Here is a 72,089-nt window from a genome sequence, read left to right as displayed (position 1 = left end):
CCATCTGGTCCTGGACTTTTCTTAGCTGGGAGGTGTCTTATTGCTGTTTCTATTTCGATGCTTGATATGGGCCTGTTAAGCTGGTTTAACTCATCTTGGTTTAGTTTTGGCATGTCAATATTTGCTAGGAAAAGGTCCATTTCTGTCAAGTTCTCAAACTTATTAGCATAAAGATTTGAGAAGTATTCCCTTATAATGTTCTGAATCTTGGTTGTTTCCGTGGTGATGTTTCCATTCTCATCTCTGAGTTTATTAATTTGGGTGTGTTCTCTCCTTTTTCTGATAAGGTTTGCTAAGGGTCTGTCAATTTTGTTAAGTTTTTCGAAGAACCAACTCTTTGTTTTGTTGATTTTTTCTATAGTTTTTTTGGATTCTAATTCATTTAATTCTGATTTAATTTTGATTATTTCTTTCCGTCTACTGGATTGGGGTTTATCTTGCTGCTCTTTTTCAAGGAGGTTTAGATGTGTCATTAAATTATTAGTTTCCGATCTCTCCAATTTGTTGATGTAGGAGCTCAGAGCTATAAACTTGCCTCTGAGTACTGCCTTTGCTGTGTCCCAGAGGAGCTGGTAATTTGTGTGTTCATTTTTGTTGAATAGCATGAACATTTGAATTTCCTTTCTAATCTCTTCCATGACCCACTCATGATTCAGCAGTGTGTTGTTCAGCCTCCATGTGATACTGGACTTTCTTTGGTGGCTTTTGGTGTTGAGTTCTAATTTTATTCCCTTGTGGTCAGAGAGAATGCAAGGTATAACTTCAATGTTTCTGAATTTAGACAAGTTTGCTTTGTGGCCTAAAATGTGGTCTATTTTAGAAAACGTCCCATGTGCTGCTGAGAAGAACGTGTATTCTGATGCTGCTGGGTGAAATGTTCGGTAAATGTCTGTTAAGTCTAGTTGATCTATGCAGCTGTTTAGATCTGCGGTTTCTCTGTTGAGTTTTTGCCGAGTTGATCTATCTAGTGGGGAGAGTGGTGTGTTAAAATCCCCAACGATTAATGTCTTTGGATCTAGCTGGGATTTGAGGGAAAGTAGTGTTTCTTTGATAAATTTGGGTGCTCCATTGTTTGGCGAATAGATATTTAGAATTGTAATATCCTCCTGAAGGAGAGATCCTTTAATTAGTATGTAGCGACCTTCTTTATCTCTTCTCACGAATTTTAATTTGAAGTCTATTTTATCTGATATTAGGATTGCAACTCCCGCCTGTTTATGAGGGCCGTTTGCTTGGTAGATTTTGTTCCAGCCTTTAACCTTGAAAATATGTTTGTTTTTACGGGCAAGATGTGACTCCTGCAGGCAGCAGATAGAAGGGTCTTGTTTTTTAATCCAACTAGACAGTCTATGTCGCTTAATTGGAGAGTTCAGTCCGTTAACATTAAGAGATAGGACTGAGAGGTATTTGGGAGTTCCTGCCATGTTATCCACCTTCTTGGGGGCTGTGAAACTGGGTTCTTCCTAAGGTTCTTGGATTCTCAGTTTGGGTGCAGTTTCTTGGCCTTTGTTGCGTTCTTGTTGGTTTTCTATGTGTAGGACATCTTTAAGAATCTTTTGCAGGGCTGGTTTGGTGGAGATGTATTGTTTCAATTTTTCTTTGCTATGGAAGGTTTTTATTTGGCCTTCAGTTATGAAGGAGAGTTTAGCTGGGTACAGTATTCTTGGTTGATAGTTGTTTGTTTTTAGGGCATGGCATACATCATTCCATGCTCTTCTTGCTTTGATTGTCTCTGGTGAGAAATCTGAGGTAATTCTAATTGGTTTCCCTTTATAGGTGATTAACCTTTTCTCCTTGACAGCTTTAAGGATCTTTTCCTTGGTCTGGGTTGATCCTGTGTGGATTATAATGTGATGGTGGGATGTCCTATTCTGGTCTGGTCTATTTGGGGTTCTAAAAGCTTCTTGTATCTGAATAGGCCTATCTTTTTGTATGTTTGGGAAGTTCTCTGCTAGGATCCTGTTAAACAAATTTCCTAGACCATTAACTTCTGTTTCTAGGTGCTCCTCTACACCCATTATCCTTAGATTGGGCCTTCTGATGGTGTCTTCCAGGTGTTGGATAGACCTATCATATTTCTTGGACTTGTCTTGGATGGTTGTATGTTCTTTCTCTATAATATCTAGGCTGTCTTCAATCCCTGAGATTCGATCTTCTGCATGGTCTAACCTGCTGTCAAGACTCTCTACTTTGTTTTTTATCTCTTTTCCTTCTAATTGGTCAGCTTTGATGGCTTCAAGTTCTTTGTTGAAGCTCTGTTTTAGGTCTTGTATGAATTTCTTTACTTCCTTAATTTGGTGTTCAGTGTTTGTTCTCAAATCACTTAGTTGATTGGTTATGGTTTCTTTGGACTCCCATTCCTTCTGTTGGGTTCCATTCAGCCTTCCCTTTGTGGTCTCCCTGACTTCCTTCAGCTCTTTGTTAATGGATTCCATGAATGTCTTTAGTGATCTTTGTGTATTCTCTACCTGGTCTCTTAATTCGTGAATTACTCTTTGATTAGTTTCCTCCCTTCTGTGGGATTCCTGCAGTTCTCTTTGAGTGTTCTCTGCCTGCTCACGCCATTCCTCCCTTTCTCTTTGAGTATTCTCAAGTTGTTCACCCAAATCCTGTATCAGTTTTTGAGAAGCTTCCTCACGCTTATGATGTTCCTGTATAAACTTCTGGGATGCCTCCTGTCTCTCCCTATCACGCTCATACAGAGTCCTTTGTACATTGTCAAACTTCTCATTTATCATGTTTGCTATTAGTGTTTGTAGAGCTATTTGGGAACTCTCCTCTGGATTATTCTTTATCTGTTCTAATCCCTGATTATCAAGGTTGGGAATTGAGATACCCGAATTTGCCATTTTTCTTGTGTTTTTCCGGCTTACTCGGCCCATTTGAGATACAGATTGCACCCGTTTTGTGCTAGAACACTATCTTAAGGCAACCATCAACCAAAGTTTGCATTTGTACAGTCAATAGTCTACAGATACAATCTAGTTCAACAGATACATCTATTCAACATCAAATGACTATATGTTAAAGGACTTCGAACCGCAGAAAAGAATTTGGAAAACCAGAAATTATTAGGATTAGGGAGAGATGTGGGTAAAAAATAGGAATAGATTGGTGTGGGGAGGCACAGGGAGAGTTAACTATGTCCTAATCACAGTGCAGGAAATGGGTTGGGTAGGATGCAAGTAGAGAGAGAGAGAAAAAGAAGAGACGGAAAGGGGAATAAAGAGAGACCAGAAAAAGAATAGAAACGTAAAAATTAATGTTATTATAGAGGTTAAAAGACCGTCTATTTAGAGAGGAATGTGAATATGTTCAGAGAAGGGGAGGGACATAGAGGAGATGTGGAAAGCTTTAAGGATGGGAAAGGGAGAAGAAAAGATCAGAAGTTCAGTAGAGCTAGATAAAAAACAAAGAAATAATTAAGAATGAAAGAAAAAGAGAAAGAAGACAAGAAAAGAAAGGAAAACTCTCATTCACGTATTCCTAAAATAAAAATTATAAGATGAGAAAAAAAAATTACTGGAAAACAATTATTTTTTCAGAAGAGGCAAAAATTAAAGATTAATAAAAGTTTTAGAAGGGAAAAAATTTATATATATATATATATATATATATATATATATATATATATATATATAAGGTAACAAAAAACAAAAAACAAGCAAAAAAAAGAAAAGAAGAAGAAGAAAAAAAAAAAAAAAAAAAAAGAAAAAAAAGTCTTTTGATTTTTTTTTTTGGGGGGGGGGAGGAGTGGGAGGAATCCTGTATCTCCCTTTTGTCTGCGACCAGTCTCTTGTTGTAGTCTCTGGTCAGCTTGAGGTCCTGTGGCTTGATTGGTTTCTTAAGTCGGTTGGTTGGAAGAGGCAGAAAAATGCTCTGCTTTACCCAAGATTTTGAGATCCCCCTCCCAGGTTAGTTTTCTGGGAGGGTGGTCTGCTTTGAGAGTCACAAAAGAGGGGGATGTGGTTATGAGGCTAGGTTCTGGGTAGGGTTGAGGCCTTTCAACAAACAGTAGCTTTTCCCTGGGGCTATTTTGTGATAGAGCTCACAGCGCCCAGCCTGGAGCCATTCTCAGGGTTTCTGTTTTTCAATTGATTGTGGTGGCTGCTAGAGGGAGGGGCAGCCTCTGGCTCTGGTTACCCAGTGACGCTAGGCACTCCGATGGCTGGCGCCTGAGCTGGGTGACTTTTCCCTGGATGGAGCTGAGTCTGGCAGGTCACTTCGGCGTTAAGTTCTTGTGACCTGCTAAATGACTCGTTTTATTCCAAGGCCTGAGCTGGAGCTAGCAGCAACTCCGAGCTTTGTCGGTATCCAAGATGGAGATCACTGGTGCTGGGGGGGGAGGGGTGGCCTTCCCTCCTCTGCTCCCTGAGGAGTGAGGATGTCGGGCTTGTACTCACGCCGAGTCTTGGATCCTGGGTCGTCTCTGGTCTGCAAACAGCAGGATGAAGATGTTCGCTCCTTGTCGGTTATTGTTGGTGTTGACTAGAATCCGCTCGTCCGCTGCGTCTGGCTCCTTCGTCCCCGACTCTCTGTGTCTCAGGTATGACTCCCGCGGCGGTGGTCGCCGCCGTGACCCCGCCGCCGGAGCGGCAGCTGGTGCGTTTCCTTGGCTTCCCCTCTCTTGTCTAACTCTCTGTCCTGTGATGGTACACTTGGTGTGATTCTCTGGCTTAGGACTGTTCACTGGAACTCTAAACCTACTTTCTATGCGAGAGCTTGTTCAGATTCCAGCTTCTCCTCCGCCATCTTCCCGGAACCCCCCAATATTTCTATTTTTATTTTATTTATTTTATTGGCATTAAATAGTTATACAATGGGTTTTCAATTTAATATATCAATTTATGAGTACAATACATTTTGACTGATGTCATCCTGTTCATGATTTTTACAACTAAGAAAATTGTGTTAGTACATTTTTGCTCACAACTCAGTTTAAATTTTATATTCACAAGGGAACTTTATTTTATTTCTTTTCTGTTTTTTCCTCCATCTGGTACCAGGATTTAAAACCAGCTTGTTACCTTACAGCTGTTGCTCTCCCACTTGAGCCATGCCTCGAACCCTGCATGTTGCTTACTATGTTGAAGATGATGTCTTTAGAACTTTTCTGCTTAGGCTAGATTTGAACCTCAGTCCTCAGTTCAGAGACTGCTAGGTAGCGAGCATTACAATTGTGAACCCATTGGTGCCTGGTGATTTCTTCACTTCTTCATCACTCTCCTGTCTCTTTCTTTCACTCTGGATTGACACCCATATTGAAGGAGAAATCTCCAGGACACATTGTGATACTTTGTGCAAGGCCTCAGTCAGTGTGTGCACTTGGTCCATTCCTTCCTAGGAGACTGCTGTCAATGACTTATTTTGTCACCATATTTGTAGACAACCTTCAATCCTGGGCTGAAAAACCTGCACAGACCTCTAATCATAGTTTGTATTTATCAGCCGCCACTTTAGAATAGGATCTACTGGAGGTTAAGATGTTGTGGCATCCTTTCTTGTATAATAAGGAAGAGTTATACCTTCCATCATTTGACGCTACTATTTCTTTGCCTCAAGTCAAAATGGATTCTCATTTAAATTCTCCAAGACAATTGATACTGTCCTGCATCACCTGCACACTATTGAGGATATAAGAAAATCAGGTAGTTTAGTGAATGCTGCAGTCAGCTTCATGGGAAGCTCACTGTTGCTGCAAGTTAAACTTTCAGGAAGGAAGTTTTATTTTATTTCTAGGTTGGCTTCTTTGTTTTGGAGCCAGAGATGTGGTACATGGTGGGCGCGATCAGAATTGGAATATATTGGCCAAATGGAAAAAGAGAAATGGGAAGAGGTAATGATCCCATCCTCCCTTCAACTGCAATTCTCCAGTGACACTGCTCTCTCCCATTAGGTCCTCATTCCCATCTACTGTTTGGTTCCTTCTTCCCCTTCATAACTGAGAATGTGACTCCCTCTCTCTCTGAATCCACCTAAAAAGAAAGACATTTTGCTCTTCACTTCCCTAAAATATAAAAATGTCTTCTGAGAATGTCTTCCCAATTCCTAGGAGGGAATTTTTTGACAAAAAAAGAAAGCTCCTTTTATGTACAATTCATTTCTGCAATTGTTTTCATCTGGCTAGGTATAGAAAAGAATTATAACCAAGTGGCATATTTCAATTGATATTTAATGAAAGTAATTTATCACTGTTTTATAGTGTTCTACCATTGAGGTGAAATGACAGCAATAATCCTTTGTATACTTTCGAGAATTGTGTATTTGCTAGAATATCATTTTCTCTCCATTGGTATTCTGATTAGGTGCTCTAATTCCCTTCTATTACACAAAATTGTGAGATGATCAGGGGACATCTTGTTCTTTAGAGTGTGAGTGGTTACTCACTCCAGCTTACGAAATTTGAGATTTCAATGATCTATAAGGACCTTGGAGATAGTGCAGACTTGCTAATGCTTAACCATCCATTCATAGATTTATATGGCAAGTGTTTATTTTCACAGTACCTGAGTTTTATTTAGTCCTGACTCATTGAGCCTGAAATGCTTAGAGACACTTCAGGGAACTTAGCTCCCTGCTGTTCAAATGGCAAGGTTCTGTAAATGAATTCCTCAGGTAAATGACAGCACATGCTGCTGGAGTTTGCATGAGTACATTTAAAACCTGACCCTTTTTTATCACAAGATTTAAAATTACAAGTATTAGTAGATACCTGGAAGACCTAATAAATTATGGGGCCTTATGATAAATACAAATAAGATTGTTAACCCATCCAAGTTTTTATACTATGATTTTTTTGTTTATATCCCAATACTTGCATAGCAAAAAAAGCCAATTTCTTTAGAATTCACAGAAATAATTAAATTTTACAAAAAGATTAGCATAATGATAACAAGCCAGACTTCTGTAACAAAATAATCAATATTCATGTTTTATTCCAACAGAGTTTAAATGAAGATGAGCCAGGCACCAGTGGCTCATGCTAGTAATCAGGAGGCTGAGATGTGAGGATCATGGTACAAAGCCAGCCCAGAGAAGGAAAGTCCATGAGACTCTTACCTCCAATAAACCACTAAAAAACCAGAAGTGGTGCTGTGGCTCAAGCAGTAGTGCTTGCCTTGAGCTGAAGAGCATAGGGACAGCACACAAGCCCAGAGTTCAAGCCCCATGACTGACAAAAAAATTGATAAAGGTTACATAATTATAATTAACAATCAACATAAACATTCAAGAAATATTATGGTATATGCATTGAAAAATCCAATTGAAACACTCCCTCAATAAAAAATAGTAAGTTTCAGGCACATGTTTTGTTAATCTACATCATTTATTTTAATTGAAAGAAAAAGTAAGAAGAGGTTTAATAAATCTGAGGTTTTAGAAATTAGAGATTTTAAAAATTACATGAATCACCGGGTGCTCGTGGTTCATGCCTGTAAGCCTGCTACTCAGTAGGCTGAGATCTGAGGATCACTGTTCAAAGCCAGCTCCAGGCAGGAAACTCTGTGAGACTCTTATCTCCAATTAACGACAAGAAAACCAGAAGTGGTGCTCTGGCTCAAGTGGCAGAGTGCCAACCTTGAGCTGAAGAGCTGGGAAACAGCACCCAGGCCCAGAGTTCAAGCCCCATAATGAAAAACAAATTACATGAATCACTGTGATTTTATTTGTTATTTTCTCAATAGATAGTATTATAAAGTATTACTGATACATAGTAATATGTATATGGTTGACTTTTACAACTTGATATTTTTGAATGTATATTTTGGAATATATCTATATATATACAAATATCTGTATGTGTCTTAATAGATAGGTATATATACATAATTAATAGATACATATATAAACATATCTCCATTTTGATAGAGATATATGTATGAACATGTATGTATGCAAAGTATACCACAGAGTATTTTTGTTTTCTATCTTTACTATGTATCCTTTCTCATGTTTTGTCTTATACTATGTATGTATTCATTCTCTCCCTCTGATCCCCAACCTAGAAAACACTCATTATTCTAATTTTTCATTTCTTATAATTCTTCTAAGTGGAATCCTACAGTATGCATTTTTTGTTCTGAATCCCATCATTCAACATAATTACAAATGTCATAGTCAAAATGTTTTTGCATTTATCTATCTCATTTATCTTAAAAATGTAGTTTTTTTGTTTCCATTTGTATTATTTCTCTAATGACTAATGATGTTAGCTACTTTGATGTTGCCTGTGAATTTAATATCTTCTTGGGTGAACCACATGCGCAAACTCTTTAGCAATTTTTAAGTTAAAGCACTTGTTTCCTTATTGATGAGAAGTGATTTATTGATTGATTTTCAATTTTTAGTTTTTGGTGCCAGTACTGGAACTTGAACTCAGGACCTAATTGCAGTCTATTAGTTTTTTCATTTAAGGTTCTTTATCATTAGAGCCACAGCTTCACTGTCAGCTTTTTTTAAATGAATAATTGGAGATAAAGTCTCATGATCTGTTCTCTGAAGACTGGTTTTAAACCATAATCCTCAGATATCAGCAACATGTCTAGCTAGGATTTGCAAGTGTGAGCCACCAGTTAAAAATCATCAGTGATTTTTAATTCTTCTTTGTATATTCTGTATTACTTTACTTCCCACAAAATTGGTATTTGTATTCCAGGGATATTTATTATCTATTATTATAGATATACATTTTGATGAAATTCAACATTTTATGTTATTGGCCTAATGTGATCTAAAGTGTTTCATTCATTGCCTGTTTTTTCTCTTCTTGGGGATATATGGTATTCCATTGTAGTAATTGGCATCCCACATCATTTTTTTCTGTAGAGAAATATTTAATTACTTCAGAATTAAACCATAGCAGACTTTAGGCTACTTAGCACTATATTAACACTACATAGTGACATTACTAAGTTCTTTTTTTTTAATTTAATTTTATTTTATTTGTGAACATACTGTACAGAGGAGTTACAATTACATGGGCAGGATAATGCGAACATTTCTTACCAAGCATTGCAGCCTCCTCCTTTGTTTACCCTTCACATCCCTTCCCAGCCTGCTCCCTCCCCCCCAATCCCAATCCTTCTCCTTCCCCCCTTCCTCCCCCCCCACACCGAAGTTGTAAAACTCATTTTGGACATGACAACTTGTACTTCTCATTGTTGCAACAGGACCACCTGTATCCTTAAACAACTGGTTTTTCCCCATCTCCTCCACAAGTTATGCTGACATCAAATATAGTGAAAGCAGGGGTTATACTGTGGGGGAGGTACATACAAAGCAACAAAGAGATAATCTTATAAATGCGTTAGAAACACATGCATGAAAGAAAAAAAAAACATTAAAATACACAGCTAAGGGTTCATTTTCCTGACATCACATTATCTGACCTTTTCCGCTTGACTCATACATATACTAGATATTACAAATAAAGGAAACCATGGGACCTATGTTTCTTTGGGCCTGGCTTACTTCACTTAATATAATTTTTTCCAAGTTTTTCCATTTCCTAACAAATGGGGCAATGTCATTCTTTCTGATGGAGGCATAGAATTCCATTGTGTATATATACCACACATTACCAAGTTCTTAATGACTGTAAGGTAATGAATAAGGGAGTTGAAACTTCTTCAGCTTTCCAAAATAGAACTCATATGTGAAGTCAATATAAAATATAGCCTAGATTTCTTAACACCATTCAAGAAACATCCATTGCCTTAATTTGTACAGATGTCTATGTTTCAAAAATATTTGTGTGTGTCCAAGGGTAAGTATGCATGAACCAAGATTCCTTAAAATGTCCTTTGAAAAATACAGTAGAAAAAACACTTACTACAAGTTACTAAGGGAGCTGAAACAAGCATTTGCTTTAAAAAGAGAACAAAAACTATCTGTATTCTGAAAATGCAGGTTCAATTGCGTTAGCTCAATCATTGCTTTGGTTAGAAGTTCAATATGAGGAGCCATAAATAAGAAAGATGAAGGAGATACCTGCTAGCACAAGTGGGGTGAGGGGTCTATGACATGTGTCCAACTGAGATAAGGATGAAAAAATTAAGAACTGAGTAGAATTCCAGCCCAGAGGCATTTAAATCAAACAGTGGTTGAAGGAAAAAGAATGTCAACTAAGATTGAAAGTTGAAATTAGGCACTAGAAAATAGCCAAAAAGTTAGCAGGATTCTAACTGGTCTTATTAGTGTTCATCCTGAAATACTGTAACTTATTCTGGAATATGATATTTGTTTTCCATTTTGAGTTCAATGCTTTCCTGTAGTAAGTAAAGCAGTGATGAATGTATTTCATATTTATTTTGCATAGACATCAAATTTGAAGAAGACATGAGATTTTGGACAAAAATTAAATTTGACAAAATTTTTCTCTAATGTGCCTGCATTTAATTCTCAGGTATTATCTTTTAAAAATGAAGAAATGATGCTTTAAATATGCTATTGTATTGTTACTGTATTGTTTACTGTATATTTTCATGAGTAAGACTTTATACTATATCTTCTATTACTCATATTGAATCAAAAATGCTATAAAGAAAAAAAATAAGACTCTATACTTGATAGTATATATATATATATATATATATATATATATATATATATATATATATATGTCTTAGATATAACAATAACCTGGTAATTTATTGTCATTTACATCTCTACATGTTTCAATATGTCTTCATTAATAGAATGAGAGGTATTCAGATGAGACCAATCAGTGTGAATTTCACCATATGGTGATATAGTCCTTAGATTTTTCTACAATTTAACTTCTACATAGATATATCTAGGTTTAGTAACAACTATACCCAATTTGCAATGGAATCTGCAAATAATCACTGTAAATCTGTTCAGATAGCTAGCTGTATTTACTGGTTTGGGTATTACAAGTTCACTCCCCCCTAACCCCAATGGATTGCTTGTCTTAAACTATAGATAGCAACAGATTTTAACTCTATCTATTCTCTATCATATGTACCTTAAATATATAAATATATATATATATATATTGTTTTAAATACATACATAGTTTTCTCTATGCATGAATACTTATAAAACATAAAATAGCCACAGTTAGTAATTAATAACCATTAAGTATTAAGAAAATAGAATAATTATGATATGCTGTAATAAAAGTTTTATAAATATTGTTACTTTTGTCATATTTTCACAAAGTATGTGTGTGTGTGTGTGTGTGTGTGTGTGTGTGTGTGTGTGTGTGTGTGTGTGTGTGGCTTGAAATGAGACCTAGCTCCTTGTACATGCTAGCCAAATTCATCACCACATAAGGTAGTCCTTCAGACTTCAAAGTAACAGGTCTTCTTATGGGGATGGTGTGATACAGGAAATATGCCATCACACAGCTCTCAAGTGAGAAAAGAAGGTGAAGAGAATGACATAGGACAGAGTAGGCAGTGGTAGGCTAATATAAGGGTTATCATTCACAACAGTGGGACCTCACTACAGTTGATCAGATGCCTGAGACAGACATTCAGTACCTTATGAGTGGGTTGCATATTTACAGAAGACAAACTGGGCCCAGAAGACACAGTGAGCAAACGATGATTTACTTTCCCAGCCAGCGAGAATGGGATGGTAGGAGATTTCATTGTGCTTCTCAGAATGGCATGACATTTACAATCTATGAAGTGTTCTTTTGTTCAATATTCTATTGGATATTTGTAGACAGTAGTTTAGTGTAGGTAAATAAAGCTTGGAACATGAAATTGTAGATAAAAGGAGACTTTGTTAGGTGAATGTATTCTTTTTCATGAGATATGATAATTTAACTATTTCATTTATTTTACTCATGAGAAATAATAATTTAACTTTCCAAACCCCTTTACAATTTCTCATTTATAACCGCTATAGTTTTTCTTTGTATTGTTACACAAACATGAAAAAGATGTACAATTTCCTTAAAATTATTGTAATTAATTTGTATGTGATGTTTAATATATTGTTTCTATAAACATTTTTGTTTAGGAGCTATGAATGTGAAACTTCATTGAAATTATTAAATAATGTCACTATTGTCATTTTCTGATCCTACTGGTTTTGATCAAGATTAAATATTTTTTTCATGCCCCTCTTTGTATATAAGTGATGGTTTTGGTGTTATTGAAATTAATTACCTAATTTAGACAGTCTCTCTTTTTGTAGCGCAGACTGGCCTCAAGCTCATAATGATCCTGCCTCAGCCTCCTAATACTTTGATTTATAAAGTATTTTCCTATTCTCTACTGAGCAATAGCTTGAAATCTGTGCTTTGAACCCCATCACTTTTAATAATCCAGGCTAGTCAAGAAAGGATCACACTTTTGATGGTAAAATCTTTGGCTCTGTTATTTCTTTATAACTTTGTTTCATATGTATAGGGATATAATCTCAAAGTAGGTGGTATATTCTTTTAGGGAAAGTCTAATCTCAGCCTTCAGGAAGAAGGTTGTTTAAGCACAGGCATATTTACTTTTCATCCCTTTGCTAAACGTTACAACAGGAAAGACATAGACTGACATGTTTATTCTCCAGAACTTTACATTCAGTTTGCCCTGCTATGTAGTGATGTTATCATCTCATAACTTTCTAGATTGAGACTAATCAAGAAAACAGTTAACTATTTTTTCCTATTCAGCTACTTTCCCCATAGAATGTGTATGGAAACTATCTACACGTTTAAATTGAATGTAATGCCACCTGAGAAAATTAGTTGCTAAATATAGACAGAGTTTGCCTGCCACTGGTGGCTCACACCTCTAATCCTAGCTACTCCGGAGGCTGAGATCTGAGGATTGCAGTTCCAAGCCAGCCCAGGCAGGAAATTCCATGAGACTCATATCTCCAATAGACTACTTCAAAAATCTGGTTCTGTGGCTCAATTGTTAGAGTGCTCTTGAGGGAAAGGAAGCTACGGACAGTGGCCAGGCCCAGAGTTCAAGCCCCAGGACCAACAAAAGAAAACAAGAATGGGTAACAATGTCCAATAAGAAATGTACTCACTACCTTATGGTATATAACTGTATATAACCTTGACAAAAAATTAAATTTAAAAAATAAAATGTACTTGCGTAACTAAAAAAAAAAATGGAATCTTGCCACCACAATATTATAGTGATAAAAAAAAAAATCTACAGAATTGCCTAGTCATCAATTTGTGGATACTTATTCAAAACCTTGTTTCCATCTTTATATTCATAACCCTTCTTGATGCTTACTTCCGGTAACCTCATTCTCTCGTTGTATATAAAGTTTAGCAGCACTTATTTAAACTTCTTAGCTTTTATATAATAAAATTTCATTAACTTCATATAAATGCATCTGGTTTCTGCCATTCTTACTGTCTCGATTGCCATTAGGTCTCACTCATTTCCTACATACAGAATTACCAAATTTTTACTTTCCTATAGGCTAACCCATTTTCAGACTATTATCAAGACACTAAAATTGGACTTGTAAAGATGGAAATTAAAGACTCATTCAGTGCTGGGAAGGTGGCTCCGTCGTAGAGTGCTTGCCTTGTATGCATGAGGCCCTGGGTTCGATTCCTCAGCACCACATAAGCAAAAAAGAAAAAAGCGGAAGTGGTACTGTGGCTCAAGTGGTAGAGCGCTAGCCTTGACCTGAAGAGCTAAGGGACAGTGCCAAGTCCCAGAGTTCAGGCCTCATGACCGGACCGCCAAAAACAACAAAGACTCATTCACTTCTTTTCAGTTGAAACAGTGCTCAGCCGATAAATATTGTAAACAAGTCCCTATAAAATGTATTTTTCCAGAGTAGTTGAACTGGAAACTCTATGGAGGTTCCTTAAAAGATTAAACATAGCTGGGTGCCGGTGGCTCACGCCGGTAATCCTAGCTACTGAAAGAGTGAGATCTGAGAATCATGGTTCAAAGCCAGCCCAGAAGAAAAGTCCGTGAGACCCTTATCTCGAATTAACCACCAGAAAACAGGAAGTGGTGCTGTGACTCAAGTGGTAGAGAGCTCGCCTTGAGCTGAAGAGCTGAGGGATAGCGCCCAAGCCCAGAGTTCAAGCCCCATGACTGACAAAAAAAAAAAGTTTAAACATAGAGTTTCCCTATGACCCAGCAATCCCACTCCTGGTCTTTTACCCAATAGACTACAAACCAGGCCACACTAGAGCTACCATCAAAACCATGTTCATTTCAGCATTGCTTACCATGGCCAAGATATGGAATCAACACAGATGCCCCTTAGTAAATGAATGGATCAAGAAAATGTGGTAAATATACACCATGGAATTCTATGCATCCATCAGAAATAATGATATTGCCCCATTTGTAAGAAATGGAAAGACTTGGAAAGTAAGCCAGTCGATATGCTTGAAAGAAAATAGTATCATGAATAAAATAATAATTTTCTGAATATTAGCTGGAGAATTTCTCTACATTTGTTTTGACTCTGCTAGACTTAATATGACTTAGGAACTTAGGAACTTCGAATGTATAAAGAATTTTATGGTAGAAAATCATTTATAACATATTTCTATTTTAATAATGATCAGTATTCATACAGAACTATATGACATTTAACATTGTTGTGCAGATCTACACACTAAAGTTACTGGGAATAAATTATTTTTCTTTGGTTCTTTCATGTTTCACATACAGAGAGCTAGATAGGAACAATCTTGCTCAGAATGGTCACAAATAAATTAAAGTGGCTATTAAAGAAGTGCTTGTTAAACTAGCTCAGCTTCTAAGTTTAAGGTATCAAGAAATCCCTTAGAATATTTCCTGCATTAATCTCAATATCTAAACTTAAAAGTAATCACAAATTTAATGCAAAGTTTAATTTTCTCCTTTCCTCCATAAAAAAGATGGAACAGTAGATATTGAGTTGACTGGACAGAGGTGGGAAATGACACTGCAAGCTTGAATAATATTCAGATGGCTTCAATCAGTCCCACCCACACCAATTGGGATGGAAGTGAGAAAGAGGAGGCAGGAATAGAGTTCCACTGCAGGGTGACCTCCTGAGCACAGTAGGAAATTGGGCTAAGCCATGCCTACACCCAGGTGATGAACCCCTACAGTGACAGCTCTGCATAGCATTTATTTCCCATCCTCTCTCTGGGTCTTAAATTTTTCCCAGTTCATTTTCTTTTTACAGCATTCACAGGTGCTAAAATTATTGCAAATGGTAGTGTTTCCCATTATTAGGGAATAAATCTTAGCCATACTTGGAGAATATTAGCCAATCATACATATTAGCATATGAATGCAATCAGAGTGTTTTTAAAGAAATTCTACAGGGGGTTCCGGGGAGATGGCAGAGGAGAAGCTGGAATCTGAACAAGCTCTCACATAGAAAGCAGTTTTAGAGTTCCAGTGAACAGTCCTAAGCCAGAGAATCACACCAAGTGTGCCATCACAGGACAGAGAGTTAGATAAGAGAGGGAAAGCCAAGGAAAGAAAACACATCTGAGTGCTTGTCAGCAGCTGCCGTGGCAGCGGCGGCAGGGTCCCGGGGGAGACTGCAGCCAGGAACATACCTGAGTGCTCACACGGAGAGTCCAGGACGAAGGAGCCAGACGCAGCAGGCGAGCAGATTCTACTCAACACCAGCAAGAACCGACAAGGAGCGGACATCTTCATCCTGCAGTTTGCAGACCAGAGACGACCCAGGATACAAGACTCGGCGTGAGTACAAGCCCGACGTCCTCACTCCTTCTCAGGGAGCAGAGGAGGTAAGGCCACGCCTCCCCCCCTCCCCCAGCACCAGTGATCTCCATCTTGGATAGCGACAAAGCTCAGAGGAGCTTCCAGCTCTGACTCAGGCCTTGGAATAAAACGAGTCATTTAGCAGATCACAAGAACTTAACGGCGAAGTGACCTGCCAGACTCAGCTCCATCCAGGGAAAGGTCACCCAGCTCAGGCGCCAGCCATTGGAGTGCATTGCCTCACTGGGTAACCAGAGCCAGAGGCTGCCCCTCCCTCTAGCAGCCACCAAAATCAATTGAAAAACAGAAACCCTGAGAATGGCTCCAGGCTGGGCTCTATGAGATTTTTCACAAAATAGCCCCAGGAAAAAGCTACTGATTGTTGAAAGGCCTCAACTCTACCCAGAACCTAGCCTCACCACTGCATCCCCCTCTTTTGTGATTCTCAAAGCAGATCACCCTCCCATTAAACTAATCTGGGAGGGGGATCTCAAAATCTTGGGTAAATCAAAGCATTTTTCTGCCTGTTCAAACAAACTGACTGAACAAACCAATCAAGCCACAGGACCTCAAGCTGACCAGAGACTCCAACAAGAGGCTGGTTACAGACAAAAGGGAGATACAATATTCTTCCCACCCCTCCCAAAAAAATTCAAAAAAAAATCAAAGAACTTTTTTTTTCTTCTTCTTCTTTTCTTTTCTTTTTTTTTTCTTTTTTTTGGTACTTTATATATATAAAAAGAATTTTTTCCTTTACTAAAAATTTTATTAATCTTTAATTTTTGCCTTTTTTGAAAAAATAATTGTTTTCTAGTAACTTTTTTTTCCTCTTATAATTTTTATTTTAGGAATACGTGAATGTGGGTTTTCCTTTCTTGTCTTCTTTCTCTTTTTTTTTCTTAACTATCTTTTTGTTTTTCGTCTAGATATACTGAACTTCTGATCTTTTTTCTCCCTTTCTCATCCTTCTCAACTTTTCCTCTCCTTTGATTTTCTTTATGTGAGTTAACTCTTGTCCTGCACATCCTCAGATAAACCCTTAGTTAACTAGTAGACCCTATCCCCCATTGTGTACACAATTAATCCACAAATTTATTACTCAATTAAAAATCTCTGAGAATTAAATTCCTTAATAGCAGTACTACCTCTTTATACCTATATAATATTTTAAGCATTTTTTTAAAGTTTTTCAATTCTCCTCTATGTCCCTTAGCTTCTCTTTATATACTCACATTCCTCTCTAAATAGATGGTCTTTTAATCATCATAATAATATTAATTTTTACGTTTCTATTTTTTTCTGGTCTCATTTCATTTCGCTTTCCCTTTCTTCTATCTCTCTCTCTCTCTAATTGCATCCTACACAACCTATTTCCTGCATTGTGATTAGGACATAGTTAACTCTCCCTGTGCCTCCCCACACCAATCTATTCCTATTTTTTACCCACATCTCTCCCTCACCCTAATAATTTCTGGTTTTCCAAATTCTTCTCTGAGTTTCGAAGCCCATTAACATATAGCTGTTAGATATTGAATAGATGTATCTGTTGAACTAGATTGTATCTGTAGACTATTGACTGTACGAATGCAAACTTTGATTGATGGTTGCCTTAAGATAGTGTTCTAGCACAAAACTGGTGCTATTTTCATCTCAAATGGGCAGAGTAAGCCGGAAAAACACAAGAAAAATGGCAAATCCGGATATCTCAATTCCCAATCTTGATAATCAGGGGTCAGAACAGATAATGAATAATCCATAGGAGATTTCCCAAATAGCTCTGCAAACACTGCTGGCAAACATGATAAATGAGAAGTTTGACAACTTACAAAGGACGGTGTATGAGCATGAAAAAGAGAGAGAGGAGGCATCTGAAAAGCTTATACAGGAATATCATAAGCGTGAGGAAGCCACTCAAAAACTGATACAGGATTTGTGTGAACAACTTGAGAATACTCAAAGAGAAAGGGAGGAATGGTGTGAGCAGGCTGAGAACACTCAAAGAGAACTGCAGGAATCCCATGAACGGGAGGAAAGAGAACTACAGGAATCCCACAAACGGGAGGAAGCTAATCAAAGAGTAATACAGGAAAAGAGAGACCAGGTAGAGAATACACAAAGATCACTAAAGGCATTCATGGAATCCATTAACATAGAGCTGAAGGCAGTCAGGGAGACCACAAAGGGAATGCTGAATGGAACCCAACAGAAGGAATGGGAGTCCAAAGAAACCATAACCAATCAACTAAGTGATTTGAAAACAAACACTGAACACCAAATTAAGGAAGTAAAGAAATTCATACAAGACCTAAAACAAAGTTTCAACAAAGAAATTGAAGCCATCAAAGCTGACCAAGGAGAAGGAAAAGAGATAAAAAAACAATGTAGAGAGTCTTGACAGCAGGTTAGACCATGCAGAAGATCAAATCTCAGGGATTGAAGACAGCATAGATATTATAGAGAAAGAACATACAAACATCCAAGACAAGTCCAAGAAATATGATAGGTCTATCCAACACCTGGAAGACACCATCAGAAGGCCTAATCTAAGGATAATGGGTGTAGAGGAGCACCTAGAAACAGAAGTTAATGTTTAACAGGATCCTAGCAGAGAACTTCCCAAAAATACAGAAAGATAGGCCTATTCAGATACAAGAAGCTTTTAGAACCCCAAATAAACCAGAACAGAATAGGACATCCCACCGTCACATTATAATCCACACAGGATCAACTCAGACCAAGGAAAAGATCCTTAAAGCTGACAAGGAGCAAAGATTAAGGACCTATAAAGGAAAACCAATTAGAATCACCTGAGATTTCTCAGCAGAGACAATCAAAGCAAGAAGAGCCTGGAATGATGTATGCCATACCCTAATAACAAACAACTATCAACCAAGAATACTGTACCCAGCTGAACTCTCCTTCATAACTGAAGGTCAAATGAAAACCTTCCATAGCAAAGAAAAATTGAAACAATACATCTCCACCAAACCAGCCATACAAAAGATTCTTAAAGATGTCCTACACATAGAAAACCAACAAACCGCAATAAAGGCCAAGAAACTGCACCCAAACTGAGAATCCAAGAACCATAGGAAGAACCCAGTTTTTGCAGCCCCCAAGAAGGTGGATAACATGGCAAGAACTCCCAAATACCTCTCAGTCTTATCTCTTAACGTTAACGGACTGAACTCTCCAATTAAGCCACATAGACTGTCTAGTTGGATTAAAAAACAAGACCCTTCTATCTGCTGCCTGCAGGAGTCACATCTTGCCCATAAAAACAAACACATTTTCAAGGTTAAAGGCTGGAACAAAACCTACCAAGCAAACGGCCCTCATAAACAGGCGGGAGTTGCAATCCTAATATCAGATAAAATAGACTTCAAATTAAAATTCGTTGGAAGAGATAAAGAAGGTCGCTGCATACTAATTAAAGGATCTCTCCTTCAGGAGGATATTACAATTCTAAATATCTATTCGCCAAACAATGGAGCACCCAAATTTATCAAAGAAACACTACTTTCCCTCAAATCCCATATAGATCCAAAGACATTAATTTTTGGGGATTTTAACACACACTCTCCCCACTAGATAGATCAAATCGGCAAAAGCTCAACAGAGAAAACGCAGATCTAAACAGCAGCATAGATCAACTAGTCTTAACAGAAATCTACCGAATATTTTACCCAGCAGCATCAGAATACACGTTTTTCTCAGCAGCACATGCAACAATTTCTAAAATAGACCACATTTTAGGCCACAAAGCAAACTTGTCTAAGTTCAGAAACATTGAAGTTATACCTTGAATTCTCTCTGAGGACAAGGGAATAAAATTAGAACTCAACACCAAAAGCCACCAAAGAAAGTCTGGTATCACATGGAGGCTGAACAACACACTGCTGAATCATGAGTGGGTCATGGAAGAGATTAGAAAGGAAATTCAAATGTTCATGCTATTCAACAAAAATGAACATACAAATTACCAGCTCCTCTGGGACACAGCAAAGGCAGTACTCAGAGGCAAGTTTATAGCTCTGAGCTCCTACATCAAGAAATTGGAGAGATCGGAAACCAACAATATAATGACACTTCTAAACCTCTTTGGAAAAGAGCAGCAAGATGAACTCCAATCCAGTAGACAGAAAGAAATAATCAAAAATAAATCAGAATTAAATGAATTAGAACCCAAAAAAACTATAAAAAGGATCAACAAAACAAAGAGTTGGTTCTTCGAAAAACTTAACAAAATGGACAGACCCTTAGCAAATCTTATCAGAAAAAGAAAAGAACACACCCAAATTAATGAACACAGAGATTAGAATGGAAAAATCAACACGGAAACGACCAAGATTCAGAACATTACAAGGGAATACTTCTCAAAACTTTATGCTAATAAGTTTGAGAACTTGACAGAAATCTACCTTTTCCTAGCAAATATTGACAGGCCAAAACTAAAACAAGATGAGTTATACTATCTTAACAGGCCCATATCTAGCACTGAAATAGAAAAAGCAATAAGAGACTTCCCAGCTAAGAAATGTTCAGGACCAGATGTTTTTACAGCGGAATTTTACAAGGCCTTCAAAGCCGAGCTCACACCAATACTCCTCCAACTTTTCAATGAAATTGAAAGAGAAAGCTCACTACTGAACACATTCTATGAAGCCATCATAACCCTCATCCCAAAACCAGGCAGGGACTCATCAAAGAAAGAGAACTATAGACCCATTTCTTTGATGAATATTGATGCAAAACTTCTCAACAAAATTTTGGCCAATTGACTTGAACAATTCATCCAAAAAATCATACACCACGATCAAAGAGGATTCATTTCAGGGATGCAAAGCTGGTCCAATATACACAAATCAATTAATACTATTCATCACATAAACAGGAGCAAGGATAAGAACCACATGGTTATCTCAATAGATGCAGAAAAAGCATTCGACAAGATCGAACACCCCTTCATGATGAAGGTTTTGGAAAAATTAGGAATCCATGGAACAGTCCTCAATACAATAAAGGCTGTATATGACAAACCTACAGCCAGCATTATACTCAATGGTGAAAAACTAAAGCCATTTCCTCTTAATTCAGGAACAAGACAAGGATGCCCACTCTCTCCACTTCACTTCAATCTAGTATTAGAATGCCTAGCTACAGCAATAAGACAAGATGCAGACATAAAGGGGATCCAAATAGGGAAAGAAGAAATAAAACTCTCCCTCTTTGCAGATGACATGATCTTGTATTTAAAGAATCCCATAGACTACACTCCCAAATTAGTCAAGCTGATTCAAAACTTTGGCAAAGTAGCAGGTTACAAAATTAACCCCCCCAAATCAATGGCTTTTCTGTATGCCAACAATGAGAAAAGTGTGGCTGAAATTAGGAAAGCAACTCCATTTATAATAGCCCCACAAAAAATAAAATACCTAGGAATTAACTTAACTAAAGAAGTGAAGGACTTTTATGATGAAAACTCTAAAATCTTGAAAAAGGAAATCAACTCAGAACCAAGAAAATGGCAAAACCTCCCATGCTCCTGGATTGGCAAGATTAACATCGTGAAAATGGCAATATTTCCCAAGGCTATCTACAGTTTCAACGCAATACCTATCAAAATTCCAAACTCATTTTTCAAGGAAATAGAAGAGGCAATCCAAAAATTCATACGGAACAATAAAAGACCCGAATAGCAAAAACGCTCCTCAATGGAAAGAACACTGCTGGAGGAATATCAATACCAAATTTCGAACTCTACTTTAAAGCCATAGTAATCAAAACAGCTTGGTATTGGCATAAGAACAGACCTCAGGACCAATGGAATAGAATTGAAAATCCAGAAATGAACTTACAGACCTATAGCCATCTAGTCTTCGATAAGGGAGCTAAAACAATAGAATGGAACAAAGACATCCTCTTCAGTAAATGGTGCTGGCAAAACTGGTTAACTACTTGTAGAAAACTAAAGCTAGATCCTTATATATCACCCTGCACCAGAATCAACTCCAGATGGATCAAAGACCTTGAACTCAAAGCAGACACTCTGAAAACATTACAGGATGGAATAGGAGAAACCCTAGGTCTCCTTGGCTCAGGCCGAAATTTTTTGAATAGAGACCCGGAAACACAACAAATCAAAGAAAGGTTGGACAAATGGGATTGCATAAAGTTGCAGAGCTTCTGCATGGCAAATGACATAGCTGGCAAGATCAATAGAAAGCCCACCGATTGGGAGAAGATCTTTACTAGCCATACAACGGACAAGGGTCTAATATCTAAAATATACTTGGACCTCAAAAAATTAAACCACCCAACAACAAATCCTCAAAGAAACAACTGCCCAATAAATAATTGGGTGAAAGACTTAAAGAGAAACTTCTTTGAAGAAGAAAGAAGGATGGCCAATAGACACATGAAGAAATGTTCAACATCCCTAGCCATAAAAGAAATGCAAATCCAAACAACATTGAGATATCACCTCACCCCAGTTAGAACAACAAGAATCAAGAACTCTAACAACAGATGCTGGAGGGGATGTGGACAGAAAGGAACCTTACTTCATTGTTGGTGGGAATGTAAACTTGTTCAACCACTTTGGAAAGCTGCATGGAGGTTCCTCAAAAGACTTCACATAGAACTCCCCTATGACCCAGCAATCCCGCTTTTGGGCATTTACCCAAATGTTTACAAACAAGACCACAGTAAAGCTACCAGCACAACAATGATTATTGTAGCATTATTTACCATAGCTAAGATATGGAACCAATCCAGATTCCCCTCAGTAGATGAATGGATGAAGAAAATGTGGTATATATACACAATGGAATTCTATGCCTCCATCAGAAAGAACGACATTGCCCCATTTGTTAGGAAATGGAAAAAATTATATTAAGTGAAGTATGCCAGGCCCAAAGAAACATAGGTCCCATGGTTTCCCTTATCTGCAATATCTAGTATATATATGAGTCAAGTGGAAAAGGTCAGATAATGTGATGTCAGGGAAATGAACCCATATATATGTATTTTAATGTTTTTCTCTTTCAAGCATGTGTTTCTAACGCATTTATAAGATTATCTCTTTGTTGCTTTGTATGTCCCTCCCCCACACTATAACCCCTGCTTTCACTATATTTGATGTCAGTATAACTTGTGGAGGAGATGGAGAAAAACCAGTTGTTTAAGGATACAGGTGGACCTGTTGCAACAATGAGAAGAACCAGTTGTCATGTCCAAAACGAGCTTTACAACGTCGGTGCGGGGGGGGGGGGAGGATGGGGAAGGTGAAGGATTGGGATTGGGGTGGAGGGGGGAGGCTGGGAAGGGATGTGAAGGGTAAACAAAGGAGGAGGCTGCAATGCTTGGTAAGAAATGTACGCATTATCCTGCCCATGTAATTGTAGCCCCTCTGTACAGTATGTTCACAAATAAAATTAAATTAAATTAAAAAAAATAAGTTCTAGAAAGCCAAATTGCATTTGATATGATAAGGTTGTGAGACAACCATATTTTGAAAATATTTTTGAGACTGGTGACGTGTCATTTCTACTACCAGAAAAGTTCAAAGAAAAATTGTATTTTTTACTTTGCTATGAATGATTCCAACTTGGAAAAGTTTTGTGTAGACCAAAATTCATTTATGTATTTGTTTATATTCACAGGTGCAGTACTGAGATTGAGGTAAATTTAACCTGAAATTTGAGTGAAGCATTCTTAACCTATGTAGATGTTCTTTTAAATTACTTATTACTGGAATTAATTTACCCTTTTACATGTGTAAATTTATATATATGAAAAAATATGTAGAAATAGGTAAATATGTATTGTATATTATCTATTTTTCTTTCTATTCAGTTATCATCTACATACTTGCATATGAACACACACACACACACAAACACACAAATAGCATTGTGGAATATAAGCCCCAGACCTAGATTTTATCAATATTTTCACATGTAAATTTTCTAGTTTCTATTTAATTTATATGTTACCACTTTTCAAAATTTTAAAGGTGTTCTAAAATTCATTATGAACTTTCTTTTGTCAGGCGCAGTGGTTCATACCTATAATCCTAGCTATACTGGAGGCTGAGATTTGGTGATCTTGGTTAGAAGTCAGTCTGGGTGGGAAAATCTGTGAGAATCCTCACTGGCCCAAAAAAGATAGAAGTGTCATTTTGGTTCATGTGTTTATATTTTAGGATAATATACTGGTTAAATATTGAAGTATGCATCCAGATTTACATATTTTGACAGATTTATGTTTTTTCATTTTATACCCATGCATAATTCAGATTCAAACAAATAAGAAAAAAGTAGTATTTAATATTAGATTTTTTTGTATGTGAAAATCTCATAAATTATTATGTAGAATGCCAAAGAGTGCCTGAAGGTTGGTAACTTCTCACTATTTGGAAACAGAAGCTAGATATCAATGAAGGTTTAATTTCTAAATGTGTAGACAACACTATTCTGCCTCAAGTAAATTCTCCTTTTTGTTTTCTAAATGAAGTTTATTAAGCTTAGTGGCTAGTGGGTCACACCTGCAGTCCTGACAACTCAGATGGCTAAGATCTGTTCAAAATAAGCTGGAGCAGAAACAGCTATGAGAGTATTATATTCCAAGTAACTACCACTGGAAAGAAAGGAAGAAAGGAAGAAAGGAAGAAAGAAAGAAAGAAAGAAAGAAAGAAAGAAAGAAAGAAAGAAAGAAAGAAAGAAAGAAAGAAAGAAAGAAAGAAAGAAAGAAAGAGAGAGAAAGAAAGAAAGAAAGAAAGAAAGAAAGAAAGAAAGAAAGAAAGAAAGAAAGAGAAAGAAAGAAAGAAAGAAAGAAAGAAAGAAAGGAAGAAAGAAAGAAAGAAAGAAAGAAAGAATGAAAGAAAGAAAGAAAGAAAGAAAGAAAGAAAGACAGAAAGAAAGAAAGAAAGAAAGAAAGGAAGAAAGAAAGAAAGAAAGGAAGGAAGGAAGGAAGGAAGGAAGGAAGGAAGGAAGGAAGGAAGGAAGGAAGAAAGAAGAAGGAAGAAGGAAATAAGGAAGGAAAATGAAGGAGGGGAGAGAAAAAGAAAGGAAGATATAGAAGAAACAAAGGAAAGAAGGAAGGATAGAATGAAACAAAGAGAAATAGTGAGAGAAAGAACAGAAGAGAAGAGAAAAGAAAAGGAAAATGAAAAGAAAAGAAAAGAAGCCACAAATGTCTGAAAGATAGGCCCTGAATTCAAGCCTCAGTACTGGAATGAGACAGAGGAGAGAGAGAGAGAGAGAGACAGCGACAGAGAGAGAGACAGAGACAGAGAGAGACAGAGACAGAGACAGAGAGACAGAGACAGAGACAGAGAAAGAGAGAGAGAGGAAAGAGAGGAGAGATAAAGAGGAGAATAGAAAGGAGACAAGAGATAGAGGGGAAGAGAGGAACTTAAAAAATTAAATCCACCAAAAACAAATCTTCAAAGAAACAACTGCCCAATAAATAAGTAGGCTAAAGAATAAAAGAGAAAATTCTCTGAAGAGGAAAGAAGGATGGCCAATAGACACATGAAGATATGTTCAACCTCTGTAGCCATAAAAGAAATGCAAATCAAAACAACATTGAGATGCCACCTCACCCCAGTTAGAATGGTTATAAACAAGAACTCTAATAACAACAGATGCTGGAGGGGATGTGGACAGAAGGAAACCTTATGGCATTGTTGCTGGGAGTGTAAACTTGTTCAACAACTTTGGAAAGTAGTATGGAGGTTCCTCAAAAGACACAACATAGAGCTCCCCTATGACCCGGCAATCCCACTTTTGGGCATTTACCCAAATGTTCACAAACAAGACCACACCAAAGCTACCAGAACGACTATGTTTATTGCAGCATTATTTACCATATCTAAGATATGGAACCAATCCAGATTCCCCTCAGTAGATGAATGGATCAAGAAAATGTGGTATATATACACAAGGGAATTCTATGCCTCCATCAGGAAGAATGACATTGCCCCATTTGTTAGGAAATGGAAAGACTTGGAAAAATTTATAAGAAGTGAAGTAAGCCAGGGTCCAAGAAACATAGGTCCCATGATTTCCCTTATTTGCAATAACTAGTATATGTCTGAGTCAAGCAGAAAAGGTGAGATAAGTTGTTGTGAAGCCATGATTCTGGAGTACCAGAGAAAAGTAATGAACACATTTTAAGTTTTAGCACATTTTTTATATTGTTAAAATACCATACAGAGGGATTACAATTACATGGGCAAGGTAATGAGTACATTTCTTTTTGGGGAGGGGGCTTTATATATATTTTTTTACATTTAAACTGATATATATATTTCCCCTTCCCATCCTCCCCTCTCTGCCTCCTCACCCAATCCTCCCTGCCCCGCCACCAAAATTGTAAAGTTCGCTTTTGACATAACGATTTATACATCTCATTGTTGCAATGGGTCCACCTGTGTCCCTATTTAAACAATTTGTTTTTCCCCTTCCCCTCCACCAATTATACCGACATCAAATACAGTGAAAGCAGGGCTAATACTGTGGGGGAGGGACATATAAAGCAACAAAGAAATAATCCTATAAATGTGTTAGAAACAATCTCATGAAAGAGAAAAAATACATTTGAATACATATCTTAGGATTCATTTCCCTAACATCACCTTATCTGACCTTTTGTGTACATTACATTTCTTCTTAAGCATTATTGCCTCCTCCTTTGTTTCTCCTTCCCATCCCTTCTCATCTCCCCTCCTCTGCCAAATTTGTGAAGTTTAATTTTCTTCATCACATCTTGTACATTTCATTGTTGCAATGGGCCACCTGTAACCCTATTTAAACAATTGTTTTTTTTTTCCTTCCCCTCCACAAATTATACCAACATCAACTATAGTGAAAACAGGGGTTATAACGGGGGGGAGGGACATACAAAGCAACAAAACATCATCTTATAACTATGTTAGAAACTATAGAAAGAAAGAAAAAACATTTGCTTCCTTATCCTGGTGTTCATTTTCCCTAACATCAACATGTCTGACTGTTTCTGTTTGTCTCAGACATATACTAGTAATTGCAAATAAGGGAAACCATGGGACCTATGTTTCTTTGGGGCTGGTTTACTTCACTTAATATATTTTTTTCCAAGTCTTTCCATTTCCTAATAAATGGGGCAATGTCATTCTTTCTGATAGAGGCATAGAATTCCATTGTTTATATATACCACATTTTCTTGACACATTTTAACCCATTTTAAATCCTTTCTCTTATGAGCTGAATTGTGTCTTCAAAGATGAGTTGATTCTCCAATTGTCCATATCTCAGATATTGACTACATTTTTACATTATATTTTATACACTATACACATTGTATATTAAATACATTTATGGGATTGTGTATGTGAGATGAAAGTAGTTAAGATGAGGTGAGATTGGAATATTGTGGGCTTTAAAATTAATGGAATGCACTTTCTTTGTCTCTCTCTTTACCCCTCTCCCTCTCTTCCTTTAGGACTGACATCTTTATCAAAAGAGAAACACAAGGATAAAGGCAGACATAGGTGTACTGCAATTTCAAGCCAAGATATAAACATTGCTAACAGCCACCACAAGCTTTGAGTGAGGAATAATAGGATTCTTTCTTACCGGACTGAATGGGGCACGACATTGACAGCATCTTGACCTTTTACTTCTAACCTGCAGAACTGATTGACAAGTACCTCGGTTATTTTAACCACCTACTTGGTGGTGCCTTGTTACAGCAAGACTAGAAAAGTCAAACAAGCTTTGTGTGATAGGTTGCCATTTACATTTTTATAACTGAATATTCAAGGTTTCAGAAAGGTTAAGTAAATTATTCAACTTTAGTATATTGATAAATAATAGTGCTGTATCATGCCAAATCCAATATTCTTTTCATTGTAAGTATGCCTCATTTAAAAAATAGGTGGCGTAACTTTTATATAACTCATGCAATCTATTGTGATATAATATTCCACACAGTTTCTGAGTGCAATGTTATATACATATTCTTCTCTCAAAAATAAATAGCTTTAAAGTGTTTTTTCCTAAGAACAAGAGAAAAAATACTGATATTGTCCAGTGTCTTTAATTGGGTAGCATCTTCTGAACTTTGTCAACTTGTCCTTTTTCTGCACTTTGTGACAAACCTTGAAATCAAAGTGAATGTGAAAATTATATCAGACTCTATATGTTGGGAAAATAATAAAAACTACATAATCCAGATACTCAGTTTAAAGGTTGAATACACAAAAGGTACAGAAGACCTCTATAAAAATCAATCATGTATACAGGTAGATGTTAATATGTTGTCTGTTAACTTTAACATCAGGTTCTAGGACATGTTTTATGCATCAGTTTTAGAAACACTCATTAGCTCAGGTTTAGAGTAGATATTGAAACAGTGGTGGGATTGTTCTACTGTGAATAAAGGAAGTCGTAGCATATTTGGAAAGGAAAATAACGAGCGTATCATTTAACAAAACAGTTTTAGGGAACATTTTATTTTACTAATTTCATAGAATTGTACAACCTTTATAGTGAGATTACTTTAGGTTTTCAATGAATGTTATCATGTTTATACAATTTTCAAAGGCATTTGCCTTTGTATGAAAAGTGGCCAATACAGTTATCTATGGCACTATTATAGTCTATGTGATTCCATTTTAATCATTCAATCTTCAGTATACTTGATTGAATCTGTCAGATATATAATTTAGCAAAGTCAGTAACATGTATTCTGGACGGTTTAGTGAATATTGAAAGTTATCTAAAATTGAAGGGATATATTTATAGTTTTAAAACCTATCATCTGAAAGAAAACTAAATCCCATTGCTAATATAATAATCAAAAGAAAATTTGAGATACCATTGCATCATTTAAATTTCAATTCTTGTTATATCTCTAAGTCTTTTTAGCAAAAGCTTTACATCTTCTGTTTTTGTTTGTTTGTTTGTTTGTTTTTTGTCGGTTGTAGACCTGAACTCTGGGCCTGGGCACTGTCCCTCAGTTCTTCAGCTCAAGGTTAGCCCTCTACAACTTGAGCCACAGCGCCACTTCCGGCTTTCTCTGCTTATTTGGTGCTGAAGGATGGAACCCAGGGCCTAATGCATCCAAGGCAAGCACTCTACCAATAGAGCCACCTTCCCAGCCCAAAAGCTTTACATCTTCTAAAGATGAATCCTATCAATTTTTATTCAGCCAATTCCAGAATGAAAAAATGAAAAGTGGTTAGACAAACTAAAATTAAAGCCTGAAATGGCTAAGTTGATGAAGTTTTTTAAAAGCCAATTGGCATAACCTCATGCAGTCGGTGAATATTAGTCAAGGTAAATTTTCATCCTCATTTTGCTATTGGTTAGGAGAATGCTATCATCTAAGGCTATCATACTATTGGCTATGAGAATGCTGTCATCTTTGAATTAAAGCTAACCCGAATAAAGCTAGAGCACAAACGAAAGCTAAAGAACAATTTATACTCTTTTTCTTGAAAGAGAGAAGAGAGTGGAAAATGAAAGAGGGTGAATAACGTAAGATATACCAAGTGTAACTAAGAAATGTTCAGTGAACATCAGCAGACTGATGATCAATAAGAAGATGGAGTGGTAGGAGATTAAGAATCTTTAATACTGTTACAATGAGATGTACAAGTCGTTATGTCAAAAACGAACTTTACACCTTTGGTGGGGGGGCAGGGAGGATTGGGTGGGGAGGGCGGGGGAGGGGAGTCTGGGAAGGGATGGGAAGGGGAAACAAAGGAGGAAGCTAAAATGCTTGATAAGAAATGTACTCATTATCTTGCCCATGTAATTATAATCCCTTTGTACAGTATTTTCACAATAAAAAATAAATAAAAATTTTAAAAAAGAATCTTTAATACTGTTAGAATAGGTTATTTGCAAGTATGTAAACAGGAAAAATAAACTTACCATTTCTTAGGGGAAAGGGGGAAGAGAGTATGATACAGTAGGAAAAATAGATTGCCATACAATGTTAACATGTATGGTCATGTAATAGTAACTTCTTTTTGGACTTCTCCATGTGGGTTTACTTTGCAAACTCAATTTATAGATAATACCAGAAGAGTGACTGATGATCAGTTTTATCAAGTACATTAATTTGATTAGGACAGGAGTAAAAGTTTTAAGTTTTTTATATATGTCAAATAAGAAAAATGACCTTTCTCTAAATATTTTCTGCATTTTTTCAGTGTTTCATTCTGCAATTTACTTACAATGTCTTGGCTTTGATTCCATTTCAGTTATTTCTTTTATTTCTCTGAGTGGCCATCCATGTGCACAAATGTATCTGGATTTATCTTTGGTTTCTCAGCTGTATTTCTAATCAGATCCTTGTTACAAGCCCGAAGTCCTCACTCCTTCTCAGGGAGCAGAGGAGGGAAGGCCACCCCTCCCCCCCCAGCACCAGTGATCTCCATCTTGGATACCGACAAAGCTCGGAGGAGCTGCTAGCTCCAGCTCAGGCCTTGGAATAAAACGAGTCAGTTAGCAGGTCACAAGAACTTAAAGGCAAAGTGACCTGCCAGACTCAGCTCCATCCAGGGAAAAGTCACCCAGCTCAGGCGCCAGCCATTGGAGTGCATTGCCTCACTGGGTAACCAGAGCCAGAGGCTGCCCCTCCCTGTAGCAGCCACCACAATCAATTGAACAACAGAAACCCTGAGAATGGCTCCAGGCTGGGCGCTGTGAGCTTTATTACAAAATAGCCCCAGGGTAAAGCTACTGTTTGTTGAAAGGCCTCAACTCTACCCAGAACCTAGCCTCATCACCACATCCCCCTCTTTTGTGATTCTCAAAGCAGATCACCCTCCCAGAAAACTAACCTGGGAGGGGGATCTCAAAATCTTGGGTAAAGCAGAGCATTTTTCTGCCTCTTCCAACCAACCGACTTAAGAAACCAATCAAGCCACAGGACCTCAAGCTGACCAGAGACTCCAACAAGAGACTGGTTACAGACAAAAGGGAGATACAGGATTCTTCCCACTCCTCCCACCCCCCCAAAAAATTCAAAAGACTTTTTTTTCTTTTTCTTTTTTTTTTTTCTTCTTCTTCTTTTCTTTTTTTGCTTGTTTTTTGTTTTTGGTTACCATATATATATATATATATATTTTTTTTTTCCCTTCTAAAACTTTTATTAATCTTTAATTTTTGCCTCTTCTGAAAAAATAATTGTTTTCCAGTAACTTTTTTTTTTCTCATCTTATAATTTTTATTTCAGGAATATGTGAATGAGCGTTTTCCTTTCTTTTCTTGTTTTCTTTCTCTTTTTCTTTCTTTCTTAATTATCTTTTTGTTTTTTGACTAGCTCTACTGAACTTCTGATCTTTTCTTCTCCCTTTCCCATCCTTAAAGTTTTTCACATCTCCTCTATGTCCCTCCCCTTCTCGGAACATATTCACATTCCTCTCTAAATAGACGGTCTTTTAACCTCTATAATAACATTAATTTTTACGTTTCTATTTTTGTTCTGGTCTCTCTTCATTCCCCTTTCTGTCTTTTCTTTTTCTTTCTCTCTCTACTTGCATCCTACCCAACCCATTTCCTGCATTGTGATTAGGACATAGTTAACTCTCCCTGTGCCTCCCCACACCAATCTATTCCTATTTTTTACCCACATCTCTCCCTAATCCTAATAATTTCTGGTTTTCCAAATTCTTTTCTGCAGTTCGAAGTCCTTTAACATATAGTTGTTTGATGTTGAATAGATGTATCTGTTGAACTAGATTGTATCTGTAGACTATTGACTGTACAAACGCAAACTTGGGTTGATGGTTGCCTTAAGATAGTGTTCTAGCACAAAACTGTTGCAATCTTCATCTCAAATAGCGGAGTAAGCCGGAAAAACACAAGAAAAATGGCAAATTCGGGTATCTCAATTCCCAATCTTGATAATCAGGGATTAGAACAGATAAAGAATAATCCAGAGGAGAGTTCCCAAATAGCTCTACAAACACTAATAGCAAACATGATAAATGAGAAGTTTGACAATGTACAAAGGACTCTGTATGAGATTGATAGGGAGAGAGAGGAGGCATCCCAGAAGTTTATACAGGAATATCATAAGCGTGAGGAAGCTACTCAAAAACTGATACAGGATTTGCATGAACAACTTGAGAATACTCAAAGACAAAAGGAGGAATGACGTGAGGAGGCAGAGAACACTCAAAGAGAACTACAGGAATCCCACGAACGGGAAGAAAGAGAACTGAAGGAATCCCACAGACGGGAGGAAGCTAATCAAAGATTAATTCAGGAATTGAGAGACCAGGTAGAGAATACACAAAGATCACTAAAGGCATTCATGGAATCCATTAACAAAGAGCTGAAGGAAGTCAGGGAGACCACAAAGGGAATGCTGAATGGAACCCAACAGAAGGAATGGAAGTCCAAAGAAACCATAACCAATCAACTAAGTGATTTGAGAACAAACATTGAACACCAAATTAAGGAAGTAAAGAAATTCATACAAGACCTAAAACAGAGCTTCAACAAAGAACTTGAAGCCATCAAAGCTGACCAATTAGAAGGAAAAGAGATAAAAAACAAAGTAGAGAGTCTTGACAGCAGGTTAGACCATGCAGAAGATCGAATCTCAGGGATTGAAGACAGCCTAGATATTATAGAGAAAAAACATACAACCATCCAAGACAAGTCCAAGAAATATGATAGGTCTATCCAACACCTGGAAGACACCATCAGGAGGCCCATTCTAAGGATAATGGGTGTAGAGGAGCACCTAGAAACAGAAGTTAATGGTCTAGGAAATTTGTTTAACAGGATCCTAGCAGAGAACTTCCCAAACATACAGAAAGATAGGCCTATTCAGATACAAGAAGCTTTTAGAACCCCAAATAGACCAAACCACAATAGGACATCCCACTGTCACATTATAATCCACACAGGATCAACCCAGACCAAGGAAAAGATCCTTAAAGCTGTCAAGGAGAAAAGGGTAATCACCTATAAAGGGAAACCAATTAGAATTACCTCAGATTTCTCAGCAGAGACAATCAAAGCAAGAAGAGCCTGGAATGACGTATGCCATGCCCTAAAAACAAACAACTATCAACCAAGAATACTGTACCCAGCTAAACTCTCCTTCATAACTGAAGGCCAAATAAAAACCTTCCATAGCAAAGAAAAATTGAAACGATACATCTCCACCAAACCAGCCATACAAAAGATTCTTAAAGATGTCCTACACATAGAAAACCAACATGACCGCAACAAAGGCCAAGAAACCGCACTCAAACTGAGAATCCAAGAATCTTAGGAAGAACCCAGTTTTCGCAGCCCCCAAGAAGATGGATAACATGGCAGGAACTCCCAAATACCTCTCAGTCCTATCTCTTAACGATATCGGACTGAACTCTCCAATTAAGCGACATAGACTGTCTACTTGGATTAAAAAACAAGACCCTTCTATCTGCTGCCTGCAGGAGTCACATCTTGCCCGTAAAAACAAACACATTTTCAAGGTTAAAGGCTGGAACAAAATCTACCTCATAAACAGGCGGGAGTTGCAATCCTAATATCAGATAAAATAGACTTCAAATTAAAATTCGTTGGAAGAGATAAAGAAGGTCGCTGCATACTAATTAAAGGATCTCTCCTTCAGGAGGATATTAGAATTCTAAATATCTATTCGCCAAACAATGGAGCACCCAAATTTATCAAAGAAACACTACTTTCCCTCAAATCCCATATAGATCCAAAGACATTAATTTTTGGGGATTTTAACACACCACTCTTCCCACTAGATAGATCAACTCGGCAAAAACTCAATAGAGAAACCGCAGATCTAAACAGCAGCATAGATCAACTAGACTTAACAGACATTTACCGAACATTTCACCCAGCAGCATCGGAATACACATTCTTCTCAGCAGCACATGGAACGTTTTCTAAAATAGACCACATTTTAGGCCACAAAGCAAACTTGTCTAAATTCAGAAACATTGAAGTTATACCTTGCATTCTCTCTGACCACAAGGGAATAAAATTAGAACTCAACACCAAAAGCCACCAAAGAAAGTCCGGTATCACATGGAGGCTGAACAACACACTGCTGAATCATGAGTGGGTCATGGAAGAGATTAGAAAGGAAATTCAAATGTTCATGCTATTCAACAAAAATGAACATACAAATTACCAGCTCCTCTGGGACACAGCAAAGGCAGTACTCAGAGGCAAGTTTATAGCTCTGAGCTCCTACATCAACAAATTGGAGAGATCGGAAACTAACAATTTAATGACACATCTAAACCTCCTTGAAAAGGAGCAGCAAGATAAACCCCAATCCATTAGACGGAAAGAAATAATCAAAATTAAATCAGAATTAAATGAATTAGAATTAAAAAAAGCTATAGAAAGAATCACCAAAACAAAGAGTTGGTTCTTCGAAAAACTTAACAAAATTGACAAACCCTTAGCAAATCTTATCAAAAAAAGAAGAGAACACACCCAAATTAATAAACTCAGAGATGAGAATGGAAAAATCATCACGGAAACGACCAAGATTCAGAACATTACGAAGGAATACTTCTCAAAATCTACTTTTCCTAGCAAATATTGACATGCCAAAACTAAACCAAGATGAGTTAAACCAGCTTAACAGGCCCATATCAAGCATTGAAATAGAAAAAGCAATAAGAGACCTCCCAGCTAAGAAAAGTCCAGGACCAGATGGTTTTACAGCAGAATTTTACAAGGCCTTCAAAGCAGAGCTCACACCAATACTCCTCCAACTCTTCAATGAAATTGAAAGAGAAAGCTCACTACCGAACACATTCTATGAAGCCATCATAACACTCATCCCAAAACCAGGCAGGGACTCATCAAAGAAAGAGAACTATAGACCCATTTCTTTGATGAACATTGATGCAAAACTTCTCAACAAAATTTTGGCCAATCAACTTCAACAATTCATCCAAAAAATCATACAACACGATCAAACAGGATTCATTTCAGGGAGGCAAAGCTGGTTCAATATACGCAAATCAATTAATATTATTCATCACATCAACAGGAGCAAGAATAAGAACCACATGGTTATCTCAATAGATGCAGAAAAAGCATTTGACAAGATCCAACACCCCTTTATGATGAAGGTTCTGGAAATATTAGGAATCCATGAAACATTCCTCAATACAATAAAGGCTATATATGACAAACCTACAGCCAGCATTATATTCAATGGTGAAAAACTAAAGCCATTTCCTCTTTTTTTTTTTTTTTTTTTTGTTGGTCGTGGGGCTTGAACTCTGGGCCTGGGCGCTGTCCCTCAGCTCTTCAGCTCAAGGCGAGCGCTCTACCACTTGAGCTACAGCGCCACTTCCGGTTTTCTGGTGGTTTATTGGAGATAGGAGTCTCATGGTCTTTCTTGCCCGGGCTGGCTTTGAACCGCGATCCTCAGATCTCAGCCTCCTGAGTAGCTAGGATTACAGGCGTGAGCCACCAGCGCCCGGCTGCCATTTCCTCTTAATTCAGGAACAAGACAAGGATGCCCACTCTCTCCACTTCTCTTCAATCTAGTATTAGAATGCCTAGCTACAGCAATAAGAAAAGATGCAACATAAAGGGGATCCAAATAGGGAAAGAAGAAATAAAACTCTCCCTCTTTGCAGACGACATGATCTCGTATTTAAAGAATCCCATAGACTCCACTACCAAATTACTCAAGCTGATTCAAAACTTTGGCAAAGTAGCAGGTTATAAAATTAACCCCCAAAATCAATGGCTTTTCTATATGCCAACAATGAGAAAAGTGTGGCTCAAATTAGGAAAGCAACTCCATTTGTAATAGCCCCACAAAAAATAAAATACCTAGGAATTAACTTAACCAAAGAAGTGAAGGACCTCTATGATGAAAACTTTAAAATCTTGAAAAAGGAAATCAACACAGAACTTAAAAAATGGCAAAACCTCCCATGCTCCTGGATTGGCAAGATTAACATCATGAAAATGGCAGAACTTCCCAAAGCTATCTACAAATTCAACGCGATACCTATCAAAATTCCACCCTCATTCTTCAAGGAAATAGAAGAGGCAATCCAAAAATTCATATGGAACAATAAAAGACCCTGAATAGCAAAAACGCTCCTCAATGGAAAGAACACTGCTGGAGGAATATCAATACCAAATTTCAAACTCTACTATAAAGCCATAGTAATCAAAACAGCTTGGTATTGGCATAAGAACAGACCTCAGGACCAATGGAATAGAATTGAAAACCCAGAAATGAACCTACAGACCTATAGCCATCTAATCTTCGATAAGGAAGCTAAAACAATAGAATGGAAGAAAGACAGCCTCTTCAGTAAATGGTGCTGGCAAAATTGGTTAACTACATGTAGAAAACTAAAGCTAGATCCTTATATATCACCCTGCACCAGAATCAACTCCAGATGGATCAAAGACCTTGAACTCAGAGCAGACACTCTGAAAACATTACAGGATGGAATAGGAGAAACCCTAGGTCTCCTTGGCTCAGGCTGAAATTTTCTGAATAGAGACCCGGAAGCACAACAAATCAAAGAAAGGTTGGACAAATGGGATTGCATAAGGTTGCAGAGCTTCTGCAGGGCATATGACATAGCTAGCAAGATCAATAGAAAGCCCACCGATTAGGAGAAAATCTTTACTAGCCATACAACGGACAAGGGTCTCATATCTAAAATATACTTGGACCTCAAAAAATTAAACCACCCAACAACAAATCCTCAAAGAAACAACTGCCCAATAAATAAGTGGGCGAAAGACTTAAAGAGAAGCTTCTCTGAAGAAGAAACAAGGATGGCCAATAGACACATGAAGAAATGTTCAACATCCCTAGCCATTTAAGAAATGCAAATCAAAACAATGTTGAGATATCACCTCACTCCAGTTAGAACAGCAAAAATCAAGAACTCTAACAACAACAGATGCTGGAGGGGATGTGGACAGAAAGTAACCTTACTTCATTGTTGGTGGGAATGTAAACTTGTTCAACCACTTTGGAAAGCAGTATGGAGGTTCCTTAAAAGACTTCACATAGATCTCCCCTATGATCCAGCAATCCCACTTTTGGGCATTTACCCAAATGTTTACAAACAAGTCCACACTAAACCTACCAGCACTACTATGTTTATTGCAGCATTATTTACCATAGCTAAGATATGGAACCAACCCAGATGCCCCTCAGTAGATGAATGGATCAAGAAAATGTGGTATATATACGCAATGGAATTCTATGCCTCCATCAGAAAGAATGACATTTCCCCATTTGTTAGGAAATGGAAAGGTTTGGAAAAAATTATATTAAGTGAAGTAAGCCAGGCCCAAAGAAACATAGGTCCCATGGTTTCCCATATTTGCAATATCTAGTATAGGTATGAGTCAAGCGGAAAAGGTCAGATAATGTGATGTTAGGAAAATGAACCCTTAAATATGTATTTTAATGTTTTCGTTTCTTTCATGCATGTGTTTCTAACGCATTTATAAGATTATTTCTTTGTTGCTTTGTATGTCCCTCCCCCACAGGTAACCCTCGCTTTCACTATATTTGATGTCAGTATAACATGTGGAGGAGATGGGGACAAACAAGTCGTTTAAGGATTCAGGTGGACCTGTTGCAACAATGAGAAGTACAAAATGTCAGGTCAAAACCAGCTTTACAATGTCGGTGTGGGGGGGGAGGGGGGTATAATTGGGTGGGGGGAGGGGGGAGGCTGGGAAGGGATGTGAAGGGTAAACAAAGGAGGAGGCTGCAATGCTTGGTAAGAAATGTATGCATTATCCTGCCCATGTAATTGTAGCCCCTCTGTACAGTATGTTCTCAAATAAAATAAAATAAAATTTAAAAAAAAGTACCTGTACAATTTTTATTTTGATGAATATGTTGTCATAACAAATATGTAACTGTTATAATGATGTTCTAAATATTTTTGCTTATTGATTTTTTTGGACAGATTAATTTATGTGAGGTTTTATAATCATAACAATCATATTTTTTAATTGAAAGCATATTATATAATCTTTTTCATATATATATTTACCTGAGATATTATTGACATTTTAACATAAGAATTGAGGCCATGGATCATAATTATTTTAATTTTTTGAATAACAGTGTTTAAACATATTTTAATAATTATAGTGATAAGTTCAACATATTGTATTTAGACATTCACAATGTTTTTAAATTGTTATCCTTATTACTATTTTCCAGACTCATACGTAGTACATTTTTCAAATAATATTTTGTTACTCTTTTAAGTATCTCACAAACTACCATCAATTTTTAAATTTTTGATGATTTTCTTATCTTACCTCTATATTTCTTCTATTGCTTTCCCCCCATAAAAGTTTCTGTAATTCTTTATTTACAGCAGATATCACTTTCATGCGTTCTTTTCTATTTATGTCTGGTTTGGCTGATTTTTGAAAGTTATGTTATGACTTAAATAAGACTCTTAATAAGCTATAATGGCTCATACATAGAATAACACATATATCAATCAAAGAAATCAATACTAGTGTAAACTCATAACAAATAATTGCAATAGAAACTTCTCAGTGTATTTGTAAGTATAATTAAATAAAACTGAAATAGTTCTTTCAAGCTCTGTGTTATTGAGTAGATATGAGTTATTATTGACCCATAATGACACAATCACTAAACAAATGTCCATTTCATATATATGGTGTTCCCTATGTTATTTTTTGTTTTGTTTCTTAATTTTATTATTGTAAAGGTCATATACAGAGAGCTTAAAATTACAAAAATCAGATAACAATTACATTTCCGTTCAAACAGTATTATCCTCTCCCTTGTTTTCTCCCAGGTTTTCCCTCCCGACTATCTGATCTGACCCTCCAAGTTGTATAGTTCAATTCCAAAATAGTGTCTAGTGAGTATCGTTGCTAAATTATTTCACTCCTTGTCCCACTATTTCTGTGTTTCTTCTTATCCTCCCCAAATCAGATTAATTTAGCTATTTTTAGTTTCTTTCATCAGTGTTATTCTTATAATACAGCTAAATGAAAACTTATGTATTCAAAGGGTATCTATTAGAACTTAAACTGAACAGTTCTATAAAATACAAATCCATTTTCTTTTTTTGAGGGGGGTCCAGTTGTGGAGCCTGAATTTTGAGCCTGGATGCTGTCCCTCAGCTCTTCAGCTCAAGGTTAGCGCTCTACCACTTGAGCCATAGCGCAACTTCCGGCTTTTTTTCTTTTTGCTTATGTGGTGCTGAGGAATCAAACCCAGGGTCTCATGCATGCAAGGCAAACGCTCTATCACTGCGCCACCTTCCGAGCCCCTACAAATCCATTTTCTACATATATAAATAATATTAACATAGGTACCATAGTCCATTTTGTGCTGCTGTAACAGAATTCCTGAGACTGGGCCCATTATACTGAACAAAATTATACTGGTCCATATCTCTGGAAAATTTGTGATCGGTATAAAATGATTCTTTACATGTTCTTTCATCCTATGGCAGACAAGTAAAGAGAAGTAAACAAAGGACAAGAAGTCAAACTCACAACCTCAAGCAGATTTTAATTGCCATTAATCCATTCATATAGGGGAACCCTTCTCATCTAAACACCTCACATTGAGTCTAATACTCAAACATAATTTTACTCGTGATTATTTCAGTATTAAAGTAGATATAGTCAGCCCAGGTATATATGCTGTTTCATATAAGAAGTTTGCAAATGAACTGTAGAGATACAATGCTTTGTAAACAGGAAAGTGTGTGTGTGTGTCATTTCCTTGATCCAAGAAATGTTATCTCAAAATAATTTTTCCAAGTATCCATTTCCTTACGAATGATCAATATCATTCCTTCTGATGGATGAGTAGAATTCTATTGTGTATATATACCATATTTTTTTTTTACCTATTAGGCCACTGAAGGGCATCTGGGCTGATTGGATGTTTTGGCTATGGTAAATAATGCTGTTTTGAACATGGTTGTGCTGGTGACTTTAGTGTGGCCTTAAAGAGGGGAATGTGGGGAGAAAGCAGCCAAGAATTCATTGTATATACCATAGAATTGAGAAAAAAATAGGGAAATGGTGGGTCAAAGGGTGTTGAAGAGGTTGAAGGGATGACATGGATCAACATGCATCATACACATCAATTGCTTTATGGCAAAAAATCAATACATAAAAAGAAAAATGAATGAAGGGTTAGATTAAGATGGGTGGTTAAGAACATTGAAAGGGGCAACATTGAACAAGATTCACTGTATTCATAAACTGCTTTGTGAATAGCAAATCCTTTGTAATGTTATTAAAGATAATAAAAAAAAAATTAAAAAGAACTGTAGGTCAAAAGCCAAAAAAAAAAAAAAAAGAAAAGAAAAGAAAGAAAAAGAAAAATTGCCTCATTTTAAGCGTAGACATACTTTTTTTTCTTTTATCAAGCACAAAGTTTAGACTTTACATGTTATTTTCATCTATCAGAGGTGAGATGATCCGGCAATTTAGCCCTTTAAGGGCCCTCAAATAATTTGGAATATGACTGTAAAAACACATATGTTTCTTGTGTGCTTCTTGTCCACTACTCTTGGCCATCTGGCTGTATTGGTCATTTTTAATTGCCATTGAATAACTTATTTAAAAAAAGCCAGATGGCTTTGGTAGAATTAAAGGTGCCATCTCATGTTAAATATATTATATTTGGTTCATAAACATTTTGTTAACTAGTATTTTTCTGGTATTTGGATTACAAACTATATAGTGCATTGCTCCTATGCTTAAGCTGATGATATACTGAAGAAAATAACCAAACAATGCTAATATATTTATATGTATATGTATATTAAATACACTTACACATAAAGAATGGAATTCGTCTGTTTGCAATCATTTCAATGCTGTGGGAAATTTGTACTCAATGACAGAAAAATTATCAGTGCTTTCTCTTCTTTTAAATGATATGCTATCTTCAGTTTCAATAATGTGGAAAAACACTTGCTGTAATATTCGTAAAAATGAGTACTGTTCTAAAGATGTGAACTCGATAGTATAGCAAGTAAATTTTTTATAAAGATTAAAGAATTCTATAAAATTGGTATTGACCCACAAGTTAACCTGCTGACATTTAACTTAAAAATTAGCTTTATAAGCTGAAGAACAGAGGACAAGCCCTGACTTCAAGCTCCAGAACCAACACACTCTATCACATACACAAAAGATAATCAAATCAAGCCAAAAATTGTCTTGTATATAACTTTATCTGATGTGGGGTGGGGAAGGGTTAAGCACAGAAATGGTGGGACAAAGGGTCAACCAATTTAGCAGAAATTGCTAGATACTACGTTGGAACTATACAATTTTGGGGGAGGGAAGTAGGGAGAGGAAAAACTGGGAAAGAATGAGGGAGGTAATGACACGTTTCAAAAGGAAATACACTCATTACTTGACTCATATAACTGACACCTCTCTGCATATCACTTTTACAAAAATATTTAAAATAAGTAAATAAAACAAAAAGAAAAAATTAGCTTTATAGTAATTTTTATCAGAGCTTTAATTAATAATGATAATTTTCTAGATCTGAAAACTATGAATATATTTCAGAAAAAAAATCAAGTAGCTTTCATACTTTCATGTAATGCGTTATATTTGCTAACTTGATAAAAAACAGCATACTATATCACCACTTTTTAGTAGAAAATCATATTGGCATTTAAATAAATACCAGTATTATCAATTGGCTAGTTCAATGATGACATTGACATATATTTAAGAAATTTCAGTTTATATATTTAGTAACAATAAACAAAAAAATCTGAACATATGTTCTCACAAGTTTAATTTTTGTCCTAATTTTAAAAATGTATAGTTAGGGTCAAACTTTAGTAGCAATGTATTTATAGCAACTTCAAAATTTGCAAGATAACATCTTTCTTAATCTAGTCAGAATACTGACAAATCTCCCTTATCTCTTTGTATTATGACATTTTTGTTGACACTGTTGTATTGAAGAACTTATTATTAGCTAAAGCCTTTCCCAAAATAATCCTACTGAAAGATGGAACATCCTGATAAACTATATAATAACATTCCTAAGAAGCTATTAAAAATTGATACATCAGTCCAACAAAATCATTTTAATTATGTACTTTTGTGTACAATAAAACTTTTGAGTAAAAAATGCTGTTACATTTTGTGTAAAACAAAAGTAAAATATGAAAAATAATTTTCAGCTGTGGACATTGGCAAAATATGCATTGTAATATGTTTGGCTAAACTATTATTTCTGACTAATATTTTGTTGTTTGTGCCCATAATTGAAATCAAGAATAACCTGCAGAATTTGTTAGTAACTAAATGTTAATAATTCATAATATTACTCATTTTTGGTGATGTATTTCAGAGAAAATTTAAAGAACAACTTAGCCATATTATGACGCTGTTAATAATCTGAAACAGACTTGAAGGGAGTCTGAGAGCTTGTCAATGGTCAATTTTGTTTCTTTTTTGTTATTTTTTATTAGTTATCTTTAAGGAGTTGTACCAAGTTTGTTGCAATTTAACAAAGAAATTTAAGAATACAACGCATCTTGATCTACGTCACCCTTTTCAACATTCTGATCCATCCCTTTTCTTCCTGTCCCTTCCTATACTCTTCTTAATTTTGTAGGATACACAATGGATTCTTGACTGCATTCTTCCCATCTTTCCTTTTCACTTATCCACTGCTTTGCCCTGACACTTCCCATTTGAATACCTGCCTCTGGGTGGTGAACTATAATTTCACCTTTCTGAGGAATTACACTATAGTTTTCCACACAGAAATATAGTTTTATTTATTTAAATTCTTTCCTGGTTGCACACAAACACATAAACTCATTACCCTGGACATAATTACAAGTGAATAGATTATTTGGTACCTGGCTTTAAAAATTTAGAAACATTATTAGATTTCATCGTTACTTAGTGACCAAAGGAAAACATTAAAAAATGAATGAATTCATTAGTAACTTCCTTATAGTTTTCCTACTCCTTCACTCATCTCACTTTTCTAAGCTTCTTACCTACCTATAATGGTGCACACCCATAATATTCAGGCAGCAGGAGGCTGAAGCAGCAGGATCAGCAATGCTTCCACAGACTCTAGGGCTGTGAACTGGGTTTCTTCTTTCTACACTTTTTCCTTCTGTGTATATTCTGATGCCCAGTAAAATGTGAGCTCTGGTGACACATAGGGGTTCTCCCAGTATGAGTTCTCTGATGTTCAATGAGATGAGAGCTCTTGTGGAATGCTTTTAGACAGTTCTGATATGGGTAGGCTTTGGCTTCAGTGTGAGTACTCAGGTGCTGCAAGAGGGCTGAGCAGACATTGAAAGTCTTCTCACACTCCCACACTCAAATGTTCTGTCCACCATGAAATCTGGTGTTATTTAAGGGAGGAGATCTGTACAAACACCTTCCTACAGTTCTGATATACATTGGCGCTTTCTCCAGTGTGGATCTAACTTTGAGATGATTTCAAAAGATGAGTTAATATTTTGCTTGCACAATGTCCACAAGTTCACGAAGTCCATTCTGGTAGGACCAGGTTATGAATCTTTAGTGTGGGTCATTTTATGGACTGAAAACTACCTTGGGTTCCGGAACATTTGACTCTCTTCGTTGCATCGTCAAAGTTGGCTCACATAGTGAACCCTTCTAAAGAAGAATCTGCTGCTCTCAATGGTGAAATGCTTTTCTTAAAACCACTGTTTCCCTTGCTTCCTTCAGAGCCCTTTTGGAGTCTGCTGCTCTCAATGGTGAAATGCTTTTCTTAAAACCACTGTTTCCCTTGCTTCCTTCAGAGCCCTTTTGGTGAATGTTCACAGGGGACCTGCTTGCCACAGAACCACTGCTCTCCTTGACTCTGCCCACTTCACAGTCCTTCTGGTAGAAGTTTTACATGTGAACCATGAATTATGTTTTAACTCTCAAGCTACGTTTGCTCACGAACGTTCTAGAAGGAATGTCTGGGCTCCAGCCTCCATCTTCAGCACAGAGGGCATGAACCTGAGCATTCCCGGGACTAAGCCACTTCTTGGTTCAGGGTAAGAACTTCCACCACGTTATTTTTCATCAATGGATTCATGGCAGGAAGAAAATCCAGTTGAAGTACTCCTATAGCCCCAGTTCATTCTAGAAAGGAGTCTTGAAGAATTTCTCTCTCCACTGGTCAGCAGTCTTTTGCTTTCTGTAATGGAGATATCAGATCTGCTTTGGAAAGATAGAGTTCCACTGAGACCAGCTTTCTGTAGTTTCCCAGTGTCACTTTCCTGTACAAGGAATTCTCTGGAGGCTCAGCAGGCCCTGCTCCTCCAGAGTGAAAGTCAGTGCTGTTTCTTCAAAGTTCACTGGTTCATGTGACCAGGATACATTAGTCTATAAGACCATATTTATGTTCTCTTCTACATCACTTTCATGAGTGAGCAGAGTTCAGGCTCAGGCTGTTGGCACCAGTGGACCCATGATTGGGAATTACACTCTTGGAGTTCTCCCCTGAATCAACTCTATTTCAGTTAATACTTTTGTATGTAATTCTATACCACCCAACAAATTTACTTACAAATTTATACATAAAATCTAGCTTTCAAATGTATGTGAAAGCATGCAACATTTGTCACTATGGCCTAGCTTCACATAATGTAATATTTTCCCCAGGTCTTTCCATTTCTTGACAAATGGTACTTAATAGCAGTATAAATAGTTATAAATTCAAATCCCATGTTATTCATTTTGCCATTTAAATGTCTTCCATTACCTTATTTCCTTTGAATTCTACACACAACTACAAGCATTTGTTTTACTGTTAACTTGATCCTGTATTTATTTTTCCTTTCTTTTTTCCTTCTTTCCTTGTTTCCTTGTTTCTTTCTTTCTTTCTTTCTTTCTTTCTTTCTTTCTTTCTTTCTTTCTTTCTTTCTTTCTTTCTTTCTTTCTTTCTTTTTTTCTTTCTTTCTTCTTTTATTGTGAAAATACTGTACGGAGGGGTTACACTTACATGTGCAAGGGAATGAGTACATTTCTTATCAAGCATTGTTGCCTCCTCCTTTGTTGCCCCTTCCCAACCCTTCCCATCCCCACCATTCCTTTCTTTTTATAAATTGATTTTCCACTTATTTTGGTGGTTCACTTCAAATAGCAGCCTCTGTGTAGTTGCAATTGACTTTCAATCAATTACATTATTTTTCATTTGATTCAAATTTTTCAGAAATAAAAACACATCTCTACTCACAGGATATGTGCTAAATTTCATTCAATCACATATGTCCTTGTCATAGGTAAGCTTGAACCAAAAAGTTGGCAATAATGCACAATAAATACTGGATGTATATTGTGATTAAATCAAACCAGTACTTGTATTTTACAGAAGAGCTCAATTCTAAAGCACTCAATTGGTTGGAAACTTAACTAAAAATAATGATAGTACTTAAGAATATTAGCCTATTTCTATTCTGCTTTGAAAGAGAAATGTGTTTGTATTACTATTCATTCACCATGCGTCTAAATCTGAAATTTTATATGAAATGATATATTTCAAAATATATTAAAATTTTATTTTTAAAGTAGAGAAACTATATATTATCAGGTCTAAAAGCATAAAGTGGATTAATATTAAAAAATAAATGGCCAATGAAGAAAGAATTTGTGACTTAAACTCGGTTTAGATTCATTTGCCTCTTGTGGGTAATAGTGTCGTAAACATTGAAAATTCAGATTTTTAGAAAAGGCCTGTTTTGCCTTCAGACTTGCCTTATTGAACCACCATTTACATCTCTGATGATAGTTGTTTAGAACAAGTATGAAGTCAGATCAAATGGTGGAACCAATAATTAATTAATCAATGTTGATTTAAAAATATTAGTTGGCTTTGATTTTCCTTATATTTTGTCTTTTGGTCTGCACTATCTTTGTTAATATATCTTTTCTCCTGGCCAGTTTGAAAGGGTAATTTTTTCATCATACTAGTACAGATTAATACAGAATTACTCTTTTCATTCAGCTTTTTTTGGTATGGTGTTATATTGGTCATTAGTTTGGGATAATTAACAATTTAAACCTTTGGATAATTATTTGTGTGGAAAAACATAATCATACTTTTCACCATTCGTAATAATTTAGCTTTATTTTTGTCTCTTTTATATTTATTTCTTTAGTTTGCCTGTTCAGTTCATTATTCCAAAGTTTGTTGTATCATTCTCTTATATTTAATGTCTCATTTTTTTCTTGGTAGCTTGAATATCTCACAAGTATCCATGCTCTAATTTTTCTCCATTTCCTCATGTGCCTGTACTTTTTGATCGAGTTTTAGACAAAGTTTATTTTATAGTCAACAAACCCATACCCACACATACACAAACTAAACTTCTTAAGTATTACTACACCTTAACCAAGGTTGTCTTACTTCCATACTAACAATTAATATTCTCAAAATTTACTATTAAACAAAACTAAAGGATTTGGTTTAGTCCCTAAGTAGATCACTCTTCAGAGAGATGTTGCTTCAATATTTAACCTCTCATTTTCTCACCTTCTAGAAACTCACGTCACCTTGACTTTTCATATTTTGTGTCTTCTCTAACCCTCATTTCTTTACTCCCCTGGATTTTCATTTGATGGTCTTTCACTGCACCACAAGCCTTTCCTAGTCAGCACTTGTTCTCCTTTCCATAATACTCTTATTCACATTTCTGGACACAACCACTGTACAAACTCTCCTACCCCAATTTTCAGACTTGAATTCCAACAGTGTAACATCTATGTATCTATGCATGTACGTATCTATCTATCATCTGTATATTATTTCAGAATACTTACAGTTACACAAAAGATACTCTATAGAAACTCTTCTTTCTTACACTCAAATTTTCAAATAATTAATTAACTTCATTTTTATAATGAATCCTCAGTGAAGTATTTATGAATTCTTTTCCTTAAATTTCCTAATTAGCCTTGTCCAAAATGAGCCTACCAAAATCTTGCCTGGTATTCAACAACTACATTTTATATTTTAGAATCTGGGACTAGATGTTCAGACGTAAGCTAACATACATGTTGAAATAATTTCTAGCTAAAGAAAGTCTACAGGATAATTTTCTTTTTTTCTAATCTTCCTTTGGACTACTACTGGTTGCTACTATTTTATGGGGTTTTTTGAATAAATATTACATTATTTCAATTAAGTAATTGTGAATAGTATTTCTTTTCATTGCACAGAAATGAGACAAGCAAATAAAATGTCTTAAATAAAAAAGATATTTTGTTGAGAATTTATCTCTGCTCTCAAAACCAATATATGTATTATTATAAACATTGTTACATAATTTTGCAGCTACTGACTCTAGACTAATATACTTAAATTACAAGCTTATCCTTTAGTAATATTGAAGCAATGTATAATATGTACATTTGCTGGTGTGACAGAAGCTAGAACACTTTTAAACAAATTTAGGGTGAAACAAGTTGAAGGTGACCAGAGTAGGAGTAATGTAGTAATATACAAGATGCTCAGACTAAGTAAAATTTCTGCTTGTATTGATGGGGACAGCTAGATTATCTTTTCCAATACTATTTCAGCATTCTGTGCTCAAATATTAAGCAATAACTTCTAGCTGTTGGTTGAAATATAAATTAGTTTCTCCTAAGAGAAATAATCTTTTAGTCTCTTTCTTTTAAATTTGGACTAGACATGCCAAAGACATATGAGCCCACACAATAACTTTAGAGTGAAAGATAGCTTCAGTACTTCAAAGTCATAGCCACATCCCTGCAGAGAATATTGAAGGAAAGCTTCTCATACAATTCAACTCACAACCATGGTGCACAAATACTAAACTGTGAGCTTGAGAATGTGGGAAGACTAGGATTTATTATCAATGTCCCTCAGGTAGGTAGCAGACCTTCCAATACAGAATAAATCTAGGAATAAGTGGAACCAAAGAAGAGAGGCAATGAATTTCCTTCCTTGTTTTTATTTTTAATGTGTTAATCATCTCCTTATTTCTCAAGGATAATATTTCTAACAGCAATAGACTCTATGTTCTAAAATGTGTTAGCAACTTTGGCGGGGGTTTGGGTGGGTAGTTGTGGAGGTGGGAGGGAAGGGATGGCAGGGGTAAAACAAATGAGGAGGCAACAATGCTCTGTAGGAAATATACTCACTACCTTGCTCATGTAATTGTAACCCCTCTGTACAGTATGTAAATAAAAAATATACAAAACTGAATAAAAAAGAAACAAAAATAAAATGTGTTAGCGTAATTTAATTAAGGTTTATAGACAGTGTATATTTTATAGACAGTGTATATCCTTTAATTTCCTTAAGTCTCAACTTTAAAAATCTCAGTTTGTATATTGTCATGTCCCTGAGCCGAGGAGATAGCTTATTGTTGATAGTACCTTGATAAAGTAAAATCAGTTAAAAATACTTCCAATTCTGATTTCAACAGGAATCTTTATAAGTGTAGTAACTAGTGTTCTGAAAGTAGGAAGAAATGGTGCACTATTGAAATGGATTTTGGGAGAAAAGACTAAATGGCTTTTCTCTCATGGTATACATATCATATTACATGATATATAACAATATAGTAAAAGTACTGCACATTTTAAATATACATGCAAAAATGTGAACAACGCTATAGAGATGACAATTTGGGCAAAAAACCAAAGGTAATTCACAAGATCTGAAGGAAATAGCATCCCCAGCATTCCTAGAATGGCATGATGAAGATATCTCAATGGGGGTATGGGTTGTGAACAGTTTTATTAGCCTTCTTTGGAGCGTTAATTAGCTGGAGATCTAAATCAAAATTGACAGCTAGCAGAATCTTTTTCTCTTGAGTTAAAGTCAAACTAATTAAATTCCAGAAGGAAAACATTTTCCTTCTAGCATCCTTGATCTGTCATCCTTGTATAGTGTAAAAAAAGAGTACTATGGCCTGACAATAATGTAATCAGCTGCTAGACTTTCACTACTTATGTGTTCAGATAAATATAAAATAGACCATTAATACTGTTAAAGATTATGCTTAAAATAATGCATGCACAAATCACAAATCTTTTTTAAAATATCAGTATGAAAGATGAGTCCTATTACTGTCAGTCAATATCTAAGAAATATAGCAAATATTTGATAAAATATTTTCAATTTTATGTATTTCATAAATTGACACAATTCATTAAGTGAAAACCATATATTCTCAACTACATACCTTGCTGTGTCTTTATTATTAAAAAAAAAAAAGAACTGTGTTATTTAACGTTTGGAGCCACAGAAGTTCAACTGTAAGGTTACAAGCCACTATTTTGCTGTGAGATTCAGTTGGTAATCATTTCCTTCCTACATTCACATTTTCTTTTGGTCAGATTGCCTATGTCTTTATGGGATTGTAGTTTATGTAGTATTCCACAGGAACAGGGTACTGTTTGTCATACGTGGCAAAATACTATATCAATAACAAAAATGTAGTTTTCTATAGTTTATCTTATTCTGTACATACATTTTCCTTGTTGTAAATGTTAATGATATTTATTTTTAGATTTTTTTATTATTTCATCAAGATATACCTATAATTATTTACTTTGTTTTTCTTGTTTGGTGGACTAGTGAATTCCTTTAATCACTGGATATTTACTTTTTAATCAAATTTCTAATAAGATATTGACTTCTCTTTTTTTATATTGTCCATACTATTGTTTATGTTACTCTATTACACAAGCATTGGTCATCTTATGATGTCTCATTACTCACTGATACATGAGTCATTTTATTTCATTTTCTCTTTACATAGTTCATGTTGGATGGTACTATGGCAATGTCAGTGAGGTCAACATTTGTTATTTCCTTAATTGACAATATGGCCAATAATTTTTTCAGTGAAATGATTACCTTTTCGTTGAATTTTATAACTACAAGTTTGATTCAGGTCTTTTTACTAAATTAACTTAACCAACGAAGTGAAGGACTACTATGATGAAAACTTTAAAAACCTGAAAAAGGAAATCAAAAGAGTACTTAGAACATGGAAAAACCTCCCTGCTCCTGGATTGGAAGGATCAACATCATGAAAATGGCAATACTTCCCAAGGCTATCTTCAAATTCAATGCCATACTTATCAATATTCCAACCTCATTCTTCAAGGAAATAGAAGAGGCAATCCAAAAATTCATAGGGTACAATGAAGGACCCCGAAAGCAAGAATGATCCTTAACAGAAAGAACAGTGCTGGAGGAATATCAATACCAAATTTTAAACTCTACTACAAAGCCATAGTAATAAAAACAGCTTGGTACTGGCACAAGAACAGACATTAAGACCAATGGAATAGAACTGAAAACCCAGAAATGAACCCACATCCCTATAGCCATCTAATTTTCCACAAGGGAGCAAGAAAAGAAAATAGAATGGAAGAAAGCAGCCTCTTCAGTAAATGATGCTGGCAAAATTGGTTAACCCCCTTTAGAAAACTAAAGCTAGATCCTTATATACCACCCTGTACCAGACTCAACTCCAAATGGATCAAAGAACTCAGAGTCAAAGCAGGCACTCGGAAAACATTACAGGACAGAATAGGAGAAATCCTACCTCTCTTTGGCATAGGCCTATTATTTTTTTATTGTGAGAATACCATACAGAGGAGTTACAATTATAAGGGCAAGATAACGAGTACATTTCTTATCAAGCATTGTTCCCTCCTTTTTGTTTCCCCTTCCTATTCCTTCCCATATTCCACCCATCTCCCCCATCTGATCCTCCCCCCTCCCCCGACCAAAGTTGTTAAGTTTGTTTTTCCAAATAATGACTTGTACATCTCATTGTTGCAATGTGTCCACCTGTATCCCTACTTAAATGATTTGTTTTTGCCCTTCCCCTCCACAAATTATACCAACATCAAATTCAGTGAAAGCATGGGTTATAACATAGAGACCCAGAAACACAACAAATCAAGGAAAGGTTGGACAAATGGGATTGCATGAAATTGCAGAGCTTCTGCATGACCAAGGACATAGCTAGCAAGATCAATAGAAAGCCCACGGATTGGGAGAAGATCTTCACTAGCCATACAACAGACATGGAACTCATACCTAAAATATACCTGGAACTCAAAATATTAAATCCCCCAACAACAAATCCTCAAAGAAACAACTGCCCAATAAATAAATGGGCTAAAGACTTAAAGATAAACTTCTCTGAAGAGGAAAGAAGGATGGCCAATAGACACATGAAGAAATGCTCAACCTCCCTAGCCATAAAAGAAATGCAAATCGAAGCAACACTGAGATACCACCTCACCCCAGTTAGAATAGCTATACTTAAGAACTCTCATAACAACAGATGCTGAAGGGGACGTGGCCAGAATGGAACCCTACTGCACTATTGATAGGAATGTAAACTTGTTCAGCTACTTTCAAAGTACTATGGAGGTTCCTCGAAAGACTCCACATAGAGCTCCCCTATGACCCAGCAATCCCACTTATGGGTATTTCCCCAAATGATCACAAACAAGACCACACTAAAGCTACCAGCACAACTATGTTTATTGCAGCATTATTTACCATAGCTAAAATATGGAACCAAACAAGATACCCCTCAGTAGATGAATGGATCAAGAAAATGTGGTACATATACACAATGTATTCTATGCTTCTATCAGAAAGAATGACATTGCCCCATTTGTTAGGAAATGGAAATACTTAGAAAAACTTATATTAAGTGATATAAGCCAGGTCCAAAGAAACCTAGGTCCCACGGTTTCCCTTATTTGAAATGTCTGAAACAAGCAGAAAAGATCAGATAGCTTAATGTTAGACAAAAGAAACCCCAAGATAAGGACTCAAGTGGTTTTTCTTTCTTCCTATTGTTTCTAACATATTTATAGGGTAATTTTTTTGTTGATTTGTTTGTCCTTCCCCCATGGTATAATCCCTATTTTCACTCTATTTGATGTTGGTATAATTTATGGAGAGGAAGGAAAAAAACAAACTCTTTTTTGTGGAGGGGGGAATGGTAATGAGCAGGGGGTAGAGAGTAGGGGGAAATGTAGTTGTGGAGATGTGAGGGAAAGGATGATAGAGGAAACACCAACAAAGGAGGAGGCAATAGTGCTTGATAAGAAATGTACTCATTACCTTGCTCATGTGATTGTAACCCCTTTGTACAGTATTTTCACGATAAAAATTTATTTTAAAACTTACATATGTAAACACACACACACAAACACACACACAAACACACACTCGGTAATATATGTTTAACTTCTTACTGGTTTGATTGTGTGCACCTTATATTCTTGATCACACAATATTGCATTTGTGCAACAGAGTTGCCTTCTTTGTAGTGACTTTATTATAGGTTATTTTTAATTATATGACCACAAAACTCATTTGAATAAAATGTAGTGAATTATACCATATTTTTAACAAACTAAAAAAACATACAACATACAGAGAATAGTTATTTGAATATGTAGAAAGCTTTGCTGATAATCTAAATCCATGATTAGATAGTAATCTATAACATTAAAGGATAGAAACATGATTTGAATAATCTGATTCAACATGCAACAAATTACTTAAAATGTGAAGTATTTCATCTTAAGAAATGTGATTATATAAAGAAATTTTCAAAATAAATTTAAGATTTTTACTGCAATACTTTACCACTCTACCATTTAATATTTTTACTAATTGAAATTGAATGCCAGGTGCTGCTTGCACATGCCTGTAATTCTAGCTATCTCAGGAGGCTGAGATTTGAGAATAGAGTTTCAAAACCAGCCTTCGCAAGAAAGTCTATTGTGATACTCTTATCTCGAAGGAACCATCAAAAAAGCCGGAAATGGAGCTGTGTCTCAAGTAGTAGAGCTCAGAGACAGAGCCCAGGCCCAGACTTCCAGCCCTAAGACATGTCAATAAATAAACATACAATAAACAAACAATAAATAAGAAAAAGAAAGAAAATAAATTGAAATGGAGCCATTCCTACATAGTCCAGTATTGTGTAGGTTTATAAAATTCTAACCTCAAAATTTCAACTCATTAATTAAAATACCAACTAGCCGTAACAAATGATTGCTTACAGAATTTAGAGAAGTAATATCAATTGTCAGCCTTTCTCATAAAAAATGCAAATTTATCCGTAAATATTTTGTCTAAATAAATTTTTACTTAAGTGTTACATGGGGGGAGCAGCCCTAGGGTTTGAACTCAGGACCTCATACTCTCTCTTGGCTTTTCCACTTGATACTGGTGGTCAAAGACTTAGGCCAAAACTCCACTTGCAGCTTTATACTGGTTAATTGGAGATAATCATCTTAAGGACTTTCCTACAAGGACTGGCTTCGAAATATCAGCTTCCTGATTAGCTAGATTTACAGTTGTGAGCCACAGGTAACTGGCTAAAAGTTGTAATTTATTGTGATTTTTTTAGTCTTATCATTAAGTCATTGGACAAAGGCATTGGCAGATAAAAAAGCAGCTTACAAACACAATATGCCTTGATCAGTGTTACCTCTTTCAACATTGTCACCAGTCTTTCTTCTACCATCCCCTTCTGTTTGGTAGGCTATACACTAGACTCTTGCCTGCATTTTCTTCCCCTTTTCCTCTTCATTTGTCTAGTCTTTCCCTTGACCCCACCACGCCACTTTTGATATCTGAATTTGTGTTTTTTTCACTATATTCCTCATGTTTTTTTTGTTGGTTGGATTTTTTTGTCACTCATGAGGCTTGTGAATGCATATATATATATATATATATATATATATATATATATGTACATATACACACATATAGATGTTAATATAGAATATATAGTACATAAATATAAAAAAAAGATTTTGATAAAGATGAAAATAAAAATTTTTTTATTCCTTAAGTGTTCTTCATATCAATTTATCATCTCTTCCTATTTATACTAACTTAGTCCTAATTATCTCATACTTGTATGAATAGTAAAGCTCTTAATTGGTTCCTCTTGATCTGAGATCCTATTTACATGAATTTCTTTTAAAAAAGCTTTTGATATAGCTTTAATAGATAACACACTTTTTCTAATTAAAATAGCTTTGTGTTTGTTTTTTCAAAGTTCAAAAAGTGGACTTAAATTATATTCTCAAAATTATTCCTACTTTTTCTGATTAAAAAAATTGCAATGATTTTATTCCCAGAAGATTCCTCTGAGTAATGTATTATACATTTCTATGCTCAGAAAGTTTTGATGCACAACTGTGGCAGTCATTCTTCTCTAAAAATGCATGTCAATTTTCATCACTGTAACTAAGTCAATTCTAATCACTTAATTCAAATTGTTTATTAATCAATTTTTAAATTCAGCAATGTGTTAGACTCTCATCACTGAGAAATAACCTATGCAAAAGCAGTTAAAGAAGGGAAGGCTATGTTGCTTTATGGTTCCGTTTTAGTTGATCTTGGCTGAGAGAAAATGGCCAAGACAAGGAAATAAGTAACACATTATGGTGATTTGTAAGCAGAGAGAGAACTCCTGAATAAGTGTGTTTCTCATTTTCCCTCCCTTGATTCTAAGTTCTTAGACTTGAGGATAGTACACAATCAGTATGTGTTTTTCCACTTTGCTAAACTTCTCTGGGAACTCAGTCCCCCATACACCTAGTTGTGTATGTTATTGCTCTCCTGCATATTTTTCAATCCAATCAAAGTGACAATATGACTTAACCATTTCATTTGAACACAGCAACCAAACACATCTCCTTATCCAAAAACGTTCCACTTTTGTCTCCAAAAGGTGTACATTCATCTTCTGACACTAGCATAAAAGGAGAGGTAACAGAATGCATTGCCTCTCTCCAAAATTCTTTGTAGCCTTGACTTCCAACATCATTCAAAATTCCAGGTTCAAAATGTCCACAGAGACTCAAAGAAAATTTTTAGCTGAGAGTTGCCATGAAAATAAAGCAAAATAGGGCTGGAAAGGTGGCTCAGTGGTAGAGTGTTTGCCTTGTATGCATGAGGCCCTGGGTTCAATTCCTCAGCACCACATAAGCAGAAAAAGCTGGAATGGACACTGTGGCTCAAGTGGTAAAGTGATAGCTTGAAGTGAAATGCTGAGGGACTGTGCCCAAGTTCAGGCCCCATGACCAAAACAAAAAAAGGAAATAATTTTTTTAAAAAAAAGCAAAACCAATTATATGCCAAGTATATAGACACATGCCTTTAATTAAAGCTACTCATAGTGAAGACAGGAGGATCACAATTCTAGGGAAGCCTGAGTAAAAGCACTAGACCCTATGTGAAAAACAAACTAGGATTGTCCAGTTTTAAGTGGTAGAGTGCTTACTAGGACAGTATGAAGCTTTGGTCCAAGAAAGAAGAAGAGGGGCAGAGAAGAAGAAGAAGAGGAACCAGAGAGGTAGAGTAAGAGGAAGGAAGAAGAGGAAGAGGAGGAAAAAGAAGTAGAGAAAGAGGAACAAGGAGGAGAAAGAAGAGAAAAGAAGAAGAAGAGGAAGAGGATGACAGAGAGGATGAGGAGCACCATACTTTCAATATATAATAACATGGTGTAAACATTCCTATTCCAAAAGAAAAGAATTGGAGAGCAAGGAAAAAATGGACCAGTAACTAAATTAATGGACAAAGAATTTGACTTGAAATTTCTTAATCGAACAATGTGTAAACAGAGGAAAGGAGGTTAATAGCATTAGCACATGTAAAATCACTTATAAAATAGAAATGATATGTCATTTGATACTCACCAGAATGGGTAAAAGAAGATGTGCATTAGTAGGTTTGGCAAGGATGTAAAGAAATTGAAGCTCTCATACACTGTAAAATAGCACATTCATCTTGGAAATTAGTGTGTAAAAGTTCCTCACGAAGTTAGTTACAGAAACACCAAACAGCCTAGAAACTTTGTACAGCCTAGAAAGTTTGCCTATAGTTTTTATACACTTAAGTTCAAAACTTGTGCATCATCACAGCAATATTATCTATGACAGCCAAAGAATTGAAAAAAAATTTCAGGCTGACCAATAGGAAAACAGATCACAAAACATATTATACTCATGAAATAGCCCATTATCAAGTAAAAAAGAGAAATGGAGAATTGATATTAGTGGAAACACTGACAACAGGCTAGATAGAAAGAACTAGACACAAAATAACACATAAAATGATTTGATTTTCATGAAATTTTTGAATTATCAAAATGAGGGATAACATTAGTTTCTTTGGCGTTGGAAGTCTAAGGAGAATTCAGAATAGCTGCAGACAGGTATAAGATGTCCTTCTGAATGACGAATATTTGAGAATATTCCAAGGTGATAATGATCAAATATACTTTCAAAATACAAAGAATCCCTAAATTTTATAGAATTAATTTAACAAATATAACATTTTTCAATTACACATAAAATGATTTTTAAATGGAATAATAGATAATCTTTAACAAAAGTAAAAATAAATAAATGTTCTGGAATTTGGGAGTTGCACAGTCTCTCCTGCTAGGCATAAAATTAAAGTGTTCTACTATGAAAGTAGACATAGAATATAGCAAATTGGTGGAAAACAGGAGCAAGTAAAAAAAAATCAATGCATATTCCACAAAATTAAGAAAAAATCAGAGAATAAGCAGTTGGGAGAGATGAGTGGAAATGTTAAAAAGGGATTAAAGTGATCAAGATGTATTGTATTCAAAAACTACTTTATTGAATTGCAACTCCTTTCTCCAACTATTCAAATAAAATATTTTAAAAACTAGCAAATAAAATAAATTAATTAAACAAAAATAAATAATGAATAGATAAATAAAATACAATAAAAAATAAACTATAGATCCATAACAATATATGCCACAAATTTATAACCCAAACAAGAATAAAGTAGTTTTGTTCTTGCTTCTAGATATATAAGGTAGAAAATTTTGACTACATCTAATTTATTGAGTTCTTTTGTCAATGGCATTAATTATGCCGGTAGTAAAAATAATCATGAAGTTCTGAAATGAACAATACAGTATCCAGGATATTACTAATTACTAATGCAAAGATATTATTGCAGAAAGATGGAATAGTATATGTTTGTATGATTAGATAAAATATCAAAATGATGTCAGAATGTATCATAGATTTCACAGAAATAAACAATAGAAATTTAAATGTATAAGCCAGGGAAATACAGCATGATTACAGCAAGTAATTTATCTTTTTTCTCGGAAATGAGAGAAAAATAAAAACAACAGTGCACAGGACAACAGTCAAATGTGGTCAAAGTCACAAACACTACTTTTAATCCTATAATAGGAAGGTGAGGTCACCCTAAAAAATCACTTGTGGGAAGGTAAAGACTGCACTGAATTCTTTATACTCACATTTATACAGTGAAACATGACCACACAAACATTCTTCTAATAAACTCAGCACCACCTTATGTTTATTAACACCTGCCTATGGTTTTCTAAATTGAAAAACTGGACCAACATCATTGCATTGTTATTAACATTTAGAGTTAAGTAAATTGGTTAGCAGAGTTTAAGCAAATGGTATGAATTCAACAGTACAGTACCAGAACTGTATACAACATACCATTTTTTAGTTTATTTTTGTAATATGATCTTGTGTTAATGCTTAGGCTTTCCTGGACTGAGATCTTCCTATTGAGACTTTGTATATAGCTGAGATGGCAGACATATGCTAACTTGACTAGCTATTGGATGGGATGTGATCATTGTTAGGTCTGCAGGAAGCCTACCCCCTACACCCATCTCCTTCACCAGCCTGAACCCAGTAATCACCTGACTGTCCATCACCTAACTGTGAGTCAGAAAAGGATCCTTGAATCTGAGGTTACTTTCTCCATGTCTATTTTCTATTGTGACTTATCCATTTTATTTTTTTTCCCCGAAACAGACCAGGAGCTTAAACTAAGGATCTATGCACTGTCCTTGAGTTTTATGTTGGAGCAAAAGGCTAATAAACACCATATATGACTAAGCTTATATTAAAATGAAATGGTAAATTAATATATATGATAAACTGATAAGAGAACCTACTAATGCTCATGTGTGTATGTGTGTGTGTGTGTGTGTGTGTGTGTGTGTGTGTGTGTTTTATAAGAGCACATTATTAATACTCTATTTGCTATAAACTTTAGAAAATTATCTAGGATATTATTTTTAGGGTAGTAAGGTCTATAGTATCGATGACATAAGCTTTCACCTTCCAGGATTTATTACTATGAATCAATCTTGAACCTTATCTGTTCTTGTTTGTTGAACCATGAGCTTTAAAAGCAAATTCTCCTATATCTGAATTTCCAACAGGGAAGTAGAAGTCTAACCCTACATTCATATCATTGAATCTCAAGTTAGTAGCTTTTGTCCATCAATAAGATAATTACAGAAGGGATGAACACACAACAATTAAATATATAGGGTGAAAGGGAAACAAAAAAGTAAGCATTTTTAACTCCATATGATAATGCCACAGGGGATCAAAGAACTACAATTAATTATCCAAAAAAGAGCCATCACACCTGCAAAGCATCCTGTTATATTGTTACAAGTGGTGGCTCTCAGTATGCCTAATATATAAATTAAGGTTTGCCATAGTTATGGTTTGGGTTTATTTATTTATTTATTTTTTTTGGGTCCGGTAATGGGGCCTGAACTGTGGGCCTGGACGCTGTCCCTTGGCTCTTCAGCTCAAGGCTAGTGCTCTATCACTTGAGCCACAGCGCCACTTCTGGCTGTTTCTTTTTTCTTATGTGTTGCTGAGGAATCAAACCCAGGGTCTCAGGCATGCAAGGCAAGCGCTCTACCACTGAGCCACCTTCGCAGCCCTGCTATAGTTATTATTATGAATCTCTCTGCTCATTTTTACCCCCCAAAAGGATGACTTATTTCTTCTATTTAAAGACAGGCCTTCATCTTTAGTGTTCAACCATTTAGTCTCTTCTCCATTATTACCAGCTCTTTGTCTGAGTATACATTTTTCCCCCTTGTTTAGGAATTGGTACCGAAAGTTAAAGAATCCAATCTAATAGAAAGTGTAAAGACCCCTATGCTCTAGGAGAGAGGTGTTTGTTTTTTTTCCTCCCAGGATGGATAACAGGACCTATTAATAGAAAGGCTGCTCTAGAACTTTGTGTCACTGAAACTAGTACTGTATTTTTGTACTAGCTTTTCCTGGGGCTTTAACTTAGGGCATGAGCCTTGTTCTCGTGGGAATTTTTTTCTTGTACCATGTGAACACAACTCCACTTTGGTGGTTATTTGGAGATAAGAGTCACTTGGATTTATCTGTTTTTCCTGGCTATGTATTGCCACTCAGAACTCAGCCTGCTGATTAGCAAGTTTTACTGGTAAAACAACAGTGCCCACTGCATTCAATGTTGTTTTTTGTTGTTATTCTGGACTCCAACTGCTTTCAGGGTGAAAAGCCATCACTGGGGACTCAGTTTTGCATGGGTTTATTTTTATAACAATTTTAAAATATTTATTTGCTCTCTTGTTGCATTGTTGCTACTTTATCTTATCTTCATTTAATACTGGTTTTTACATTTTATAGTTACCACCATATTTCATGAAAAAATTTAAATTAGTACAGTATTAGTGGTTTGCTTCATTTGAGAAAGGTTCTCTGCCATAGAGTTCCCAACACATAGAGAGTCTCTTCACTTAAGACACCGGGATACCACTGGAATAAAGGGGCCTGACAGGAAATCAGAGAGAATCATTGGGGTATCTCCAGATAAGGGAACACTTAGCCACATTCCAAAAACTCAGACTGCCATGCTCAAGATCAAGAAACAAACCAACCCGGCCCAGAGGCTTCTCTACATATTGAGACAGCAATGGGAAGGTGGTAAAAAGGGTGTAAAGTGTGTTCTCTTTCACAAACAAAAGGAGGAAAACGTCCTCAGATTCACTGAGGTTGCTCCCTATGACAGAATCAGTAACAACTCCCAAGGCCCAGGTCGAAGACTCATCCACACTAACTTCCCAGTAATGTTTCCCAGAGCTGAAGACTTGGCATCCAAAAGCAGTGAAGTGGAGGGAGTCTTCAGAATTCAAAACCGCATATTGATGGTCATGTCTAACACTGCTCCCAGGACCTTGATTCCCCATAGTTTCATTGAAGGCAATCTCTACCCGGTACTGATTGAGCTTCTCTTTCATTCCAGGCATGGGAGGGGCACTGAGCTGTGGCCTCAGAGGAAGTGGCATGAAGACCAACACTGACACACAGCTTTCTAGGGTCAACTCTACACCCTGAAGCAGTTCCACATCTGGCTTCTGGTATGTTTCGATCAGCTCCTGAAACATATTCCTGAGCTGATGCTTCTTCTGAAGCATTTAGGTTTCCCTTTCTCTGAGTTGCTGTAACATGGCTCTTCCTTCATTGATCAGTAGCTGGGAATGATATCTTTCCTCCTCCTGGACAAAAAGCTGCAGCATTCTAAAAACATCCTTAGTCATGTCTCGGTAGAGGTTCACATAATAAATCCATTGGTTGGTGAGTCTCTTCTTCTCCTGTAAATTGTGCTGGTTTTCTTGAGTCTTTTCCCATACAGCATGCATCTGCTTTGAAATCATCTTCCTCTGCACATCAGCAGCCCTTTCTATAGAATGGTGTTTGTGAGCCCTGTGCTCCTGAGACATGGAGCAGCTCCTACAGAGCAGGGCCCTGTCTACCTCACAGAACATCTGCTTGGTCTCCCTGTGTGTCCCACACATGTATTCCTCAGAGCTCAGGAACTGCCTGAGTCTGGCTCTTCTGGCAATGGCCACCAGGCTCCTCAGAACCACGTTGGTTTTCAGGTTTGTCTGCTGGCAGGGTCCCTTGCATCCTGGGCACCTGGCTGGAGTCTCTTCCCAGCAAAGGAAGAGACAAGGTCGACAAAAACTGTGCCCGCACTCTAGGGTGACTGGCTCTATGAAAGTATTCATACAGATGCCACAGCTCAGTTCCTTCTGGAAGGCCTGGACAATGTCAGGATCCATCATTCCTAGAATCTAATGAGGTGCTGGTGACTCACCCCTAAAAGCCTAGCTACCCAAGAGATTGGGATATGAGGATCAAGCTTTGAAGCAGGCCTGGGCACCAAAGTCCCCCTGACACAGACTCTTATCTCCTATTTACCACTCCAAAATCACAAGTGGGCTGTGATTCAAGTGGTAAAGCACTAAACTTGTCCACAAAGTGACCTAGGGATAATGCCCAGTCTTGAGCACAAAGAGGCCCAGCAACACTGCCCTACCACTGGGTTCAATCCCCACAACCGACAAAACACCACCACCAACAACAACACCAAACCAAGGAAAGAAGAATTAAAAGAGGAGTAGATTCTCCCACTCTGATCCTCACCTGGAGTATCCAAGCTCCAAACAGCCTCCTCCTGCTGAGGGATCTTCAGCAAAGCCTGAGTCTCAGACTTCCACTCTATTTATACTGAAAGAGGGTGGGCCCAGGAAAGGAAGTGTCTCTGATTGGTTGTTTAGGGAAGCTGATTTACATATCAATAGAAGTTGGAATTTACATCCTGACAACCCCACCTTTTACTTCCTCTTTCAATGACTTGCAATTTGGTTAGGTGATTTGGGTTAGGTGAAACTTAGGTTTGTCCAGGGTTGGAAAAGTTTATTGTGTTTGTTTTGTTTTGTTTTGTTTTGTTTTTTACTTCTGTGTATGCTTTATATTTGGACTATGAGTTTATTACTTTTCCACCGGACTGTAGGACACATTCGTGGCATCATCCATTGTATCTTGTGGGTCTTCATTAATTTGTAATTTGTCAGGCCTGATGCTGGGTTGGTACTTTACCACTTAAGCCATGTCCTCTTCTGTTTGCTTTTGCTTTTGGAATAGAAAATTGAGTTTATGCTTAGGTTCCCTGGACTGAGATCTTCTGATTCACACTTTGCACAAAGCTGAGAGGACAAGAATTATCTCTTGCTTGAGTTGTGATCAGGGTTAAGTCTGCCCACAGAGCAGCCCCTCCCAGCTTTCCCATCACCTGCTTTAATCAGACCAGTAATCACCTGACTGTCAATGATCACCTGACTGTGAGTCAACAAACATCCTAGGCTCCTAGGTCACTTCCTCCCAAGTCCATTTTCCATACAAATTCATCCTTCCGATGTTGTTGTTCTTGTGGTTTGTCTGTCAGTGCTGGACTTGAACTCAGGGTAGAAGATCTGTCCCTGAGCTCTTCTTCCACTCTATTTCTCTTATCTTTATTTTAAATATCATTTATGCCTTTTTATTATAAAATGATGTGGTATTCTGATATATAATTTAATAACTCCATTTCGTTTTTGAGAATGATCTAAAAATTATCATAGACATAAACATATATATATATTATATACATTGGATTTCAAGAACACATTATTAATATTCAATTTGCAATAAGTTTTATCCTATCAGAATATTCTCTTTAGGGTTATAGGTTCTGTAGTATCCTTGGCATAACCTTTCCCATTTGTGGTTTTGTTACTATAATCAATCTTGTACCTTTCTTGGTGTTGATCCATTAGCTTTGAAAGCATAATCCCCTATCTGAATTGCCAGCAGCTAAATAGTAGCCTAACACTATGTTTGCATCATTGACTTTCAGGCATTGATTATCAAACAATCTTGTTAATTTTTCTTTTTAAAAAATTTTTGTCATTAGTGCTGCGGAACTCTGGGTCTGGTGCTTTCGCTCATCTCTTCAGCTCAAGGTGAGCCCTCTACCACTTGAGCCATAGCACCACTTCCAGTTTTCTAGTGGTTTATTGGAGATGAGTGTCTACGACTTTCCTGCCTGGGCCGGGTTTGAACCGAGATCCTCAGATCTGTTTCCTGAGTAGCTAGGATTACAGGGAGTGCACCACTGGAGCTGGCTAAGCATTATTTTTTATCTTCATATGATAATGACAGCAGGGATGATGGCACGATAATTGGGTACATAGAGTGAAAGACAGACACCAACAAAGAGCCATCACAACTGGACAGCAAACTGTTGTATTGATACAATTGTTGGCTATTGTTAATCTCTCAGTATGCCTAATGTATAAATTGAGCTTTGCCATTGTTATTATTAATCTCTTAGCCTGAGTTAATGTTCTCTTCATTTTTACCCTAAAACATTATGACTTATTTTTTCTAAATCCATTCCTTCATCTTTAGTGTTCAACCATTCACTTTCTTTCTTCTCCATTATTACCAGCAATTTCTCTAAGTATTCCAGTTCATTTTATTTTATTTTATTTTATTTTTAGGAATTAGTAATACAACTTAAAGAATCCAATCTAATAGAAAGTTTAAACACCCCAATGGTCTAGTATAGAGGTGTTTCTTTTTTTTTCTTCCCAGGATGGATAACAGGATCTAGTCATCAAAAGCCTGCTTTAGAACGTTGAGTCACCGAAACTAATACTGCTTTTTTGTTCTAGGATGTACCTGGGGCTTGAACTTAGGGCATGAGCAGTATTCGTGAGGGTTTTTTTTTTGGTTGTTGTTTGCTTTGCTTTTTTTTTCTCCTACTACTTGGACCACAGCTCCACTTTGGTGGTTAATTGAAGATGAGTCTTTTGGACTTTCCTATATGAACTGGCTATGAACTGCCATCCTGCTCAGCCTGCTGAGTAGCAAGGATTACTGGGAAAACAAAAATGCCCACTGAATTAAATGGTTTTTGTTTTGTTTTGTTTGGTTTTTTGCTGTTATTCTGAGATTCACCTTCTTTCATGGTGAAAAGCAATCACTGGGGACTCATTTTTGCATGGGTTTATTTTTATAGCAATTTTTAAATAGTTTTTTGCTCTCTTGTTGCATTGTTGCTACTTTATCTTATCTTCATTATTTTTTACATTTTATATTTTATTATATGTTACCTCCATATTTCATAACAAAATGGGATTACTGTGCAAAGAAATTCAAATTAGTACAGTATTAATGGTTTGCTTCATTTGAGGAAGGTTCTCTGCTACAGAGTTCCCAACATATAGAATCTTCACTAATAATGGTTTATCATTGGAGAAAAAGGGTCTGAGAGCAAATTGGAAATAGCCAATGGGATATCTCCAGAGAAGGGAACTCTTAAACACATTCCAAAAACTCACACTGCCATGGTCAAGATAAAGAAACACCACACCCTGGCCCAGTGACTCCTCTATATAATGTGTCAGCAATCGGCAGGTGGTAAAAAAAAAGTGTAAAGAAAGTTCCCTTTCACAAAAGGAGGAGTAAAAGGTCCTTTGATTCAGGGCAGTGGGCCTAGAAAAGGGTGTGTACCTGAGTTCTCATTTAGGGAGGTTGATTTACATATCATTTGGAGTTGGAATTTCCATCCTGGCAACCACACCTTTAACTTCCTCTTTCAAGGAAATGCCTCTTACAATTTTCTTAGACAGTGACAAGTGCTGTGTATTTTGGTTAGGTGCAGGTTAAATTTATACAGGATTGGAAAACCTTTTTTTTCCTTACCTTTTTGTATCTTTTATTTTCGTACTATGCATTAAATACTTTTCCACCAGAATGTAGGTGACTTTGTATCTTGTGGTTTTGAAAATTAGCTGAGCTTACATTGTGGAGTTATTAGATTATCACCCAAGTTTTTTATTTGGAAATTGTCATGCCTCCTGCTTGTCAGGTGCTTCACCACTTGAGCCATTTCAATCTTTCTATTCTCATTGGCCTTCTAATCTCATAAAAAATACTGTATTCATTTTCTATTGGTAATGTAGTTCTCCAATTTTAATTTATGCAAGAATTCTGAACTGATTTCAAAAATGAAGGACATTTTAAAGTAATTCATTAAAATTTCATAAAAGCTATGAATATGGAGCTATATATAATTCATTACTTTTGTTTAATTTTTCACACCAGAGTTGTAGAGTATGCTCAAAGGTGATTTTTACACTAACCTTTTTCTTGTGGGAATTTTTTTAATTAAGAAAATACTTTAGAGACATTAATATTAGTTCAGCTATTTATTCTGCTTCATAAGGAATGTGATTTTAAGTTAATACACAGATCTAAGACAGATGATACATTTGGCATTTAAATCAATTTGTGTAATTACTTTTTTATTTAAATACTGAATACATGTTTCTGAATTTTCAATTTATTACCTGAGTCAAAGGTATATCATTACACCTGCAGAATCTAATCCACTTTACAAAGACTAAGTAACATACTAGTTTGAATTTTATTTTTTAGTTCAAAAATAATATTCAACATATATCATTTCAATAGGTTCCACTGAAAATTTATTAAGATATGCAATATCCATAGATATTTCATAATTCTATATTCTTATTTTTGGATTACATTTCTGTAATCCATGTGTCTTGTGTTAGACTTCCAATTGTTCATCTCACATCTCTGTTTGTTCCAGGATTTCAGCATTAATGTTTTCTTTTTTCCGTGGTTTTTATTATTTTTTCATCTCACTATCACCATTGTAACTTTTTAACATACAAAAAAGAAAATTCACTATTGCCCAACTCAGCATTCTTTACATTTTCAAAAATCCAAGTAATGCTAGTGACAGACAACATACATCATGAAATGATTGATATAATGTATACAATAAAGTAATATCAAAATATTGCATAAAAATTAAGAATATGTAATGTCATAAAATTAAAATACACTATTATTAAACTGTGACATCAAACATTTTCCATTATTACTATAATATAGTAATATAAAACCATGCCATCACTCTCCAACTTGCTTTGTAAAGAATTTACACTTTGTCGAAACCTACACCTGAGCCCCTTTCCTGGTAATGAACGGACTGTTAAATGTCTCCAGAATTTGGGCCACCTCCCAGAAGCCACTGGTATGTTTGGCTCCTCCCCTCTCTCATCCCTTATAATTAGGCATGAGAGAATTCCAACTAGTCCTCATGCAACAAAGTAAGTTAGAGGACAAGAGCCCTGTTCCCCAGCTGGACGCCTCCAGGTATTCATGCAGAAATCATCTCAAAGTTGTCATTTGCCTCAGTCCTGCAGCCTTCATTGCCCTAGCCTGCAAGCTCATGTAGGTGCTTGAATAGCAAGCTGTTGTAGCACAATCTACTCTGTAGTAGAGGTCCTTGAGATGCGAAGGTACCCCAGCCTCTCCTTGGGCAGGCTCCACATAGTCTTCAAGCTTTAACTCTTCAAAATCATGTTGCTCCTTGATAACTTCCCTCTTCTTGGAGCCTGATAGGTCTGAGGGGCCCTCATCAGCAGGGGTTTGGATGGCTGCCAGGAACTTGTCCTGAATCTCAGGTGCCTTCATTTGCAAGAAGCAGTAGTAGCTCCTGCAGCTCCTTCTTCTTCTCCCTCTCCTCCTGGGAGAGCTGGTTGACACACTCATCTTTCTTCTGATATAGCTCATCCAGTACTTCTGTCTGTTCTTTATAGAATTCTAGGGACTATTCAATGGTGCTTTTTGACAGCTGGCTGCATCGATGTTGGAGTTTATCCACTTGCTTCTGGAAGCCCACCTTTTTTAGGCAGCTTGTGGATGAAGCAGAATTTCAGGGTCTTCTTGGGCATTTGTGTGTCCTGCTTTCTATCCCATGGTTTCAACTCCTGAAGAAGAAACCCTACTGCTTCAGCTTTCTGTGGCTCTTGACTACCAGATTGGTCAGGCACCCACAGTAGGTATGTTGCTCCTGCAGCTGCTGGCTGAGCTTCGCCTTCTTTAATTCACCAATGGATAAAGATAAAAATCCCACCTGGTCTTTGGGTTGTCTGTCTTCTAGGACAGTCACAACAAGTAGAGTCTCCCCTTTTCTTTTTGCTCACTCTTCCTTCTCTAGTGAAAGCCAAAAAGCTCAGCTGGGGCCCACAGCTGGTCCTGTTTCTGTCTGGTGTTTTAAGGCATATCAAAATTGTTGTGTAATTTTTGATGGACCTTCTTGGTCCTCCAACTTAGTCCAGCAGTTGTGTGTACTTCTGCAGGTACTGTGGCAAGGCCTCATTCTTTAAGGTCAGCTGCAGTTTGTAGGCCCTGTGCTGTTCACAGGTAGCTCTGAGCTCCTGCAGCTGTTCATGTTGAGCCACTTGGCTCCTTAATTCAGCCATCTTTTTCCATTCTTCTAACTTCTCCTCTTGCTGGTCCAGCTTCTTCTTTCACCTGCAGCTGTGAGTGCAGCAAAGTAGAGACCTTCTCCTCTTTCTTAGCCTATGTAAGGCATCCTATACCTGGCCCAGCTGCTCTTTGATCTCTAGGTTATGCAAAATTGTGCATCTCATGGCCTCATGTTTGTGTAATCTTCCCATTGTCTTGAAGAACTCATGCAGATCCCAGGTCTTTCCCTGCTGCTCCAGTTACCACAGCCACTCCTGCTGCTAAAGATTCTGGAGACTGAGGCTCTAGTTTTCCCACCTTTGAATGTAACACTTCTTCTCCCATTTCTGTTGTTACTTCTGCGACTAATAGGTCTTGGCTGGCAGCTGTAGCTTGGTCTGAGTTGGTCCTCCATGCTGCTGCTTGGAGGGAAGCTCTGCCAACTGCCTTTGAAATTCCACCATGTTGGTCTCTAGGTCAAACACTTATCGCACCATTGCTCTTTCTCATCTCTCAGTTGGTTCATCTGTTGAGCTTTTTGTCTTTCCTCATGGACTTCTCCAACTTCAAGTCCCCTGCAACATATCTCTCTCTAGCCTTAATTTGGTCATTAATTCTTTCATGGTCTCTAGCTTTTTCTCCACCCATGCCTTCTCTCCTATTACCTTTGTTTATATTTTGGTTACTCTCTTGTGGTGAATTAGGCTTTCTGACATATTGTTAGTGATTCCAGTGTTAGTGGAAAGTACACTAGCAGGAAAGGAACCAGAGGAAAATTCCAGGTATGCATGGTCTTTGGTCTCACCCTTAGATGATTTACAGTCCCCAGTAATGTTTGTTTTGAGGTTACCTCTGTTTTTAGTTTTCTTTTTTTTGGTTTCAGTTGGTCCACCAGGAAAATTTCTCTCCAGATACTCTTTCTGTAGTTTCTTGCCTAAAGAAAATTTTATTGTGCATGTGTGTCTGGTTTGGATAGATATCCCAGCACTGGGATAGGGATGGTGGAAGGACCATATTCCCAGGCTTTCTGAAATCACCTCTATTCTTGCAATCACCCACTTCCTACAGGATCTCTGAAATTCACTCAGTCACCACCTTCCTTCACCTGCCGGTAGTGGTATGAGCCAATAGAGGGAAATGCCAGTGGTACTAGGAAGCACATAATGTGGGTGTGGCCTTGATTCTTGTATCTTATTGGTCAGCTAGAAACAGATTTGCATTGTGGGATCATTGTAATCCAGACACAGTGGATAGAGTCACCTTGAGACCTGCTCCTACAGTCCTCCCCCATCCACATACCTATTTGGGGAGCAGGGCAGCACCAGCTCCTGTTTGCCCTCCCCATCTAACCTGCTCACTTGGGCTGATTAACTAGGATTAACTCTAGTTGTACTGGAGACTGCTCAAGACAATGTCTTTCATCCCATAATTACAATCACCAAGTTATCCTGAGTGGTTGCTCTCAGACCACTGTCATAGTCCCTCTTATGCTGGGACTATGGAGGGATTAGACCCCAGAGCTTAGGGGATGAGTGAGTGACAGACAGTAGGGATGCTGGATACTGCATCATTTTATGATCTGTTTCCTCATATAACAACTTGGTCCACATATTTTACATCGCAGAAATACCGTTCAAATAATTTCCATCCAGTCCTCCAGACTGCCAGATTGTGCAAGTGCCACAATTCACTCACTCCTTGCTGCAAGTTTCTAATCTGGTTCTGAATGTGTTCCCCCTACCTCCCAGGTCTCTATCCCACACGTAGTGTACCATGTTCCCCATTTGACTTATTTTTAAAATTTTTTATTGTGAAAATACCGTACAGAGGGGTTACAATTACATGTACAAGGTAATGAGTACATTTCTTATCAAGCATTGTGGCCTCCTCCTTTATTTCCCCTTCCAATCCCTTCCCATCTTCCCACACCCCCATCCTGCCCGGCCAAAGTTGTAAAGTTCGTTTTTCAACATAACGACTTATACATCTCATTGTTGCAATGGGTCCACCTGTATTCCTATTTAAACGGTTTGTTTTTGCCCTTCCCCTCCACAAATTATACCAACATCAATTACAATCAAAGCAGGGGTTATACCGTGGGGGAGGGACATATAAACCAATAAAGAAATCATCTTATAAATATGTTACAATCAATCACAAGAAAGAAAAAAACATTTCAATAATTATCTTGGGGTTCATTTCACCTAACATCAACTTATCTGATCTTTTCTGCTTGTCTTAGAAATATACTAGTTATTGCAAATAAAGCAAAACATGGGACCTATGTTTCTTTGGGCCTGGCTTACTTCACTTCATATAATTGTTTCCAAGTCTTTCCATTTCCTAACAAATGAGGAAATGTCATTCTTTCTGATGGAGACATAGAATTCCATTGTGTATATATACCACATTTTCTTGATCCATTCATCTACTGAGGGGCATCTGGGTTCGTTCGATATCTTAGCTATGGTAAATAATGCTGCAATAAACATAGTTGTGCTGGGAACGTTAATATGGTCTTGTTTGTGATCATTTGGGTAAATGCCCTATATTTGGATTGCTGGGTCATAGGAGAGCTCTAACTGGAGTCTTTTGAAGAACCTTAATACTACTTTCCAAAGTTGTTGAACAAGTTTACACTCCCACCAAAAATTCTGTAGGGTACCCTTCTGTCCACATCCCCTCCACAGCTTGGTACTGGCACAAGAACAGACCTCAGGACCAATGGAATAGAATTGAAAACACAGAAATGAACCTACAGACCATAGCCATCTAATCTCTGATAAGTGAGCTAAAAAAGTAGAATGGAAGAAAGACAGTCTCTTCAGTAAGTGGCAAAACTGGTTAATCACTTGTAGAAAAATTAAGTTAGATCTTTATATATTACCCTGCAACAGAATCAACTCCAAATGGATTAAAGACCTTGGAGTCAAAGCAGACACTCTGAAAACATTATAGGATGGAATAGGAGAAACTCTAGGTCTCCTTGGAGTAGGCCAAAATTTTCTTAATAGAGACCCAGAAACACAAGAAATCAAAGAAATGTTGGACAAATGGGATTGCATGAAATTGCAGAGCATCTGCATGGCAAAGGACATAGCTAGCAAGATCAATAGAAAGCCCATGGATTGGGAGAAGATCTTCACTACCCATACAACGGCCAAGGGTTCTCATATCTAAAATATAATTGGAACTCAAAAAATTAAATCCCCCAACAACAAATCCTCAAAGAAACAACTGCCCAATAAATAAGTGGGCTAAAGACTTGAAGAGAAACTTCTCTGAAGTGGAAAGAAGGATGGCTAATAGAAACATGAAGAAATGCTCAAATTCCCTAGCCATAATCGAAATACAAATCAAAACAACATTGAGATTCCACCTCACCCTAGTTAGAATGGCTATAATTAAGAACTCTAATAACAGCCTTTGTCTTGACAACAGAACAGGAAAGTTGCCAGGGACCTTCTCTAATACACAGTATACTTGTGCTCCTCTGTCTCACCTGGCCCCAACTGCAGCCAACTGTCTCAGCTTTCTTCAAGATTTTCTTCTAGTAGTCCTGTGTACTAACCACATTTTTACATGTCTAATAACTATGTATGATTCACTAGTGGCTATCATATAGAGCAGGCTTAGACATTTCATTAATTTCCTACTCCATATAAAAGGATGATTAAGCACAATTAGCTGATACTAAAATGCGTCTTCTTGTTGCAGGTTTGAGTGTAAGTTAGAAAATACAAAAATAAGATGGGTACTGATGGCTCATGCCTAATAATCCTAGCTACTCAGGAGGCTGAATTCTGAGGATCTCCGTTCGAAGCCAGCACAGACAGGAAAGTCCAAGACACTCTTATCTCCAATAACCCACCAGAAAATCACTACTTTGGTTTTAGAGCACCATCCTTGAGCAAAATGAACCCAGGGAGAGTGCCCAGGCTCTAAATTCAAGCCTCACAAGCAAGAACACAACAAAATACAAAAAATAATCTGTGAGTAGTTTGCATAGAATAATATCTCATTTAATCCTGGTCTTTTTTGTTTATGTGTGTTTGATTACCAGAAATAGACTCTCCTAAAATTTTGTGAAATAAAGTTACCCAGTTCTTGAGTTATAGAGCATTTGTAATCTGCTTTTTCTTGATGCTATTTTGACAAAAAGCGATCTATTCTGTCAAACCAAAGTTTCTCCAACTTGCAGCAAGTTACCATCTGTTAACACACACTTACTGGAATAATTCATATCTTAACTTCAAACTGTAACCATCAGCTATATTGTTCATAACCAGCCAGCGGTGTCAAGGCTATGAAGTCCTTACCAATGGAGTTAAAAGAACAGAATGTGCTTCGCACATTCCTTAAATCAGCCCCTGAAAGTCAAGCAAAAAATGTGAGCCCAACAACTACTGTGTCTCAGAGACATCACCACTCCTTGTGTTAAGATAAAAAGCTCAAGGGCCACCCTGCCTGGCATGCCTGCTTGACTCTGGGTAGAATGTCTAGGCTCCCTTCCTCACAGAACTAAACTGCCTTGGTGAGATCTCCTTTACTTCTGTGTGTCTATTCTATCTGGGTTAATATTTTGACTATTTTGTTTTGACACTGGAGCATTCTGGGGGATAGTCTGCAATCTTCATTCTCTCTGGGATGGTGAGGAACTCTATTAGGGGATATGATTGTCCTGCTACTCAGCTGCAACAAGGTGGGGGCTGGGCAGCACTGGTGACATCTCATATCTGTGAATGAACTCCAACTCTTGGACATTACATGTGGATTTAAAAAAATTCCTAAATCTGGGCTCCTATGGCCCTGAACTCTGAAGATTATGGTTTGGATAATGGTTTGAAGCTAAACATTGATCCTCAGATCTCAGCCTCCTGAATAGCTAGGATATGAGGTGTAAGCCACCAGCACCCAGATTTGCTCTTGCTTTCTTTAGTGTAATTGCCTTACAAAGTCTTATCTCATTTAAATGTGATTTCTTTCTGAGTTCTACCCTGGGCAGTACATTACAGATGGAAATTGCTCATCCTGTGCTGTCTTGGTCTTATTAAAACAAAGATTACTCTTCAGTAGATTTTTGCTGCTACTTACCAAGTACACCATTCCCTAGTCCACTTCATGTATGCACTAAGTATTTAAAACCTTCCATAAACTACAGGAACCATTCTAATTTCCTGGGTTAAAGTGTTGAAATATTGTATGTCTCCTTCCTTTGTCTTCTTTTCTTTTCCTTTTTCCTTTTTTCCTTTTTTTGGTCCATCGTGAGTCTTGAACTCTGGGCCTGGGCACTGTCCCTCAGCTCTTCAGCTCAAGGCTAGTGCTCTACCATTTGAGCCACAGT

General features: G+C 36.7%; 1 protein-coding gene across 1 annotated transcript; it reads right to left on the bottom strand.

Moving 5' to 3' along the window:
- Positions 1-15,460: 15,460 nt before the first annotated feature.
- On the bottom strand, positions 15,461-60,693 carry LOC138815582 (E3 ubiquitin-protein ligase TRIM48-like). The gene is made up of 3 exons (XM_070004992.1): positions 60,157-60,693; positions 59,505-60,006; positions 15,461-15,579 (listed from the first exon to the last, which is right to left on the bottom strand). Exons 1-3 carry the CDS (start codon positions 60,691-60,693, stop codon positions 15,461-15,463), a joined length of 1,158 nt encoding a protein of 385 aa, XP_069861093.1.
- Between the last annotated feature and the right edge of the window lie 11,396 nt (positions 60,694-72,089).

Source organism: Dipodomys merriami, unplaced genomic scaffold (assembly GCF_024711535.1).
Source record: "Dipodomys merriami isolate MVZ:Mamm:240054 unplaced genomic scaffold, mDipMer1.0.p SCAF_651, whole genome shotgun sequence".
Lineage (NCBI taxonomy): Eukaryota > Metazoa > Chordata > Mammalia > Rodentia > Heteromyidae > Dipodomys > Dipodomys merriami.
This window is presented reverse-complemented; position numbering and strand designations above follow the sequence as displayed.

Excerpts from the sequence above, each read along its gene's own strand:
- LOC138815582 (XM_070004992.1), bottom strand. The coding sequence starts at position 60,693 with ATGGATCCTGACATTGTCCAGGCCTTCCAGAAGGAACTGAGCTGTGGC. Across the intron at positions 60,007-60,156 it reads ACCGAGACATGACTAAGGAT|GAGCTGATCGAAACATACCA; the intron begins GTTTTTAGAATG and ends AATATGTTTCAG. Across the intron at positions 15,580-59,504 it reads GAAGCCTCTGGGCCGGGTTG|AATCTGCTCGCCTGCTGCGT; the intron begins GTTTGTTTCTTG and ends GGTGTTGAGTAG.